This window comes from Rattus norvegicus, chromosome 13 (genome assembly GCF_036323735.1).
Source record: "Rattus norvegicus strain BN/NHsdMcwi chromosome 13, GRCr8, whole genome shotgun sequence".
NCBI classification, from domain to species: Eukaryota; Metazoa; Chordata; class Mammalia; order Rodentia; family Muridae; genus Rattus; species Rattus norvegicus.
In genome coordinates, this window is record NC_086031.1 from 84662234 (window position 1) to 84733454 (window position 71221).

General features: G+C 44.3%; 3 protein-coding genes and 1 long non-coding RNA gene across 16 annotated transcripts in view; 1 reads left to right on the top strand and 3 right to left on the bottom strand.

Annotated features, from left to right (window-relative positions):
• Window positions 1–17725: 17725 nt before the first annotated feature.
• Ccdc190 (coiled-coil domain containing 190) lies at window positions 17726–25428 on the top strand. 2 transcript variants are annotated; one of them, XM_039090974.2, is made up of 4 exons: window positions 17726–18085; window positions 19017–19258; window positions 24033–24156; window positions 24414–25428. In XM_039090974.2, exons 2-4 carry the CDS (start codon window positions 19072–19074, stop codon window positions 24970–24972), a joined length of 870 nt encoding a protein of 289 aa, XP_038946902.1. In that variant the 5' UTR covers window positions 17726–18085; window positions 19017–19071; the 3' UTR covers window positions 24973–25428. The 2 variants fall into 2 exon arrangements, with proteins under 2 accessions (XP_038946902.1, NP_001102543.1); NM_001109073.1 differs by having other exon boundaries at window positions 17850–18085; window positions 24036–24156; window positions 24414–25425.
• On the bottom strand, window positions 23759–24699 carry LOC134481531 (uncharacterized). Its single transcript, XR_010057102.1, has 2 exons — window positions 24563–24699; window positions 23759–24146 (listed from the first exon to the last, which is right to left on the bottom strand). It is a non-coding gene; the product is annotated as an uncharacterized LOC134481531 (long non-coding RNA).
• A 15213-nt stretch (window positions 25429–40641) lies between the features above and the next one.
• Window positions 40642–60577, bottom strand: Hsd17b7 (hydroxysteroid (17-beta) dehydrogenase 7). 5 transcript variants are annotated; one of them, XM_006250217.5, is made up of 10 exons: window positions 60418–60577; window positions 58660–58863; window positions 57148–57240; window positions 55858–55972; window positions 52513–52707; window positions 51284–51388; window positions 51022–51078; window positions 47252–47350; window positions 44359–44500; window positions 40642–43386 (listed from the first exon to the last, which is right to left on the bottom strand). In XM_006250217.5, the coding sequence occupies exons 1-9, from the start codon at window positions 60453–60455 to the stop codon at window positions 44399–44401; spliced, it is 1008 nt and encodes a 335-aa protein (XP_006250279.1). In that variant the 5' UTR covers window positions 60456–60577; the 3' UTR covers window positions 40642–43386; window positions 44359–44398. The 5 variants fall into 5 exon arrangements, with proteins under 5 accessions (XP_006250279.1, XP_006250278.1, XP_006250277.1 ...); XM_006250216.5 differs by having other exon boundaries at window positions 40642–43392; XM_006250215.5 differs by having other exon boundaries at window positions 40642–44275.
• A 3601-nt stretch (window positions 60578–64178) lies between these two features.
• The window catches only part of Ddr2 (discoidin domain receptor tyrosine kinase 2), a 124621-nt gene continuing 117578 nt past the window's right edge, over window positions 64179–71221 (bottom strand). For 7 of the 8 annotated variants that reach the window (XM_008769761.4, XM_006250229.5, XM_063272617.1 and 4 more), the window contains one exon: window positions 64179–70018. In XM_008769761.4, the coding sequence (XP_008767983.1) occupies window positions 69884–70018 (135 nt within the window). In that variant the 3' untranslated portion in view covers window positions 64179–69883. The remainder of the gene's footprint in view (window positions 70019–71221) is intronic. The other variant, NM_031764.3, reaches the window with a different exon arrangement.

Consider the following 71221-nt stretch of genomic DNA (forward strand, 5'->3'; position numbering starts at 1 on the left):
CCCTTTGCTTACTTATCAGGAGCTTCCTGTGGCCTCTGGTATCTGTAAGGCCTACAGATCAACCCTTTTTAGTTGCATAAGGGCAAGAATACGCAGACATGCTTGTCAGAACTAACTCCAGGGAACAGGGAAAGGGGACTCAGCCACCCATGTGATGGCTTCCCTTTCTATTCTGTCTCCGTAAAGGAGAGGCAGGACAAAGTTAAACAAAACATTGACACTGACAGCCCAGCCCCCACATTGACACACCCCGCCCTATCACCCCTCCCCTGTTATCAGAGACCTCTGCACTGGTCATAGCAGTTGGCCTGGCCATGCTACCATTTGATTCCAGGAAGTCTCTTGGCTTGAATCCCTCTCTGGCCCATCAGAGAAAATGCACAGACTGACCCCCTCTAATCTCAGGCTGGGTTATTCTTATCAATGCTCTTTGATTGTGGTGCAGACAGCATTCATGTGATCTAGTCTGGGGTCCTTCCCCCATATATACCAGGCACCAAGTGGTTTGCTCAGTAACCACTCTTGGACCCTGATGGGTATCTGTCTCGAGCAGACTCTGAACAAAGAAAATATATGACCATAAGCTCTCTCAAGAAAGATATATCTGGATTTTTAACAACACAGACATGTGAGTCTTAGAAAAACACAAGCCTGTTTTTGTTGTTGTTGTCTTTTGTTTTCTTTTGTGTTTTATTTTTCCTCAGCACAAATGCACCCTTGTCATCAAATAGACGACAGGAAACTACAAACTCCAGCCTAGGTTGCCACTGCTTGGTGGCTCTCTAGTCTCCAGAGGAAAGTGCCCTACAAGCATGAAAACTCAGTTCTTAAATTCTAGAACGAACTGCTCCTTTAAGGGGCATGCATATCTGTTATTGCCCTCACAGATACAATGCAGGTAAATACAACCCGTCACTTTTCAAAAGAGTTTCAATACTAAGAAAGCCAGAGGATTTTACATTATTCTGGTAACTGAAACGTTTTCCCATCATGGGGGCATTTTGATATGGAGGGTTGTTTCACAGTCCTCAGAGTATGGCCCCGAATTATAGACGTATCATACAGACACTGGCTAGAAATAATATATATGTGTGTGTGTGTGTGTATGTGTATGTGTATAAGTATATGTATATGTATATGTGTGTATATGTTCATGTATGTGTATATGTATATGTATATATGTGTGTATATGTATATGTATGTATGTGTATATGTATATGTATATATATGTGTGTATGTATATATGTATATGTATATGTGTGTGTATGTATATATGTGTGTGTATGTATATATGTGTGTATATGTATATGTATGTGTATGTGTGTATGTGTATATGTATATGTGTGTGTGTCTGCGTGTGTGTCTGTGTGTGTGTGTGTATGTGTGTGTGTGTGTGTGTGTGTGTGTGTGTGTGAGTGGGTGTTTTTCTGGGCCCACTTCAAACCATTCTCTTCTAATTAGTGTCAGACATCATCTGGGAACTACAAATTATGAAAAACCCAGGCAATTTTAAAAAATAATTTTTAATTTATTTATTTTTGTGAGGAATACTGGATAATACAATTTGAAGGTGTTGTTTCTCTCCCTCTACCACGTGAGTCCCAGAGAGAAAACTCAAGGCTTCACCTTCATGGCAGGTGCCTTTACCAGATACGGCATCCTACTGGCTGGCCCAATTTTTGTCTTGTTTTTATGATAAAGGGCCCCACATAGCCCAGGCTGGCCTCCAACTCACTACATATCCAGGGTGACCTTGAAGTCTTCATCCTCCTGCCAGTTCCCTCTGAACGCTGAGAGGGCAAGCATACACCAATGTGCCTGGCTCTCCTCTGATTTTAACCACTCAGTTCAGTAATTGATTCCCCCCAAGTCTCCAGTCACTCTCTGTATCCAGCATTTTCAGTCATTTCAGTGTTTACTCTCTCTCGCCTTTCAAACGCACTGACAAGATTCTGATAGGAAGGTTGCCTCTACAGCAAGGTCTGGGTGCTGAGGCCTGGGTTAAACAGCAGTTCCTGCTAGGTCTATGGGAAATGTAGGCTCAGAAGCAGCAGATAATTTGCCATGCAGCAGATAATTATTATTTGAAGATAAAACTATGGTCATTGAAAACTGGAAATGTAGTTTGGTGGTCAAGAACCCACATCAGTTCCCAGAACCCACATCAGGTGACTCCCAAAAGCCTGTAACTCCAGATCCAGGGGATCCAACACCCTCTGGCCACCAAAGGCACCTGCATACATGTGTACACATGAACTCATGGGGATATGTCTATCAAATAAAAATGTGAAAATATCCTTACTGAACCAAGTAAATAAATAGTAGTAAGTGCTACTAATTTCTAACCGTTTGTTTTAAAGTGAATAAAATGGAAAAATATTTGATATGATCTAATAAATTTCCCATTAGCATTCAATTCTCCTAACTCACTCTGTCTTGTGTTTCCGAGACACAAACTTTCTCAGCAATCTAACATAAACTTCTAGGTTCTTCTGTCTCAAAATAATCCTATCTTGCCTCTTCCCAACCATACACTGTGTCCTGTTTCAATCAGGGACGATCCTACCTATGGTTGAGATCCTCTGAGTTCAAGAAAAGGTATCCTATTGGTTTTTTCAATGCAGCAACACAATGGAAACTTCTGAGAGATGCCAGGCATGGGAATGAGGTAAGGGCAAAGGCCTGAGGGAGGTGCACGCATGTGTGCAACAGAGAAGCATGGGAGGAGTAAGTAGGGGAATAGCCCTGGGTTTAGTGTGGAGATGGGATGCCTAGTGGAAGTAGAGAAAAGCAGAAAGGATAAAAGTCTCAAAATCCCAGGAAACAATGCTCCAACTATCGGAGACAAGAACCAGGAGTCTCTGCACCCTCCAAGGAAGAGAACATTGTGATGCATAGATAGATGGATAGACACACAGAACAATGAACCTGGGGATTTAGACTGAGCCAACTCTGAGTGGAGAACAGATCCAGTCATCTGTTCATGTCTTCAATGAAATGTCTCTCATGTTCAGTCTGTTCTAAGCTAGACTTGGCTTCTGCAAGGATAAGGAAGAACATAGAAAATCAAGCTGCAGAGTCCAAGCTGACCTAGTAGAAGGGAAGGGAATGTTGTAAACTGCCATTGCTGATTTGTGGCATAAAAATAGGCTTGAACCTCTTCCTGGATCTAATAGCTTATAATTCTCTACTACTGACCCAGTGTGCGCTACAGCCTGCTTTCATGCTCTCAGAAGAGAACCTAGTATCCTAGCTGAGGGTAAAATGGGACACACCACACACACACACACACACACACACACACACACACACAGAAAGAGAGAGAGAGAGAGAGAGAGAGAGAGAGAGAGAGAGAGAGAGAGAGAGAGGAATGAGCTGGAAATCTGGATTTTGATCTTCATCTTACTTTAACTGCATATGAGTGAATCATTTTAAATTATGTTCCCTAAGAGATGAGGTAAACAGGAGAGAAGAAAAGCTCCTGTAAGTAAATCTGTAACCTTGAAGACAGAAGTTCCCCATAGTAGATATTTTATTACATATATGTATATACATATATATTTATATACATACACACACATATATGTACATGGAGAGAGACAGACAGAGAGAGAGACAGAGACAGAGAGGAAGACAGACAGACAAACAGACAGGCAGGTTTGATTTCCACATGTGAGAACACACAGGACGCTCCCTATCTCTAAATTCTGTATGCAGCCTAGTGGCTTCATAAATGTTCTCAAGATCATCATACAAATGGGAAGTAGCCCTGATCTTTTGAACTATTGGTAGGCACAAAAGGACAAGGCTGCAGCTACCCTCCTCAGCAGACTCCGAGGACAGTCTCACACGACTCATGGAGGAATTTTCCACAAGGAAGGCCTGTGCTCTGCCATCACAGGAAGAGAAGCAGCAGGCGCCTCATGTCTGGTTCAAGCTCTGGTCTCTGTGCATTTGGGATGGGGGAGAGAGGAGGGGGTGGTCGGGGAGGCTGAGCACCAGGAGAGAAGAATCCCAGATGCTGCTCGAAGAGTGTGCTGTAAACAGCCCCGTAAGTCCCTTCCATCATCACGTCCCCCAAAGGGACATCTCCAGAACTCCAGCCAGCTACGTGCTTCTCTGCATTCTCAGCCAGATGTAAGCTGGCCAAGGGGTGGCCATCTGGACTCAGAGAGCCCATTAGAGCTATAACAGGCAACCAGTCTGGTTATAAACACCAGCCTCTCTCAAGCCAGCTGTCTCGCGCTTTGCAATTACACCCTTGGGAGGCATCTGGTTTGGGACAGGAGACGTCTCTCCCATGGGCTTCAGAGGCAAGGAGCCTGGGGAATATGGCCCAGGCAGCAGGAGGCTTCTGGCAGAAGGCTATCTCTTTCATCTCCTCCCGCCCTGCTCTCTAATCTTTGCCCACCTACCTGTAAGCCTGCACGTACACAGTTTTGGAATTATTTTTTCAAGAACACTGTAGACTTTAATTAAAATAGGGATAAGTGAGAGATTGGAGGACATCTGGGACTGTCGAGTATAAAGCCATTTGGACGAAGAATAGTCACATCTGTAGGCAGCCCAGGCCTTAGATATAAAAAAAAAAAAAATAGGAGTCTGTCTGGGGTCACTTGGGTGTGAGCAAACACACCTGCACTCTCCCCTGCTGTAGGTGGACAAAATGAGGCAGGAAACCGGTTGAAAGCCACACATGAACGGAAATCCCACCTCACTGTTCCTGTGAAACCCAGAATGAGAGCTGTTACTCAACAACTATCCACACTCTTCTCTTGCTTCTGCCACAGCTCTGCCCACGACTCCTAATTAAAAGGAGCACACCGTTTCTCGGTTATTAATTAGATTCTGTCCCCCTTCCCTTATCCTTAAGCTGCTGAGGGAAGGAGATTGCAGACAGTTGGTTCTCGCTACCTCCATGACAAGGTAAGTATTACGAAACAGGTATGCGAAAATGAAGTCAATCAAATGGACGAGAAAGCCTCGGCAAGTGATGCCTGCCATTGAATGGGTGGTAACTGTGCACTGGGCACGTTGCTAACGGCTTTGCTTGAGCTGTAAAGTGGGGTTTTTACATCTAAACACACCTAAACACACACATTCGCTGCCTCATAAGTCTGCCTCTAAGATTCACCAAGGACAAGAACTAGATGTTGAAGCCCTAAGCAAAGGAAAATGAACTAAGTGGAGAAGTGGGGGCAAGAATGATTCATCCTGTGCAGAGTTTGAGAGACAGAAGAGACAGCCATCTGCAAGGAGGCCAGAAGCACAAAAGAAGGGACCGCTGGGTCACCTGGGCATTTGGGAAAGGAGGCTTACCCTCAAATAAAGACACAAAATGCCCCTCAGATGTCTGAACCCTGAGGTGTTCCTTAAAGTGAGAAACTGGGGTACAGGTGGTTGGATGAACCCAATTCCAAGCTGCAAAACTGACAAAGCTTCGGTTACAGCCAAGGGAAGAGGCATAGAGAGCCATCTAGAGGGAGGCAGGGACCATACCCAAGGAAGCTGTGCTGGAAGACAAAGGATCACATTCTCCCAACTATGGGGTGGGGGCTGTCCCTGAATTTGTTGTCTGCCTGTGGATCTGCTTTCCACTAACTGGGCTGCCTTGTCTGGCCTCAGTGAGAGAGGATGCTCCTTGTCTTGCAATGACAGACGCTGGGGGTAGGGGTGGGGGAATCCAGGGAGAGCTCCCCCTTCTCAGAGGAGAAGGGGATGGGGCATAGGAGCTGGAAGAGGAGGAAACTGGGAGAAGAGGACTGGCATCAGGACATAAAGCGAATAAATAAATTAATTTATAAAAAGAATATTAAAGGAGCAATATTTCCTGTACCAATAAATGCTTCCTGGAGACAACAACGTTCTTTCTACGAGAGAGAGAGAGAGAGAGAGAGAGACAGAGACAGAGACAGAGACAGAGACAGAGACAGAGAGACAGAGACAGAGAGACAGAGACAGAGAGACAGAGACAGAGAGAGACAGAGAGAGACAGAGAGAGACAGAGAGAGACAGAGAGAGGAAGAAAAGACAGACAGAAGGGAAGGATGGAAGGATGGATGGAAGGAAAGAAGGAAGGAAAGAAAAGAAAGAAAGTAAGAAAGTCTTCAGTGACATTAAGCACCTCAGGCTGAGGTAGGTAAATACTACAACAGCAGTCTGCAGGAGGTTTTTTTGTTGTTGTTTTTCATTGGGGGGGGCAATGTTTGTTTGGTTTGGTTTTTTTGTTTTGTTTTGTTTTGTTTTTGTTTTTCAGCATGTGGATATTTTTTAATGGCCTCATTTTTATTGTATGAGCTTCACTCAAAATGACTTCTGGAGTTTAGAAGGAAAAATTGACATGAACTTTTAGCAGGACCCTCTAGAAACAGAATTTATTTTAAATTGGCACTAAAAAAAATCTTTATTTTATTTGCTACTCTGACAAAAGAAAATCGATTCTCAACACATAATTAATTCTGTGTTTTGCCAAGTGAAGTTGCATAGGCTTATGTCCCTGCAGTTGGGACGTTGAAGAAGGAATATTACAAGTTCCAGGACAGCCTGTATTACAAAAGTCCCTGTCTCAAAAGCCAATCGACAGCACTGAAAAAGAAGGGAGTTTAAATGCTTCCAAAGTTCTAGCAGAGTACAATTAAGCTTCCACATAAGAGGTCTTAAAGCATGAAAACCCAACTCTGGGAAACAGTATACTATGCTTTCAGAAGAAATAAATCATCGTCGTAAAGGGAACTGGAAAGGATCAGTTGTTAGGCCAGAGATGGTCTCTTAAGTTTCTGAATGGATTCAGTTTCCGAAGGTCTGTTTCCTCTCCGCTAAGCAGGGGGTACGTGGTTTTGGAGCGCCATCCGGTGCCAGTATCGGAAACTACAACAAACTTTCACAAGGCAGGAATTAAAGGAATCCACCTGAAAATCCAGCCTTGGTTACTTCTGTAGCCCGTGCACCTAAAATTCCAATACAAGTTCAAACTTCAACAGCTCTGAATTGAATGATTTCAAACTCTGTCAAGAAGCACAACAGAATCTGAGAGCTGGGTCTCCGCAGCTTTCTAATGGCAAACTCAACCTAATACAAGGAGCCTCAATGGGCTGGCTTTAAAAAAGTAGAAGCACTCCGTTCCCTAAGGATACTCCTCTTTGCAATTCTGCCATCCTCTCTTGATCCCCACGCTTCAAAGAGCAGCTTACTGTATTAGAGAACTCTGATGCCTCAGGCGGAAGCTGAACCTCTGGCCCATAAGGACGGAGAAGAAGAAATCGGTGGCTTTAGGCTCAGGGATACTAAACCAGTAATTGTGCTAGGGTAGACTAGAATGGAGAGAGGCAACAGCAGGCATTTTACATCAATGTGCCATTTCTATTATTACTTTTTAATTCACCTTAAATGCCCACAGAGACTCATGTAATTCTTCCTTTAAATGTCTGCAATTCTGTATGTAAATCAATACCTTTTGACCTCATTGCTACGAAGTCCATTGTATTTCTTGGCTTTAATTACCAATGGCACCATCACTGACTAGGACGCCACTGCTAATTCCAGAATAAACACCATTTAGGGTGAAGGCATTTGTTCCTAAGTATCATTTTGTTAACACAAGGCCTGTTTTGACCATGTTCCTTGTTCACAGAAGCTTTGACAGAGATAAACAAACCCCTAATACCTTCTTCCTTCCACTGGCTGTGTCCCTGTTGGAGCGCCACTTTTTTGTTGGTTTTATTTCATCCTTCGAAACAGGGCTTGTCTGTGTAGCGTTGGCTGTCCTAGAACTAGCTCTGTAGAGCAGGCTGGGCTGGAACTCACAGAGATCCACCTGCCTCTGCCTCCCAAGTGCTGGGATTAAAGGCGTGTGGCCTACCTCAGTCATCACAACCACCACCACCACCAGCGGCTGGTCTTCACTTCTCACAGAAAGAGTCATTTGCATATCTCTATCTATCTATCTATCTATCTATCTATCTATCTATCTATCTCGATAGTGCAGTGCAATGCTCAAGGCCTATGTGTGGAATCAAACCCAGTTACGATGATAGTTGTGTCTGAAGGATGTTTCTTGATTTTGGCAGAAACAGTTCTTCAATGGATGTTCAAGAGAGAGAGAGAGAGAGAATGAATCCTTCCTTGGCTCTAAGACTTAAGCATGAACAGTTAGGGGCTGAAAAAAAATGGCTCAGTGGTTTAGAGAGGTTGCTTCCAGAAGGCCAAGTTCAGTCCCCAGCAGCTACAATCAGGCAGTTCATAACCACCTGGAACACTAGCTCCAGGAAATCCAACACCCTCTGGCCACTATAGGCACCTACACACATGGGCACATACCCATAAACAGACACACATACATACTCATAATTTAAAATAAAATATATAATCTTTTAAAAGAATGAATGGTTATGAAAAGAAGCAATCAATCTTGACAAAGCACTCGAGTTTTTCAAACAACGGTATCTTCCCTAATCCAGATTTCAGCTTTTTGGCTTAGTCCTTCTGTACCGCGTTCCACAGACTTCCACAGACATGGTAGCTTACAAACAATAAAATCTTATTTCTTATAGTGCTGGAGGCTGAGATCACAGTATGAGCGGATTTGGTGCCAGGTGGGTGGGGACTCCTTTTCTGGTCCACAAATCACTTTCTCCTTGTGTTCTCATTTGATAAAAGGGGTGAGGAAAGCTCTCCGGGTCTGCTATAGTAGAGCTCTAATCCCACTAGTAAACGCTCTGCCCTACTGACTGTAAAATATTAAATGAGAGCAGAGCACGATCCTGCGGGCATCATTACTTCCCGATGTGGTCATGTGACTAACTGCTTCCTGCTCCCATCGCCTTGACTTCCTTAGCATATGGTGCTGTAACCACAAACTGTGCACTGAAGTAAACCCTTTCTCCCTTAAGTCGCTTTGGCTGGAGTACTTTATTACAAGAGAAAAATGAAAAGACGATGTTTAGAAATAGGGTCTTTGTGACTGTGATCTAATCGAGACGACTGCACAAAGCAGTGGCTAGCCAAACATGCCGGGGGATTTTACAAGGTAACAAGAGACAGAAAAACAGACATGAGAGGGAGAAGGCCGTGAAAAGTTCCAAGTAGAACTTAGAATTGTGTTCCCACAAAGCCAGCCTCTAACCCAGACAATCTCAAACTTCTGAATGCTGCAACCCTTAATACGGTTTAGTTCTTCATGTTGCAGTGACCCCCACCCCAACAATAAAGTTATTTAGTTGTGTTTCATAACTGTAAATGTTGCTACTATGAAGGCTATCTGATACCCTCTTTGGGGGATCAGGACCCACAGTTTGAGACCGGTGCTCTAGAGCTACCAGAAACTGGGAAAGATGGGTGTAATTCTCTTGAAAGACTGCAGGTGGCGTAGCCGCTAGGGCGTCTGGGTTTCAGTCTGTGGCTTCCACCACTAAGAAACAAATCATTTTCACTGTTTCAAACCAGCCAGTTAGGGTAACTTGATATGGCAGCCACAGAAAATTCATACCCTTTCTGCTCAGCACGTAGAGCAGGGGGGAAAGGTGGCTGCTCAGTTCTAGGTGAGGTGGGTAGTACAGGACTGTTATCACTATGGAGACGATGCATTATCTAAAGTTACTCATTAAACCCACGAAGAGATTAGGAGTTTGTTAGTTTAATAAATGTGTGTACTTTGTCTGCAATAAGGGTGGCCACTGCTGTTATCTGATCACTATTGACTACAGGTTGAAAGTTGTTACCAGAAACGGAGGCCTGCCTGGTGGCTTTCCTGGCATAGCTATCCCTGGGAAAGAACCAAGGTATCCTGACTCCTTGCTGCACCCTGAGGGAAAACAGCTGGTCTCCTAAACTCAGCAAGGTCCCTGAGCACTAAGGCCACCAGCAGAGAAGCTGGGCTGTGTATCCAGGATGAGCAAATTAGGGGCTTGTGAAATTTGGGAAATGAACCAACCTACAGCCAGTGTGAACTGATTCACAATGAGCCTATGAAAATCTGAGCTACTATGGTTTGAAATCCTTATTGCTAATTGGCATTATTTTAAAAGCACGCTTATCTTTCTGGTTTCATTTACATAAGCACTAGTGAGGGTTTTTGTTTGTTTGTTTGTTTTGCTTTGCTTTGCCTAGCAGTTAATAGAAAATTAAAAGGCTGTTGCATAAGTTTCCAGTGAAGTTTATTTAAATTGCTTTTCTTCTAATACTTCATTCAGCAAATGTTTATTGAACACTTATGAGAGAGACACTGCTCGGTGAAGAAAAATAAATAAATTCCTTCCTTAAAAGAGTTGGCGACAACAGTAGAATGAGTGTGAAGGTCTGGATTTTTGTTTTTTAATTGTTTTTTAATTGTCGGAAGACTTAGTGTGGATATCAATGTCAAATGTGTTCTGTACTTCAGGCATTATAAACGCAGTGCAGAGAAAAGAATATGAGTAATCCCAAACGCCAAAATAGACAGGATAATCAGAAGAGGGAAATAAGCTAGCCTGTGCCATGACCAAGAGTATTGGGGTCCACGTGGTCTTAGGAAAATGCAAATATTTCAGGGGGAAAATAAGACAGAGATCATCTCCTCAAAATGTATTACTCTCTCGCTCTTTTTTTTTTTCAGGCTGGTACCCAAAAGCCAAATGAGGCTACTTTGTAAATTTCGTCTTTACAAGAATATTTATGTGAATGCATATTTGCCTCATTTCAAATGTAATCTTAAAAAGCAGCACAATCTGACCATTTGCTTACCCATCTTATATGTTAGCATATGTTATATGTTAATTTTAGACTTTGCATTCATGTTTTTAAGAGTGCTTGTGTCTATTACATATTAAAGTGGTGAGCAGACAACAATCTAATTGTTATATGCATATGCCAGTCTGTCTGGCAGAAATTTTTCTTCAAATAAAAAAAAATAATCACATTGTTCAGACTCCCTTGCAGCTAGATGTGACCAAGCATCTATAAACTATACACAAATATCTTGGTAGCTCCTGATAACCTGTCTTTAAAGGTGTGTGTGTGGGGGTGTGTGTGTGTGGGGGTGTGTGTGTGTGTATTTAACCTTCAAGTGTCCCACATCCTCACTAATTTTCAGGTTCCCAACTGACTTTGTCATTACTGCTGTAGTAAACCTCCATTATGATTCTGGAAGTACATTTTTTTCTTGCAGTTATTTCAAGTTTCAGTTTCTGTACTTGGAGGTAGCAATACCAGAATATTCTGTATTACCTCAACAGCCACCATTTATCTGGGGGAAAAAAAAAACCTCACACACACTCTTACTACTTCCATTTGAATTTGTATTTATAACCATTTGTTCCTTGTACTGTTGCCTCACATTTTTAACTCAAACTGGCAGTTTGATTGTTCAGCAAAACAATTACTCATTTGCATGAGTAACTATAGAGATATTTGAACTTAAATTTCCGTTCCATCTTCTACACTGTTTTCCCTGTCTCTCCACCTTAGATTCATTGCTTTGTGGGTGTGTTTTGATTCTCTTTTGCCAATTCTTTTTCTTGAATTTAAACTTTGAGTTGTCACCCAAGAAATTATAGCATGAATCGCAATTTATAAAAGTAAAATGTTTATGAATGGTCCTTAGGTTTCTCTTGGAAAATAAAAGCAAAATCTGGCAAACATTTCTGATCTACTTTTTTAAACCACCGTTTTAAAACATCCACGTATTGGATGTTTTACTTTCCCGAGTCCCAACTTCATTAATCCAGTCTTCACTTACACGTCAGCATAGGTGCAGCTCCCACACCCACCATCCCTCTGCACCCCAGCCTTACACCAGAAACGTTTTTCTGTCTCAGACACATCTGTAGGGCATAAGTTTTTCTCAACCTACTTTAATAAGCATTCAATCTCCCCTCTAGCACCCACCAGAGGTAATGTGAAAGTAAGGTTATTAGGATGCAGGGGAATTGGATCTGTTTAGAAATAGTTCTTTGGAGCGAATCCAATCTTCATTGTTCTCAGTCTAGTCCACTAGCAAACACCAAACATGAATCAGCAGCTGCAGTCCAGTCCACCTGGTGGACACCACACACAAATCAGCAAGGGCAGTTCAGTCCAGAAGAAACCTCAAGGCTTGCCAACCAGCCTGAGGCTGTGGAAACAGTGAGGAGTCACGGGAACCTCGAGAGAACTTCGCTGGCAAGTTTCTCTCTATGACATCACCACAAGTAAAGCTCAACAACGTAATATGTCTCTCGCTATCGTCTCGCCAGCAAGAATGCACGCGGACACCAGGATCCTTCTGCAGCAAAGTGTTTATTATCTTGAAGAGGAGACGCCGTGGCCCCAGAGAGCCTTAGCTTTATATCCCCCAAAGCAATGTGTTCCTTCCTGATTGGCCGCATAGCCGTGATCTCATTGGCACGCCCCGGGGTGGGCAAAGACTTGGCACAAACACACCCTTGCGCATGCGCACTGCGTCCTTCGGGGGTGGACAACAGCTGTGCCCTGTACTAACAGACAACAGCTGGTACGGGTGGCTACCAACATCTCCCCCTCTCAAATAATATAAAGAACAAGTTCGATCAACCATTGGGCTCTTGTAGGACCCTCAGGGTTCGAGACCTTGAATGGATGTGACAAGGGCAAGGTACCTTCCTGGGTGCAATGGGACTAACCCTGCAGGGTGCAAAGGCTACCTTTAGGTGTAGGACACCCAATCCTGGTACGATGTCTCAAAGGACTCAGAGTGCATGGGCTGTCTGAACACAATCCCATTGTCAATCCTTAAGCATGTTTAACCAAACCGAGGGAGATGAGCCCACATCAAGTGCTGCAAGGGCCTGCGCAATGACCACTTTGTCACGTTGCTGTTGGGCACGTAGCTTACACACCAACCAGAGCATAAACACTATCCCTCCACACAAAAGCATGCCAACCCCAATTATTCCCGCCCACTCCTTGAAGTGGGTCATGGCATATGTGATCCAGGAAGATAGTCCCTCTGCGAAAGAAGCATCAACTCTTGTGGAATTCACGGTTACAATGGCCACACGCAGCTGCTCCATCAAATTGTCAAATTCACTAGTCCAATTTCTTTGGCTGTCGAGACGGCGTAGGCCCCTCCTGTCTGGTCGGCCACCAGCCAGAAATCCAGGTGGCATTCAGCTTTTACAGGGCCCAGATGAATCCCGTGGCAAATTAAACCACGCTGCAGTCTGATTCTTATCTAACGGCAAAAGGGGCAAACAACTTTGGAAAGCAAAACTGAACCTCCAACAAACAATCTAGTCTCCAAAATCCAGTCTCCAAGACATCGAGTCTATACAAGGTTCGACTGTCAATTCTTACATATGAATGCATGATGGTGCGGTCTCCAATACCTCAACAAAGAGACATTGCCCTTAAAATCTTTTAGAAGCCTGGTTTCTAAGATAAGAGTTCCATAAAAATATTGTCCCAATTTAGACCTATTTCCCTAGACTGGCTCATGCCACATGTTGTCTAGAATAACTCCATCCAAATCAACAGTTTTATGTCAACTTTGTTACCAATGTTACATTTTTTTAACCATAGTGGCAGCCGCAAAATCGAAAACCAAAAGAAAAAGAATGAGCGCTGCCAAAACAATAACAAAAGCTTCCACCGCATCTTCTAATGGGGGAGAGAGATGAGAGAGATCAAGACCAAACATGCCTCTCAGAGCTTACCTTCGTCCTGCAGTTCTGAATCCTCTCCGCGAGCGGAGGGTCTCCTCGGCGCTGGCGATGGTGATGGTGAGGCGTTTGTTCCCGGGTTTCGGCACCAAATGTCCCGTGCTATTGTCTCACCAGCAAGAATGCATGTGGACACCAGGATCCTTCTGCAGCAAAGCGTTTATTATCTTGAAGAGGAGACGCCGCGGCCCCAGAGAGCCTTAGCTTTATATCCCCCAAAGCAACGTGTTCCTTCCTGATTGGCCGCATAGCCGTGATCTCATTGGCACACCCCGGGGTGGGCAAAGACTTGGCGCGAACACACCCTTGCGCATGCACGCTGCATCCTTCGGGGGTGGACAACAGCTGTGCCCTGTACTAACAGACAACAGCTGGTATGGGTGGCTACCAACAGTAATATAAGGTGAACCAATACAGTGTGTGTTCAGCAAAGACTACTGAGGTGGAGCAAGGCGAACCAATGCTTTTGCTCCGACAGCCTGCGGAGTCATATTTATATTCCTTCTAAACATCATGCATCCTCTCACCTGTGTGCCCCAGAAGAGAAAGCATCATTGGACATAACTGACTTTCCAAATAAACCAGAAGTTTCCACTTCACACATCCCTGTAGAAGTTAATTTAGCAAAGACATGATATTTTTCTTCCTTTTCAGTCTTGTCTGAAACTATCTTTGTTACCCAGGTGTAGAATTTTGGGTTGAATTTTGGTTTGGTTTGGTTTGGTTGTGTTCAGAACATTGCAACTATTCTGCTCCTCACCCTACATTGTCACTATTGACAAGTCAGCTAAAAGGCTGTCACTCCTTTAAACACTAATATTTGCCTCTATCCTGCAATCTAAGCCTTTTTTAAATATAGGTAATTTGAAGCATACTCAAAATTAGAAAGAATTAACTATTATATGCATTTGTTCTCATAGTCCAGCTTCAATAATGATCACTATTTTACAACTTTTGTGTCATTTATTCCTGCGTACAAAGTCACGTATATACTTGTTTGGGTATTTTTTTTAATGGAGTGTTTTAGAGTACATTAAAGGTTGTGTTGATTAATGTGTATATCCAGCTGTGAAGGACCATGTTGGCATGACCACAAAGCTGTGAGATGGGACTCTCTATCCTAACAGTTCAGACACTGAAACCTTTTGTCACCGATGTCTTAATCTTAAAAGGTGAAGCTTTCCAAAATCGACTGCATCATGGCACAGGTGACATCATGAATGAGGCAGGTGCCCTTAGGAGAAATGGCCCACTGAACTGTCTTGTTCTTCCCACTAGAGAGGACACCATATGGCTATCTATAAACTAGGACTCCCAATCTGCCAGCATCTTCAATCTTAAGTTTACTGGCATCATCATCATCATCATCATCATCAACAACAACAACAACAACAACAACAACACACACACACACACACACACACACACACACAAGTCCACATACTGTTTGGTTGTCAGTATAAGCAGCTTCTGTATAATCCTTAAGGCTTTTAATAGTTAGCTATTGATTTGTCAACAGAATCAGTTCTCTAAGATGATCTGTGTGTTTTTAACAGGCCTTCTCACATTGTTTATTAATTTCATTGTAAGTCTCTGAATGGTAGTCAGAACCCAGGCTTAGCATAAATTCAGTGTAAGAGTGCTTCATGAGTTGGTTGTGGTGCCACACGCTGGTAGAATTGCTGAAGGAATCAGAGGCAGGAGGATCACGAGTTCAAGGCCAGCCTGGGCTACACATTTGGGGTGGGGGTGCTTTATGTAAGTACATTTCTCAGCCCTTGTCTTTGTGACACAATTAGCCGGTGGGTTGAAGTGGTGTCAGCTGAAGCTTCACTATGAATCTTCCCCTGAAGCTTTCATGATAGGGATGGGCTAGAACTGTTGCCTAGCCCCATTACCTCCTGTAGGTTTGGCATTTACGGGCTTGCCTCTGCACGCATGAGCTACAGGTCCCATAATCTTCCCCTCACCAATCCTTTAACTTAAAAACACAGTTCATGAGGGAACACAAGGCAGATGCTCAGGCCCTGAACTGTTGCCCAAGCAGTCCAAAAGTAGCCAGCCCGTGGTGGCTTTTCATAACAATGCCTGAGTCTCTGCAATACTGGGGATTGAAGCAAGGATTTGCCATACACTAGGGAGGCGCTGGATCACTAAGCTACAACCCTTTAACTATATATTTTGGGTGTTTTCATTTTATTTGTTTATTGTTTATTAGCATTTGTGCATGCACCGATGCCACAGTGTGTGTGTGTGTGTGTGTGTGTGTGTGTGTGTGTGTGTGTGTGTAGGGCAGAGGACAACTTGCAAGATTTGGTTTTCTCCTTCCATCATGTGAGTCCCAGGGACTGAGCCCATGTTGCTGTCTATAAGAAGCCTCAGCCTGCTTGAAAGATCCACTCTCATCTGCAGGTCAGACCTTCCCTCCCTATAGTCTAGGTATGTGGGCAAGAGGGTGGAGAGTGATGGCCTGTCATCCTTCTTCTCCCATTGGTGGGGCAGAGTGAGAATGGGCTCATGCATGTGTGCATGTGTGTATGGGGGCATATATGTTCACCTACATGCATGTAGTAGTCAGAGATGGCATGAGGTGGCTTCTTCAGCAACTTTTTGTCTTACGGTTTGGGGCAGACTCTCTCATACAACCTAGACTACATTTATTCAGCGAGGCAAGATGGCCACTGAGCTTTGGGTCTGTCTGGTTCTTCCTCTTCCTGCAGTGGAGTTAGAGCCATACACCACCATGCCTAGCCTTTTCAAATGGTACTGGAGGTTCAAACGCATGTCCTCATGCTTGTGTGGTAAACACATGACTGAGCTCCCTCCCCAGCCCCAAGATGCTCTTTTTGATGCCCCCGTTCCCTGTCTTTCTGATCCTAGCCAGGCTATGGAACTAGGAGAAGAATCGGAATACAAGTGCAAGGCCTGTTTCTGGCGTTCCTGCTGCATTTGATTGCTTGGGCTTCACAACTCTTCCTCTGCCCCTCTTCTGTTCTGTGTGCTCCTGGCCACCTCTGCTTTAAGATGTGTGGTTCTCTGGAGGAAGTTCATCTTCACCCAAATCCTGCTCAGGCCCTGCTCCTGCTTCTGTGTCGTCTCTGTTGAAGCATTTCCCCTCCAACAGACAGACGTGCCACGGGTACGTCACGGTTTCCACTCCCTCGAATGGAGTCGGTGCCTCCAAGGCACTCTCAAGAGGACCAGAGGATCATGGTACCTGCTACACTAAGGGCCCTTCATGTGGCTAGTTCTGCAAGCTTCTCCCCATCAGCACTTTGTCAGGATGTATGAGAAGTGCCACGATGTCTTCAGCCATAGGAGAAGCAAAGCTATGTACTTCATGGGGTCTCCAGATGGGGAACGGAATGCCAGTTTCCTTTATGTGGCACCCCACTTTCTGTAGTAATTGTCTTGGAGCCTACACCCTATTTGTTTACATCCGGGAGATGAACTTGCACATGGGAGAAGAAGCTCTGGGAAGGCAGAATTTCCTACTTAGAGAACAATGACTCCCCTCCCTCTCTCCTCTCCCCAGTAATCTCTTTAGAATAGTTTGTTTGCCTGGTGGTGACTGTGGGTAGCAGGGGCTGCTTAGCTGCCTTTCAGAAACTCTGAGGGGATTACTGGGCCCCAGTGTCTTTAGACTGTGGGGTATTACTGCCTCTTATTTTCAGAAGGATCCCCAAGGAAACAGTAAGAGTCCCGTCCATTGTATTCTTCTATAACCAATGGTTCAACTCTACTCTTCGCCACAGCTATCCAAACATGAAGACAAAAGTTGATTCAAAAAATATATCGCTTCATTTCGTGCTATGGCCAATCCTTTGAAAATCTAAATAAACGTCAAAATGCACCAAGCAAGGCTGGTAGACTGGAAACACTCGGCATGGAGTACAATAACATCGAATAAGCAAATTAAATGCCCTTCTGTGCAAAATGTGCTCCGTCATGAATGGGAAGGTCAGGGTGCTTTCTTTTCGTTTCCAAGAAGCAAAGTGGGTGGGAGAAGGGGTTAAGGGGGAGGTACAAGAGAAGCAGGGGGAGGTGGAAGAGACTGGTTACAAATAGTGAGGGACTCTTTGCTTTCATTCTTGGCTCCCATGGACACGGTCTCGGAGCACAGCAGGCCTCTCTGGGGAGGGCTGGAAGTTGGCAAGCTTCCTTTATTCTCAAAACACGTTAGAGATGTGGCCTCTTCCAGAGGGATTGGTACCCATGGAGTACCAAGGAGGCGGCATTCCTAACCAGGGGACCCAGGAGGAAAGGGCAGAGCTTTCAAGTGTAATCAGCCTTCTCCTAGCACCCCCCTCCAAAAGCCCTCCTCCCCCGCTTTACACAGGCTCACAAGTTTAATGAAGGAAACAAGTTCAGCAAAGCAGACTTTGCCTGCTGTAGCCCAAGAAACAGGTTCTCCTGGTGAGAGGCTGGGTTTGCAGGTAAGTGCTACCCACCTTGTTCTTCCGTGAAGCTTTAGTCTGTTCTTTAGAATCTAAATCAAGTTGACTTGAATTAGGCTCTTAAATTAGAGCTGACTTGTGTCTGGCCCTCCCACCCCCACACCCTTTATGGACATTTCAATTCTTTTTTGTTTTTACTTATTCGCTTTATATTCTACTGTATCCCTGACCCCCATCCGTCCCTCTCACCCCTCCCACAATCCTTCCTCCCTTCACCCCTTCTCTCTGACTCCCCCCCCCCAATCCTCCTACCCTGACACTTCAAGTCTCTGTGAGGCTAGATGCGTCCTCTCCCACTGAGGTCAGACAAGGCAGCCCAGCTAGAAGAACATATTCCATGTACAGGCAACAGCTCTTGGGATAGTCCCTGCTCCAGTTGTTCGTGATCCACATAAAGACCAAGCTGTACATCTGTTACCTGTGTGTAGAGGCCTAAGTCCAGCCCCTTTATGTTCTTTGGTTGGCACGTCAGTCTCTGAGAGCCCTAATAGTTGACTCTGTTCATAGTCTTCCTGTGGAGTTCCTATCACCTTAGGGGCTGTAATCCTTCCTCCTATTCTTCCATAAGAGTCCCCGAGCTCCATCCACTGTTTGGCTGTGGGTGTCTGCCTTCTTTATTGGTAATCTTTTCCTGAATTACTACCATGAGTGCTGACCGCTACCCTGCACACATTCTATGTAGTCGCCCTGAAGGTGAGTATTGTCAGGGAGTCACCTTAGGTCTCAAACTTAACATCTCAAAGATGTGTCCCTTCCTGGGAGTGTTATTGGGTGGGATTAAGAAGGTAGAAGTGTGGGTTTGGATATGGGGACTTCATCTGACTAGGCAGTTTAAGAGTTAATAAAATTAGATTTCAAACTAATCGGTGACCAATGACCAGAGGCCACCATCTTGGCCTTGCTCTTTCAGGTTGTCTGTGGTACCCGGAAGACCCTTCCTTTACTGTCTCCAACCTGCGAGGAAGATGGAGAGAAACATGGTGAGGGGACCTCTGTATAAGCAGTTCGACTTAGAGAGAAAGGGTGCCAGGCAAGCTGAAGCCAGACTCAGCCTTAGACTGCAAAGGCTCGAGGTCATCTGCCTCTATCACGTGAAGTCGCTCGCCAGGGAGCAGAGGCAGCTTCAGAGAGAACTGCAGCGCCTGCAGCAAGGTGAGGCTCCGTCTTGAGGAGTGATGAGCCCCCACTTCCGTTCCTAAGGAACAATTTACAGGGGGAGGTGGGGGAGGGCAGCAACTCTCACCCCACAATGGGACGTGAAGGGTTGTCTCATGCCAGGGTCCTTCAGAGTCCTGGTTGGCCAGCATGACAACCGTCTCCATATCTCTGTGGATTTAAGCAGGCTCAACCCTCCTGGTCCTCCATGCTGTCCCCAAACTCCACTGCTTCCCCTGCCGCCCGGTCCCCAGTTTCCTTGAGCTGACTTTCCTTAGTTTCCAGGGTAGTCATCTTTCCAGTTTGTTTTCTTTCTAGTTTCCGGCCTTCCTTGAAGAAAGCTTCCAGCTTTCAATTGTTTGATTCTTCACACCGTGATCTCTTCCCTCTATCCAAGCCATCTCTCTCTTTAGGATCTGTTGGCCACTTATCTGACTACTAAAGTATAAGGCACTGCCCTCGCCCATTTTGCGAAAGGAAAGTTAAAAAGAAAACCAGAACGCCTTTCTCTGGGATGTTGACCTCAGGTTCCTCTGATGAGGAATAGTCCTGACGATGACCGTCTGGTGAAGTTATCTGAGCTTTCAATGAGGATCTGGCACAAACGTAAGCCCAAAGCATTTGGTTAGGACTTGACAACTTTAATTTACTCAGATCAGAAATGCAAAGCTATTTCAGAATGAAACCACTCCCGCTGCCTTGTCGGGGACGTTTCTGTCGTGTGGTTTGTAGAAACCAGCACTCCTCTTTTTTTTTCTGTTCAATAATTGGGTTTCAACATTACTTCAGAATTACACTTTTTCAGGACATTCCTGACATAAGCCAGGTTCGAGAACTTGGGATCCTCTTCTGGATAGGGTGTGGCCTGTTCAGGAGGAAAGCCAGCTGACGTGTCCAAGTGCAGGACCCTCCATGTCTACACAGTTTCAATCACAGGCACACAAACCAAACGCAGTGTCCAAACGCTGGCCTGGAAACTAATTCTCAACTATTCCTAATTACGTAATGGTCTCTAGCTTCCTTGAACTTGAACCAGGCTCCTGTCTGAACGAAACTCTGTTTTCCGTTTCCCTGTCTACAACAAGGGTTGGCACCAACTTGGAGTAAGAACAAGGCTTAGAAACCAGCTGGTTGGTTCTCACTTTAATTCTCAGAAAGAAATTCTCTCAGCTGGGAGCAGGCATCCATGTGCCCGAGAGCTGCAGCTGCCTCTGCTGCATAGAGAGGATGTCCCAGGTGCGTGGAAAGGGCCTGGAGCAAGGGACATGAGAGGTCAAGGTCTCCCAGTTCTGTATCCCTCGAGGGTCATGTCAAGAACAGAGAAGGAAAAACTGTGTGTCCTCTGGGGGGTCTCAAAACACAGTATTCAGCAAGAGCTGTCAATGATTTATTCCGTGGGACTGCTATCCCAAAGAGCAACTGTCTGCCCACTAGTGGGTTGCTTCTCGGGCACATTGCCTGCCCTCATCTTGGAGCGTAGGATGAGTCTGTAGGAATAATGTAGGCTTAGGATTGAAAGTCAACGTTCTTTTCACTGATGTTCAGATGAGTTCTTTAAGCTCACTTGCTTTGCTCAACGATTGGTTGGTTGTCTGGTTTGGTTTGGTTTTGAAATTGAGTCTCACTATAGAACCCGGATTGGCTTCAAGATCAGGTACTCCCTGCTTCAGTCTTTGTTGCGTTAAAACGAGAAAAGGGGGCAGAACCGATTCCCTCTTGTACTCTTGCAGTCTGGTTCCCACTAGTTCCCGCTCCAGCGGGCCACTGGGACTAACGCTAATCTATCTCAGAGGCTCCACGCTGCCCCCAAAGCTCTCTCTGAGCCAGATGGGTCCATGCCACGCCAGTTTCACACGGAGACTGCCTATCTCGCAGCTCTCTTACTGCGGACTCTGTTTACATTTCCAACATCTGCCCCCTGATAGTTATGGCGTAAACTCCCAACAGCCCATTAAAATCAAGACTCAATAAACTGTAACCCAACAATCAGATTTATATGTTAAATTCTCAATCCACAATACATCCACACAATAAACTTACAACCAATGAATAAAGATATAAACCGCCCACCTAGATAAGGTAAATTTGTCTACAGAAATTCATCCTAACTACCTTGGCAATTCAAGACCACCAGGATCTGGGTCATCTTTCTCCGTCTCCATCTTGATTCTCCTTCCTTCTCCGTCTCTCCCGCCTTAAAGAAATTCTGTCCCTGCCTTAAATTTTTACTGTCCAATCATGGCCGTGACCTAACTGGTGCCACCCCTCACCTGCATATTGACATCCACCTACAAGTCTCCTCAACTGTGCGATTACAAATATGGGCCCTCACCCCTGGCTATGGGTCACTCTGAGCCTGAGATGGAAAATTTAGAAAATATGGTCTCTCCACGGTGAGATGCTTATTTACATAGTCGGGTAGCCGAGTGTTTATAAGATTGATATAAAAAGAAATAACCTGTGCTTTTGTAAATCTCAAAAAAAAAAAATTCTCAAGGCTAAAATGGAGTTACTTCTACAGGAAGGAGGGAGAATGGGAAGCCTCCGGTCCCTACAGAAAGGCTCTGATGAGCATCTCCCCCACCCCCAAAGAAGGGTTGTGTGACCAGAACCCTAGGAGCAGAGGTGATGCAGGAAAGGGGAAGTCGCCGAGTGAGTGCTGCGCGCGGAGCAGGGTACCAACCAACCATCCTCGGAAAGAAAGGAAGAGTATGTGCAAAGGGATAGAAAGAGTACGGCTTGCCACAAACAGTCCCCTACGGCTGAAATGCTCGTGCTTTCAGAGCCCATGCTAACCAGGCAAGTGGCTCCAGCCAGAGCTCCTCAAGGGCGGAGCCCGCCTTACAGGAACCAGGTGCAGGACGTTTGGCGTTCTCGGTTTAGAGACACGGTTCTGACTACAGTGCTTATGAAAAAATAAAGCTTGGGACACAGCCAGAGCAGACCTGATAGAATTCCAAAGGCAGGGCTTTATGTAACAGGCTTACACTAGAACATTGACAGGAGAGAACAGGGAGACGGGTCTTTCAAGAGATTGGGAAAGTAGAATGGTCAGGGTTCCGTGACGTGAGACGTCCAAGCATAAAGGAAACCAGAGCATATTGCCCAGTTCAAGGTGGTCCATCCAACGTACGGAGATAATCGGGAAGGTACAATGCCATGCCATTGGTGAAGACCGCTGAGAAGGCTGAGGCCACAGAGGAAAGATGTTCTTTTCTGAACCTATTGGCTCTGCTGACTCAGCTGTAAATGAGTGGGCGGAGAACTAGCAAATCCCTTTACTTTATTGAAAGTGGGTCAAAACATAAAAAAATACCTCAATGTAGCCCCAAGGAGACAATAAAGCAAAGGACTCAAAGAGGTAACCCCAAGAGTTTTGTGTGACATTCATGCCCCTTGAATGGTTGGGAGCCCTTATCCCTGCTGCCCAATACATTCTAACCACAGTTGGGTGCTTCTCGGGAGGGCTGTGGTCTGGTTTTTGTTTGGTGACGGTGGTTTGATGTGTGTTTGGTTGATATTCTTGACTGGGATTTCTGGTTTGGGTTTAGTAGGGAGGCAGTTGGCGTAGTGCTTAGGTTTGAATCCGGGCCTTCTGCATGTTTAGCAAGCAAGCAGTCTGCCACTAAACAACGCCCCCAGCCTTATCCACTGTGACCTTAAGTGATTTCCATTGAAACACAAACCAATGCGAGATTTTTCCATTCCGAATGATTCAGTCTTAAATGCCTTGAAAACTAAGAGGGTCAGTGTGTTCTCTTCAGCTGTGACTTTAGAACCCAGAACATCACCTGGAGAAACGGAGAGTTCACTGAATCCTGGCCTCTGGCAGCTGCAAGCCCTTGCCCTGGGTAGAAGGCAGGCAGGCACACAACTGTGGTAAACAGACAAAAAGCTCACACCCGGTTATTTTCTTTTTTAAACACTTGTGTCTGCCAAGTGAAACATTAGAACAAAGCCCACCAGGCCTGAGGCAGTTGCAACATCTGATCTTGGTGTCTAAATCCTCTTGACATGTTCTAGGCAAACAGTCTGGCCTGTGGAACCTTGCTGTTTCCGTCCCCTGTGTCCGAGTATTGCAACACGGGAAGGGAACCCGGCATCCTCATGGACCAGCTCTGAAAGCCCAGACCCAGCTTCCATTTTTCCTCTCCTATTACACTCGTTTTCTAGGGCTGCACAGCAAAGTGCACCCACCTCAACCCAGGCACCTTCATCGTGTCCACCTCAGAAGCACAGACGTCAGCATGGGTGTGTGAGCAGGGTTGGTTCCCTGGGGTGTGAGGCAGGAGAAGGCTTTCTCTTTGGTGTGTAGATGACAGGTCCCTTCATATGCGTGTCTGCTCAAATTGCTGTTGTCGTAAGGACCCCATTGCAATGGTCAGAACCGACCATGACGACTTCGTTTTAAATTGATCATCTCTACAAAGAGCAAGCAATGTCATAATCTCAAGTACTAAGGACCAGGACCCCCCCAAAATGAAATTTTATGTAATTCCACATTAACCTATTTTAAGCTTTATTTTATTTATGTACACCTATGTCTATATGGACATCTGATTGAGTGTATGAGCGCGTGTGCGTGTGAATACTGACAGAGGCCAAAAGAGAGCATCAGATCCCTTGGAGCTGGAGTTAGAGATGTCTGTGAGCGGTGGATGTGGATGCTGGGATCCGGACTCTTGCTCCTCATGATAGAGCATGGAACGCTGGAACGCTCTCAACAGAGGAGCCATCCCCCCCAGTCTATTGTTTGTTGGTCATTTCTTAGCAGATATCGTCAAGAAAAGTTTCTCTTCTTATGTGGGGCGTGAAATTCAGAAGAGATCGGAAGAGGTCACCACATTCTCGCCACAAACAGGACGGAGGCACACAGTCCTGGAGCCTAAAATTAGGTAAGAATATGATGACGCGCTTGGGTATCACACTGAATCCCTCTTCCCAGCCCATCTCTCTTAACATCCCCTTCCGTCTGAGAAGGTCCTTTCTGCTCCTTCCTAGATAAATAGACTTCCATCCTCCCCCTCTGCCCCTTCCCGTCCACTTTACTGACGGGAACCACAGTCTAATAACCAGAAAGATCTAAGGAGGAGCCTCTTAATTTTTCAAAGACATTTATTCTTCCTTTTCATCTCCACCCCCCAACTCCCAGAGTACTGAAAACCAATATTACCCAAGAAGTTAAAAATAAGATTCGGGTGCCCTCTTTACATGACCCTGCCCTCAAAGATGCCCCGAGAAGCCAAGAGCGCCTTCCATCTCAAAACGAGAGAACCAGACGCTGCAAGGAAGGGAACTCACAAGCCCGGAAGGGAGAGGCTGCAAATCCACTCAAGGACACGGAGCTCAGCAAGGACGTCTCTGTCCCATGTCATGACCAAGAGGTTTCCACCGACAAGGCAGAAGACAGCTGCATGTCCAGCTCAGACGGCGAGAGAGGATCAGCATTGGCTGATGAGATCAGATCCGAAAATGCCAATCGAAAGCCACAGGGCGATGCTGGGGTACAAAATCCCCCCAGCTCCGTGGACTATGCAGGAAGCGTCAAAGAAGAGCGCACAAAACCAACCTTCCTAGAGCTGTTCGAAAAGGCCAAAAAGGCCCACTACCTCCGCCACAGGGTGCCGCCCGAGTCTGAGAGATTACTTAGCATCGGGGAGATATTTGGCCACAGAGACTACTCACTACCCAGAGCAGGGGGAAAACTGTAAGAATGGTGCCAAGTTCCTTCCTCTCTGGCTGTGTAATGTCGCCTGGCCAGAAGATAATCTCTAATCACTATGGAAATGTGACCCTTCAAATAGCTGTCATAGCGATGCACAGAAATAAACAGAAATGCATGACAAACTTCTTTGACAACCTCAGGGGCCCCTGCCTTTTTATATGGTCTTTCTCTTAATAAGCAAGGAAAAGAAAGGAGAGGGAAAATATTGTGAAAATATTTTAAGTCGTGAACTTGGGCTTACTTGGAAGGAGATCTCGTTTGCCGGAAGGTCGGTCCTGTGTAGGGGGGGGGGGGGGGGGGGACGCTTACAGTGCCATCTGCTGGCCAAATGGCATAGCTATTTGCCTGATTTCCTTTCTTTGAGGTTTTGTATGGGAACCCAACTGAAATCCTGTACAGTGAGTGACAAGGAGGTTTCCAAATAAAACCTGTTCTTTCCACAGTTCTCGTCTCTTTTGGAAGCATCTCCTCTCTCCTTCCCTTTGTTTCTCTTTCCTTCCCTCTCTCCTTCCTCCCCTCCTCTCCCCTTCTCTTCCCTCCTTTTCTTCTTTTCAGTTGGGTTTCTCTTTCCTAATAAAAGAAATTAATCTGTGTCCTTTTCTCTTTTCCCTAATCAAAATATCTTACGACCCCCAGCACACTTTCAGGTCTATTCGAGGTTCAGTCGATAACTAACCATCTCACAATAAAATAAGAATAAGTTCCATTTAAAAAACCATTGCTTTGGGTTCGGTCCCCAGCTCAAAAAAAAAATTGCTTTAAGCTAGTTGTGATGCCATGTGTTTACAACCCCAGTATCCCAGTATTTGGGAAGCTGATGCAGAAGGATTAACAGAGACCAATGAGAGGTACATAGCAAAACCCTGTCAGGAAAAACTCTCTTAGAAAGTAGGTCAGCATAACCTGGGTCCCACTGTAAATGAATTAAGTTAACTTCGTTCCCCATCCAGATGGCCTGAATTTCACACTTAAAACAAATGGCTTCATCCGTCATCAGAAAAAAAAGCAGCTCATGGCTAATACATTTAAATCCTATTGCTTACCTAATACACACCAAATAAATAATTTCACTTTTATCATTTAATTATTATTTATATTGACTTCATTAGAAAAGCTAGCTTTTACTTTTAAGTCCAAGATCAAATAGCAACTGTTAAATTCACGCTTTCAACCCTATAGCAAACTCGGACAGCAAAAGAATAAATTCAGGACTTATATATCTGCTTTGCACCTACGTATTTACTTTGGATTAGTTTTTTTTTTTTTTTTTTTTGAGACGGCGGTTAAACTGTGCTGTCTTGGGTTGGCCATGAACTCCCAGGTTCAGTGATCCTCCTGCCTCACCCTCCTGAGAACCTGGGATTGGAGACTCTTACCCCCAGAACCTATTTACAATTAGGCAAACATATTTGTTGCAGTCTAGCTTGAGGACATCTTGAAAAAATAAAAACTATTTGTATCAAAAATGATGAAGGACCCAGTCGTCTAATACTAAAGCTCCTAGGGGTTAAATTAATTTGAGTTTAATGACAAAGTAGAAATTAATTGCATTTAGTTTAATAACACTATTTAATTCCCATTTGCAATGCCTGGTGTTTAAATTCATAACTCATAATAGCTCCCATTTTCCAGCATCTCCTGCTGTCCCGAGTTTTCCACAGGGCATCTCAATTGCTCCTCAGAACTCTGCAAATAGTTTCCTTTTGGTCCTCATTTTACAGATAAACAATGTCAAGCAGAAAATGTCCTCTGATGGGTCTACACTCTGTCATACTTGCTTTATCTACCTTGCTACCTTCTAGTTGAAGACAAAAGATTGCCTTGGTCTTGCAAAAATCAGTTTTAGCCCAGTCTTTGGTCTTCAATGACAAGGCAATAGTTTATAGTTTATAGTAGAAATAACATAAAATTTTCCTTTTTAATGTGTTCTTTAAAAAAAAAGATTTATTTATTTTATGTATATGACTGTACTGTCCTTGACACACCAGAAGATGGCATCAGATCCAATTACAGATGGTTGTGAGCCACCATGTGGTTGCTGGGAATTGAACTCATGACCTTTGGAAGAGCAGCCAGTGCTCTTAACCTGTGAGCCACCTCTCCAGTCCTAATGTGTTCTTTAATGGGGAAGGCAGGTCAGGGGCAAAACTCAATGGTTCACAAACAATTTACACTGATCATGAGGCAGGGACTCCCAGATCAGAGAACTACCTTTGCAAAATGCCCAACTACTGGGGAGAGATCTGTTCCATCTCCACTCCCTGATGAAAAAGGAGCTTTCTCCTTCACTGTATAACCCAAATGCCTTCTATGTGGAGGGCATCTACTCTTCACCTGGAGACAGGGTAGTGACTGAGCCCCTCTCAACTTGCCCTAAGCTGTGACACAAAAACTCCATCAGTTCTGCAAGGGAATCTTAAAACTGATCAAGAACAACAAAAGGTGACATCTAAAGGGAAGCTGGCTCAGTAAGAAGCTTGCTGTCCAAGCACGGAAGACAGGGAAGCAGGTCCCTGCCATCTACATAAAAGTCCAATGTGACCAAATATACCTGTAGTCCTAGCACTGTGGGGAACGGGGTGGGAGGGCAGAGACAGATATCTCAGGGGCTCACTGGTCATCTGGTCTACCAGAAATAGCAAGGCTCGGTGAGATTCGAATCGGGGAAGGCACTGACTTCCACACCCTTCCGCATGAGTAAGCAAATCTGCACACAGGTGACAGCTTCATTAAATTAAAACATTTACAGCAAAGGAGTAAGGAATACCAGGACAATCGTAAGTGAAACTGGTGACAGTTACTGTGGGAGAAAATGGGAACCATTGTGCTTCCCCGTCACCAGGCTGAGACTGTTCACTTCCTGAGGTAGAGAGGCACGTGCCAAGCCACAGCCACTATCAAGATTACAAGGTTGAGGGCAACCTGTGAGGCCCTGTCCCAAGAAAGTCCCTTGCTCAAATTTTTAAAAAATTACATGTCTTTAGTACAGTCTTCACCTCACCTGTGGCTTGGAATATGGATCGCTTGAGATTGCTAGGAAAAAAAGGTTTCACCTGATTGGGCATAATGTGAAACACACCCCAAATGTCTCCACTTTCCCACAACTACCGTGAACAGGTTCCCGTTACATCCCCTAATAATAGCCACCCATCAATTACAGTATAAATTAACTTCAATATCATTAGCCATGCTATTTTGAATGGCTTGAGTTTAATTGTATAAAAATTGTTCCATGGAATTGAGCCATAGGGAAATCTCATCGGACTCTAAGTGACACACATGCATTTGATCCACACTGACATGATCACTGAAGAAACTCTTAATTCAAAATTTAACCCATGAAAAACAGAAAAATGTATGTAAGCTATGTAGAGCGATAGTTCATCGCCCAACTGGCAGTGAGAACCTTTTTGTGTATTTTTGTCGAGGACTCTGCCTGTGTTCGAGTGGGAGGAGACAAAGAATGTTAAGTAGGTTGACCAAACAGACTCACCTCATGGTGGGGGGTGAGTGTGTGTGTGTGTGTGTGTGTGTGTGTGTGTGTGTGTGTGTGTATGTGAAGGAACAGACAGAAAACAAGTGTATTCTTTTCTCCAACTCCAGAAAATAGGATGCTAATAATGAGAAGGTCCAGCGGAGTCTGTTGATGGGTCTGTCACTTTTAAATTTAGTTCAACATGAGGCTGGTGATGGATCAGAGGACTGGTGGGTGGGGAGAGGGGCTTCTCCATCTCCTCTCCCTGATGAAAAGAGAGCTTTCACCTTTTTTTACTTCAGAAAGGCCAGCGTATGTGTTCAGAATCTCAGAGGTAGTAGGCCTCAGAAGCAGAATGCAAGCAGGGACCCAAGCCTGCATCAGCATCACCCCACCACATTCAGCTACCCCAGCAGGCTCTGAAAGCCTGTAGCCAGCCAGCCTCAAATACAGAGGTTGTGTTGGGTACCAGACAACAGCCCCAGAAGCTATGGTTGTTGAGCAGATCCACCAAAGAAAGGGAGAAGGCTTGGACTTAAAGAAGCAGAAAAGGGTTAGAAAATATATGTGAGGGCTACAGAGAAGGCCCAACAGGTATAAGAGTGCTGGCCACCAGAGGACCTGGTCTCTATTCCTAACAGTCACAGGGCAGCAAACTACTATCTGTCATTCCAGTTCCAGGGGATCCAACTCTCTCCTCCTCTGGCCTTTATGCACTGCACACACGTGGGGCAACAGACGTGCATGCAGGCAAAATATCCACACACATAAAGCAAAAGTTAAAAAAAAATAGTTTTACAAGCTATATATAAGAGCTCACACCTGCATGATTTCCTTATGCTCAATTATCTTAGGGAATATGAACAGGATCATGCACACACACACACACACACACACACACACACATGCACACATTCAGTACTTTCTTTAGGAATAAAAGTAAAGAGAAGTGCCCCCATGGTTTCACAATGGCTCACTATAAAAGTGCACAGCGGCAATGTTGCGCTAGTGGGAGGCGAATGTGTTGGGATATGTTGGTGAATGGCGATCCTAACACAGTGGGTTTGATTACTCTTGCTATACGACTGAAGCTAGTCTCAAACTCCCAGTCCTGCTCTCCAGCCTCCCGAGTCCTTGAGTTAAAGGTGTGTCCCATTAATATGGCAACTAGATTTTTTTCAAGTTCCAGAAAACTTGGTACAGATTTTGCCCGTGTTTTCATCCACATTCATCTTAAGAATAACAAACTCAGTGTAAGTTGGGTCCTAACTGTAAAGGAAAATGAGACCGATAAGATTTGAACTAGAAAGAAAGGTACACAGAAAGAGAACTGGGCAGAGCCCAGGCTGGCAGCTTCTCTGGGGATCTCTAAGGACACGGGATAGGCTGCCTCACTGCTGACCCCATTCCTAGCAAACCGAGCCAGTGTGCACACAACCTGGCTGCCCCCCAATAGCTTGTGTCTGGAGCAGCAGCATTACCTAATGGGGTCCTATTCAACAGTGAACAAAAACCCTGCTGGATAGAACAGCAGGTGCCCCAACCATAAAGTCAAATCTGTTCTATGATTGTATTCACTGCAGTAAGGTGATTATCTCTTCATCATAAGGACTGATTCTCAGTAGACACCCTTTCACTATACAAGACAGATACCTACTTCCCTTTTACCTGGAAACAACTCTTCTGAGGCTGAAAAGTGTTCACCCACAGGAAAATGTGCCCTATGTCAGCAATCAGATGCCTAGGTGCACAAGCTCACAGCTCATCCTTGCTCTGCCGTTTAATCCTGAATAGCACACAGATAAGAATAACAAGGACAGAAGAATATCAAGGACAGAAGGAATATCTTATTATCCTCCTGGAAGTTTACCGAGGGTCCCAGAGTGGGTAGGGGATACAGAGATTAGTCAGTTCAACCCCAGTTCAAATACGTGAAACGGCCTCTTAAAAGTAGACCATGAAAGTGCTTATTTGGGTGTAATTTTAGTCAGTGAATTTTGTTTTAGAATGGAAATTTGTTCACAGTATACGTTTCAATGCTGCCCCCTAGTGGTAAAGATGGCCCATTCAGGAAGAATTACCATGAGAGTCAAGAAGGTAGCTATTATACTAACATAATTTCTCAAAGGGTTTTTCCAAGAAATCTTACAAAGTGCTATTAGGGAAAGACCTAGAGTTGAAATAAGTCTGGAGAAATCTGGGTTAGATAATTGGAATCGATTTCTCTAGATGGGACTTCTCTTAAGTCTTTAATATGTTAATTTCAGGATGAGCATCCAACGGGGAAATTAAAAGAAGCTAAATTGCCCCAAATGATATGACCAAGGAAACTTTGTCCACACATAATCTTCAGCAACTTTGGTGACCCACTAAACACATTTTAGAAACATTATCTTGGAATAAAAGCTTTTTATGTCATAAGGATCAAATAATCAACAAAAATCTCATACATTTCAGAAGGTAATGACAAGAAAGGGCATTTTTTGAGGGGATGTTTTCCTTTGTTATCCTATGAGTATTCCCAGGAGCACCTCCTACATATATGCAAATATGCTCATGCAAATGCAGCAATAACCCTGTTTAGAAATCTTAGCATAAGAGAGACAGAAATGATGTGGTCAGGAAATAAACAGATAGTTTGCCCATCCAACTGGTGTCAAGGGTCACCACTTCACTTCATTTGACAGCTGAGAAATCTGAAGGGAGAGATCTGAAATACAGGATCCTGGGTAGATTCTGAATAAACAGCAAATAAAACTGGGAATCCAATCTATTTCTGATCATCTCCAAGTCCCATGTTGGACACTGACACCACCTTGCTTCCTTCCACAGGAAAACTAAAGAAAGAGGCAGTCTCTGGTCTGAGGATCCTGATATCTACTGACATAAATGGTTCACAGAAGAAATTCCACTCAGGCACTGAGTCAGGAGTCAGTGTTTTTAACCCATTCCCCAACATCTTTTCTACCGAAAGTGATTAACCAAAGCCCACCACGGTCATTCTGTAATTCACTCCAAATGGGGTGTGTGGCTTGGTCCTTTCCAGTTGGACAGGAGACATCTACCAATTGCTTCTGAGAAAAGTACCCCAATTCCAAAGAGAAAGAAGCAGAGAGAGTAGGACAGGACTTCCTGTCGTGGTGAGGTCATCTTGTTCCAGGCTGAGGAGGAGACACAGAAAGCATCCAGCAGGAGACAAAGCTGAGACACTGGCAGAAGTCAGCTAACAAAAGGATTCCTATTAAGGCTGTCCTGTGATCTCTCGCACAAACTGGAAGGCTTCTGAGAATGGGAAAGATGCTACTAAAAATAAGTTAATCCAGAAGACAGAAAATGGATGAACCAGGCTACATATGATGTAATGAGGCCTAGGAAGCCAAGGCCAGGGGCTGGAATCAGGGCAAAGCTGCAGGTGCGGTTGAAATGAGACATTGACTCTTAACTGAGCCTGAATGCAGAGAGGTACAGTGAAGGGAGGCAGATTACAACAATGGTTAAGAGCAAAATAATAAAAACTCTCTATATAATAATGATATAAATAATAGTTGGGATTATTAAGTTATTGTTAAATATAATTAGGATAAAATAACACTCTTAATTTCCAGATGACTGCTTAGGTCTGAAAGGATGAAATCAATAGATGGCACCTGGGTCCATTTCTGGGACTGGGAGCTCATGAATGTCACCTTACTCTGGGTTCTTCAAGGCAGCAAAGTCTCTGGACAGAATGAAAGGTGCAGTGCCTGAGCCTGCTCAGTGGGCACAGATATAAGAAGCCATCTTGAGAGGCTGGAGAGATGGCTCAGCGGTTAAGAGCACCGACTGCTCTTCCAGAGGTCCTGAGTTCAATTCCCAGCGACCACATGGTGGTTCACAACCATCTGTAATGGGATCCGGTGCCCTCTTCTGATGTGTCTGAAGACAGTGACAGTGTAGTCACATACATAAAATAAATAAATAAATCTAAAAAAAAAGTCATCTTGATGTAGGAAGGAACCTGGAAATGAGGAGTGGCTCTGTCCAGATGAGATCAACAATAAAAGAATCCAATTGGTGCCCAGGAGCCCAGGAGATGCTGTGATCACAGAGAGATTGGGGTTAACATATGTGGGGCCCAGGATGTGTGGAGGAGATAAAAATCCTGCTCCTGTTATCAAGAGCATGCCCCTCCCCGGGATTTAATACCTCATTTATACTTTGTGTTTCTTCAAATTGTTCTTCCAGGAAATAATCTCTATTACCCCCATTTTCCTTCTTATCAGCTTTAATATATCTAGAGGGGCTATGTTTTATTTATCACACTGTGGTAATTGTCTCACTGGTAAAAAATAAATAAATAAATCCATTGATCCTCCTAGAGAAGTTATCCAGTGATATGCAAGGCCTTGTGTACAAGCCTCAATCTCACACACACACACACACACACACACACACACACACACACACACGCCTATCCTATCCTCCAGGTATTATGACTTGTACCAAGAATGTCAGCACTGGGGAGGTCTGTGATTAGACCCATGAGAGGAGCACTGTAGTCTGCTACTCTAAGCTTGCCTTTACGATGACCAGGGCAGGATGGCCGAAGATGGGGGAACATGAAGCACTGGCTTCAGATAAACGCTTGAGGCCTGAAAGAAAACTGAGACTCAGTGTTCGGCATGAAACGCTTTTCCTGGATCCCCTCTGTCCAGAAAGATCTGCCCTACATGGAAATTCTCAACCTGCACAAAACTTACAGTGGTGACTTTCAGCTTCTCGCTCCCACGTAAAGGTGCTTTTAGCAGCTGAAGTGTGAGTCAGTTTTCTAGGGTGCTCACCTCGTATGCAAAAAGCCCTGGGTCCCAGCCAAGCATTACCTGATCCGGACATGGTGGCACACATCTATAATCCCAACACTCACGAGGTAGAGCCAGGAAGGTCAGAAGTTCAAAGCTATCCACAGCTGTGTAGTAAATTTGAGACCACCATGGTATACCTGAGCCCCTGTCTCAAGAATATATAAAATCATGGCACTACTAGATCTGAAGTGACTTGCTAGCCACGAAGAGTTGCTTCTGTGTTTTATAATGGTTTAATTTTCAATTATTTGTTATTATCATATGTGGGGCGTGTGCGCACACGTGGCATGTGTGTGTCCGTGTGTCCGTGTCCGTGTGTGTGTGTGTGTGTGTGTGTGTGTGTGTGTGTGTGTGTGTGTAGGGATTCTCATATGCCATGCCACGTGTGTAGAGGCCACAGGACTGCTTGGTGGACTCTGTTTTCTCCTTCCACCTTTATGTGGATTCTGGAGCTCGCCCTCAGGTTCTCAAGTTTGGTTGGAAGAGACTTTACTGGCTGAGCCGTTTCTCCGGCTCACATAAGGAATGAGGTTAAAATTCAGTTTAATTTTGATGACTTACTTTAGTTATTGATCACTTAAGAGCACTTATTTTACACCTTCATTTTAACTTATTACTTTAAAATTAATAATTAGGTATAACCATAATAGAAACTACATATAATATTGCATGTAATTATATGTAATAATACATGTGATTACATGTTATTTTGCACTAATTTATTTTAATGTTACCCTTAGTTTTGTCTTAATCTTAGTTGTAGCCATTTAAGTGAAGAATAGGAAAGGTGCTGCAAACGAGAGTCTATGTGTAGCCAATGTCCCAGATTAAAGGCCTTTGTGGCCCTGCTCAACAGTGCATCATGCAAAGTGCCTTCCCTTTAAGTTTTTACATAGCTAAGCAAGAATTTATGACCTCCGGAGAGGATCAGGTGACTCACCTTGGACTCAATATCACAGCTCTTGGAGACTCATTATTTATTAATTTTTAATTTATTTTAGTAAGCACTAAGAGCAAAATCGTAACTGCCATATACCAGATCCTGTGCTCAGCGTTCCATAAATGCCAATCCAGGACTCATGTCTCAGAAGCAGAACGAGCCTTGTCTTGGGGAATGCTCAGAAGAGCTGAGAGAGCTGTGTTTCCATTTTATTTTTAGAACTAACCTAGTTGAGGAAATTATGAACTAAGTAAGGTCATGTAAGTCAGTGTTGGATACAAAGTAACTGAACGGGCAGCCAAATCTTGCTGGGCCACGCACTATAGTCACACCATGAGTTTAATTCAGAAGAGAGGCAAGATCCTGAGACGTTCCGTGAGGGGCACTTCGCGTTGCATAGCTCTAATATCCAGCCTCTGTGAACCCCAACAACTACTGATAAGGTAAACCCCTCTACGGGAGTTTTCTAGTTCCACTCTCTATCTGGGCCTTTATCAACAGACTCTTCAGAAAGGAGTGTCTTCGCAGGACCTCATTCCTGACATGACAATTAATTTCCACTGTCAGCTACATTAGCTGAGGAAACATGTAGGCAGCCATGGGGCACTCTTGGGTGTGTCAGAGAGGGTTCACTGAAGAAAAAGCTCCACTTTGAATATAAGTAGTCCCATCCCATGGGCTGGGGTCCCAGACCAAATAAACAAAGAAAGCCTGCAAATCTGTCAGCATCCATCTCTACCTCCTGATCTGCCCAGGGTCTCTACCCAGTGCCCGGAGCAGTGCTAGACTGCATTCCCCACAAAGCATTGGCCAAAAGACATTCTTTCTCATCCAAGATGCTTCTTACAGAAATGTGGTCAGAGAGACATAAAAAGTAACAAACACATATAAAAAGGGTCTCCATTCTCCCTTGAGGATTAAGACTCAAATCAAACACAAGATTCCCTCCAAGGACAAGTAACATATTATGACCCTGCCCAATTCCAGCTAAATTTGTACAGAACAAACCAGGATAAACTATATTCAAAGAAGAGTGAAAGGGACCAGCTGAAATTACTCCCCCCACCAGAGTGCCAGTTACATCTGCAGACAGCATGGGGGTCAGCTGTGTTAAATGACTGCAGGAGCCGAAGGGCATGAAAGAGGGCCCGGGATCAGATACAGGGCTCAGTAACAGATGCTTAAGCTAGACAGTGCCCTGAAGTCAAATCATGGGTCTGATCTGGTAGCCTGTGTTCTGCTCAAGACAGCTTTCCAGACTGCTCTGTCCCTGTTCTGTGTGCTTGCTCTCTCTGTCTCTCTGTCTCTGTCTCTGTCTCTTTCTCTCTCTGTCTCTGTCTCTGTCTCTCTGTCTCTGTCTCTCTGTCTCTGTCTCTCTCTCTGTCTCTCTCTCTGTCTCTCTCTCTGTCTCTCTCTCTGTCTCTCTCTCTCTCTCTCTCTCTCTCTCTCTCTCTCTCTCTCTCTCTCTCTCTCTCTCTCTCTCCCTCTCTCTCTCTCTCCCCTCTGCTCAAGACAGTTCTCCAAGCTGTTCTCTCCTGCTATTCTAAAAACTTCTCTGGATAGCTCAACTCTTGCAGACCCTAAGCCCAGTCTTTTATTTTACTTATCAATCCACTCATTGACTCCAGGTTCCCTTTTGATTATCCTGTGAATCAGCATCTCTTGACCTCAGCCCTCCCCCTTCCCCCAATTCTTAAGAGGTAGCAAGCACACTTTTTTTATTGCAAAAGAAAATACAGAGATCTGTCTGCCTTTGTTAAGCACAGACAATAAGCTAGCTGGGTAGGACCCTGACCTGGAAATTACCATTTCCACCATGCCAGGGCCTGGACTCACTGTGTCCCAGTCTGACCTTGAACTCAGGAATCCACCTGCCTTTGATCTTTCTGACAAGCGGGCTTGTTAATGCAGCTGCCTCTGCTATTCCAGATCTGCCAAGCCCCTCATATAATTCATATTGCATTCTTATTTTTGGCATAGTTGAGAAATTATATGTTTTTGAACCCATGTTTTTATAGTTCTTTTCCACAGCCTTATGGGTTGTCTTGAAGGTTCCAGCATTTACCATTTTGCTAAGATATTAGCCACCTCTTTGAACCCTGGACTCATGCTACTCTGATTATCATGGAATCATTAACATTAACGGAGAACGTTCCTTGAAGTCGGAACATGGAAATATGTACATTATTATACAAACGAGCCTTATGCCCCAACAACTGTCAACACTCGTGGAGGCCCACGCCCTGCTGGCTCTGCTCCAGGGGCAGGAAAACATGTCACACTGTCCCTTCTAAGAGCCATGCCAGCCCCCAGCCAGAACAGTACATACATGAAGGACCATTCTTAGAAAATCGCCAGGAGAATAAAATATATGAGAATGACGCAGAAGCCAAGAGATTAGCCAGAACTGAGATCTACCAACAGAAAACTTCCACACACAAACGAGAGGTTAAAAAGGGAAATCTGACAGACATATTGTCTTAGTTAGGATCAGTATTGCTGTGATGAAGCACCAGAACCTTGAGGAGGAAGGGGTTTATCCAGCTTTTGCTTCCATATCACCGTTCCTCATCTCAGGAAACTAGGACAGGGACTCAGGCAGGACAGGGATCTGGAGACAGCCACTGAAGCAGAGGCCATGGAGGGATGCTGCTTACTGGCTTGCTTGCCATGGTTTGCTCAGCCTGTTTTCTTATAGATCTGAGTTTGTAGATGAAGGACCACCAGCTTAGGAGTGCCCCCACCACAGTGGACTGCCCCCCCATCAGTCATCAATTAAGAAAATGCCCTGCAGACTTGTCCGCAGCCCGATCTTGTAGAGATACTTTTCCAGTTAAGGTTCCCTCCTCTCAAATGACTTTTGTTTGTGTCGAGTTAATATAAAACTATCCAGCACACACATATACAAGGATTGGGCCTCATCACATGGTAGGCTGAAGACCAGCTCCTAGGCCTATCAAGGTTGACTCTAAGATAACCTGGGGACAATGGGAGAATCTCCTGATGTATGTTTAGCCAGGCTCACTTTTTTATCAAACCACACTAGGGAGGTCAATACAAACACAGCAACTTTAGCCCGATTGGGAAGAATTCCACCCAGGCATCAAGAGGTCTGCTGCCCTAGGTCTACTTCCCCTGCTCACAATAGCCAAGCCAGTTATGCACCAAGCTGGGGTGAAGGGAGGGAGGCTTATTGGGGTACAAGCAGGTACAATGCAGGTTTTCAGTTGAAGATGAGTGTGAGCTCAGTTTATTAGGAGGAAGAGGGTATTTATGCCAGAGTCTCTGGGGCAAGGTTTGTGTAGCTGTGTACTATTGGCCATGGTAGGGGTGTTGCATAATGCTTCATCTACAAACTCAGGAGCTGGAGCATGGTAGTGATGTGCAAACAAGGTTTGAAGCCTTGTAACCATCAGGGTAATAGATTCTTGCTACAGTTGGTTGCAGGAGGGGAGGGGACTTTCTAGTGCCAGGTTTTAAGTGGGAAAGGCTCTTGCCATCATATTTGAGGTCTCTGAGGTTGAAGCTTCCTGCCTTGACCCTTCCTCCATAACTCTGGGCCAATATGGTCCCTCAGAAGTCTGGGCATAGGGCAGGCCAGGCCATGAGTTCTGTGCTTGGGACAGCCTGTTTCTCCCACATGTCATTAGACAGAGCTAGGTATGGACATGGGGCACCATCACAGAAGAAAGAAATTAAAACTTTTCGAATGGCCTCGGGGCAATGAAGGGAGTTCCATTGGCAAAGGCAAGATTGTAGACTATAAAGGGACAAAATGGAATGCCTCATTTGATACTTTCTGACAGAAAATGGGTTTAGAAGAATCTTCCTCCAAATGGAACAAAGCACCTTACTCACAACATTTGATTGCTTCTGTATGTTTTCTGTATGTTAAACAGCCCCCTGGGGTGGGCCAAAAATGCCAGCTATGCTGAAAATCCAAGGTTTTCTTTCTTCCCTCCCCCTTTACGACCTATTCTTTTATCTCCTATTGGACCCACTCTCTTCTTTCTGGTTACTGCAAAGTCATCCCCGCATGGGTTTTTGTAATTTAAGGAGTGGAGCCTGAAGTTTGCATTTAATGATGCTATAAGGATCCATGGTTCAGAGTTTTTATAGACTTGGGGTGCAAAGTAAGTGCTACACCAAGTCTGTAGCCTGCTCATCAAATAAGCTCTTTATAGAACAGATCCCAAGAGAACTGGAGTTGGATCAACTCACCCAGATTCCCAAGGGGGCAACACTGGTGCAGTGGCAGTGAGGGGACAGCTTAGATGCTGTAGAGAGCGTCCCCAGGCAGCTGAAGGTACGGCCTAAAGTCACAGGCCAAGACAGTAGAGAGTAAGATTACGGGACACCAGGAGAACCCCACTTAGCTGAGATCTACTTGACCAGCAGACTGAGACATGGGAGGTAAAATGGCCAAGCACGTGGTCATCACTCCAGAGTCCTTACTAGGATTTTAGTCTGCAGATACACCAGGTAGAATTCTGAGTTGTTCCAAGGCAAGCATGGTGGAAAGGAGTTCAGCTGGGTGGATCCTCCCCTCTTGCCTTAGTCACCCCAATAAGTGTCATCAGCATAGTGCACTCGAAAATCGACTACTCGGCCTAGAACACCAGCAGAAGTTTCCCAAGTAAGAATCCATGGGCAACTGACCGTAAGCCCTTAACCACAGCTCAGCCATCCATCCCTCAGTGGTACCTCAGAACAGTAAGTAGTCTGGGTTCGGTCCTGCAATCACCCAAAGATGACTACTTGACCCAGAAGCCACAGAGCCAGGGTGACCTCTGCTGGCTGAGAGGTATCACAGAAACCTGCCTGCCACCTGCTATCCTGGACTGTTCTACAAGCCCTACCACTGCTAAATCATGTACACAGGTCTGGTATCACATGAGGATCCGCTTTCCGAGTTGTCAGTCTGTCTCTCTGTCTGTCCGTCTCTTTTGGTGGGCTAGATCTTATTTCATCTGCATTTGGTCCTCCTCTTCCTTCTGCATATAAAAATCTGGAGGTCACGAGTTAATCAATTTCCAATATCATCTCCTTTGCTTTTTCCGCCTTTACGCTGAGCAGGGAGCTGTGCAAACAGTCCTCCCTGGTCCCCTGTTGTTGTTTTTCTGACCCTGGGTTATTCATTTTAGGAATATATTTCCTGGTCATAATTAACTCAATCCCATTATGTCTCTGGGGAACCAAGTAAGCTCAATGGAAGATTAGGTGTGACTAATCAAGACTCTTTATTAAATACACGAGACCTTCCAGAAAGACAGGTTCTACAGATGAAGTGATGGGAAAATGTATGATAAGGGTCTGGGGGATACACCAGTGCAGTCTCCACCACACAGACAATGTGAGGGTCATATTGTCCACTCAGCACATTGTCCTATTCGGCAGGTCCACTCCCAGTCTTCTGGGAAGTTATGCACCCCCTCCTTGTGAAGGAACAGCCCTGTGTGCTCACCATTCCAGGGTCCCCTAGTGCAATGGTCCTCAACCTGTAGGGACTGCATGACTCTTTCATAAGGGCCCCCTTATGACATCTGCATATTAGACATTTACATTATGATTCGTAACAGTAGCAAAATTATACATAACAACAAAAATAATTTTATGGTCGGGGTCATCACAATAAGGAACTGTAGTAAAGAGTGGAAGGGGTTTGGAAGGTTGAGACCCACTGCCCTGGGCTTGTCTGTGAGCACACGAAGTCCTCCCTGCCTTCTGCAGCATCTAGTTTTACTCATTTAACCCAGACAGACCTACCTCATCCCTTTTTACCTTTTAATACTTCTACCTTTAGTGTGTTTTATGGAAACGACATCATTCTGTGTCCAATACCCTAAAGACCGGATACACATGCTTACATTCTTTATATTCTCCTGATGTTAATGGAAAAAGATGCTACAGTGAACATTGTTACACTGGTCTAAAATCCCTTACCTGCAGTTTCAAAGTCCAAACCGCTTAGAAATCTGAACATCTTTTCAAAAGGTTTAGCATACTCCTTGGCAGCTAAGCCCACCCAAGCTGCTAAGCGGCTATTCATAGTTCTTATCCTGCTTTAATGTGAATCCATGTATCTTTTTCGCTGACACACAACTGACTCTGATTATAGGCTGTTACCCCAACTCCCTCTAGGGCTGTTATAAAACATACTGTGTTGTGTGCACTGACGTATCTTTCCAAAGAACAAGCAATTTTAATTTTCGAAGACTATTCAGCACCAAGAGTTTCCAACAGGTGACAGTAACCCTGACACTTTGTATGTATTCGAGGTCTATCTTTAGGTTAAATTTAGAACCGCTGAATTGCTGAAGGCCCATGTGCTTTTAACTTGTGAGTGATAGGTGTCAATTTGTCCAAGCGTTAACTTACAAAATACAGACAACAATGACATGAGAAGGAAGTATATTTATTAGGATGACATAACGTTCTAAGATTGGAAAATAATGACAGAGTCTCGGTAAACTCCAGCTTGGTATTCTGAACGTTATTCCAAAGAAAGATACAGTGTAGCTTTTTGAAATGTGGCATAAGAAAAATCAGCCGGGTCTAAGACAACTGAGCCTAGACCAAGTAGCATGATACTTTTATTCAAATAAATGCTTGCTCAATCAACTGTTCATATATTCATCAAGGAAGTGGCAATCATTGATCAAAGATTAGAAACACAAGGAGGAACAATAGTAAAAGGTCTTGGTGCTGATCCTTTGGAATATTAAAGGACAATAAACAAGTGAGGTAAGCACGAATGTCAGATAAGTAAATGATATTTCAGGCAAGAGCTTCATTCTCTATTATATAGATTCGCCCATTATCAAAGGTGGAAAATCAAATAAGAAATGGTGAAAGACGTGAACACACAGTTTGACACAAAAATAGGTAATTTTTTTTAAGCACCCTCTATCGATACAAGGAAAATAAGTTGTTCAAGGCTGGTATGTGTCTGTAAGAATGAGAATTATGTTCATGGCTTCAGATGTGGCTAGGATCCTGCAGGAGGGATGGAGGGGTACACTCCAGGTTAGCTTGGAACAGGGCAAGAAAAGGAACGGGGTGGGGGTGGGGCAGTAGCCCGCGTCTAATGTTTATCAGGAAGCATTCAGGGCAAGGAGGCAAGATCTGGTGATACGCACAGATTTTAGCTTCATCGCAACTTTACCCCCAACCCCATTAATGGGTTTTATTATGGGTTTAAGACTCAACTTTTACTTTTGTGTGTATGGGTGTTTTTCCTGAACATATGTCTATGCACCACTTGTGTGCCCAGTGACCATGAGACAAGAACACTGGGTCCCCTGGAACAAGAGGTACAGATGACTGTAAGAGAGCTGGGTCCTCTGGAGGAACAGACAGCGCTCTTAAAGGCTGAGCCATCTCTTCAGCCCTCAAATAAGTATTTTGTTTTGTTTTTACAAGGTAGATAAGGATCATAAAACCCGAGGGACATGATGAATTTTTAGATTCAGTAACTATCAAAGACCTTATTGAGGACTGAAGAAAACAAAATTCGAAAAACGAACCAGCCAAACAAAAGCTTTAGTTGACAGGTAAGATACAGTGTTCCTCCCTAGAGAATCAACTACAGGGAGAAGGAAGACAGCTCCAAGGCCCTGAATTCGACATGCCTGAGCATGCAAAATAAATACATCAAAATAAATTAAGAATAAAAGGAATCAACATTTCAAAACTAAAACCAGAAATGGCCACAGAATAATTAAAAGCTGACTGAACACAGGAAAGTGTCGGAAGAGTAAAAACGGAGTAGAAACGGAGATGGCGTAAAGGTGCAAAGGTAAACAGAGCAGTGTGGCCCTTCCAGACAAGGCTTGCCTGCAGAGCAACTGTGAACTCTGCACAAATGCAGAGAACAATCCAGAGCGTTCCAAGGAGGAAATACGAGCTGGCATGGTGTGGAGAAAAACCCACAGACTAATCATTCAAGCACCTGTGGTACCCAGAGAGGCCAGAAGAGGGCATCACATCCCCTAGAACTGGAGTTAGAGATCTTGTGAGCCACCAGAACAAGGCGCTAGGATTACAACCTGGATCCTCTGAAAGAGTAGCCAGTGATCTCAACCACTAAGCCATCTTCCCAGCCAAATATCAATCTTTTCTATCTCTAAAGATATGAACATTAAACATCGCTTAATAACTCATAAAAGGAAACCCCAACAGAAATTAATAAAATAATCTGTGGTTGAAAGAAAGAGAGAGCAGGACAGCATGTCAGCAAATGTGGGGTGCAGTTAAGTCAGGCTAAGAATGGTATGTATGTAATTAAATGCTTATAGTTAAATGCTTCCAGTGGCAATCAAGAAAAATTTCCAAATAAGGAGCCTAAGTTTTCACTCAAGGAACTAGAAAAGGCTTACTTTAAACCAAAGAAAACAAAAGGAAGATACTTAAAATAAGCAGAGCTAAAACTCTGTATGGATAATGTGTAAGTAATGAGGAAGGACAAGAAAAAAAAATGAGGCAGAAACATGGTTCTCTGCAAACATCACCAACATGGGAAACTCCTGCCCTACTGACAGTGGGAAGACAGCAGGATCAGGACTAAAAGGGAGGGAATCACTAATGTAGCCAGCAAAAGAATAAAGATACTCTATGAATAACTTGATGTTTATAAGTTGACAACCCCAGCAAAGGATGTTTTCCCCAAACTCACAAATGAGCAAAACCCAAGCTTTCTCTAAATCCACTCTGACTACCCAGCCACAGGGCCCCTAGAGCTCCCCACACCATCCTGCAGAGCTCTGTGCTGTCTCCTAGAAACACGCGGGGGACAGAGCAGACCCTCCGTCAGACGGGCAGTGGGCGATGCCTAGACCTTGGCACACTGGCTTCCTGATCTCTAAGAAACCTCACCATTCTCAACCAAAATGAGGAATTCTCACGGTTCACTCAGCAAGGATCCAGTCCTCAAGCATGCTGCCCGCGAGGAGGACAGGTCCTCAAGCACGCTGCCCGTGAGGAACGGAGCAAAGAGGGGACTGCTTTGCTTTGCAGATGAGACACATGAGTTCCCCTGGAGCCTTTTCCAAATGGGAGCTCACTCAGGATGAAGAATCTCAGGATGAACCATCTCTTGTGTCCCAGAGAGAGAAGAGGAGTCCGAGGGCGTGGGCTCATCCTCACCTGTATCTTTACAAAAAAACCTCTTGGTCAACAAAATTAAAGAAACTCTAACCAGAAGGTTTTCATACCCACAAGCCGTAGGGAGATTATATTTACGTATCACTTTTTTCTCACTTCCATTCAGACTTTTACTGACTTGATTGTATCCCGAGTGACAGGATGCCTTTATGATATAAATGCCTGGCCATCTCTAGCATTTTGGTTCATAACAAAGGATGCTCAGGTGTGGTTCTTTAAGATTTATGGAGAAAAGGTTTGAAAAACTCCATCATCTTACACATAAAAACGAACGCTTTTCTTCTGTGTCCACTGTGCACTGGATGGCTTCCTAGCAGTTTCTCAAGTTTTTTTTTTTTTAATTTTATTGAAACACAAAGAAATAGATGTTTGCTACAAGTTTAATTCCAGTGAACTATGATCGTGACGATAAGCTGTTCATAATGAATACATCTGTGGATGTTATTAAAGATCAGAAACCATGCTTGTGGCCCAAACACAAACATACTTTGTTCCTGAAAATGACTGCGTGGGCGGTCACGTGGGGCCACGTGCTCAGACAACGTATGAGATTATCCGAAGCAGCATATGAAGAATGTAAAGAGAGTTAAAAAAAAAAAAAAGGGATCATGGAGAAAAGCAAAGGAAGTAGAAGTCCTAGTCAGTAGCATTGCCTCTCCTCGCTGGGACTAAAAGAAGATTCAGGCTGTACTGTGTCCCCATCACGCAAGTCTAAACTACTGGGCTCCGGGTGGCAGAATGCTATCCGAGGATGCTCTGCGGGAAGCCTCTAGCAATTCTGACAGGACACTACTCTGGAGGGTATTCAGCTGGCCCCTCTGCTTTGCGACGCCTTTCTCACAAGTGCACCCACGCAGTCTTGGAGACCATTCTAAAAAGTAGGAGGAGAGATCATCATGGCTTATGGTTTACTACAAACATGTATCACCCAGTATGATAGAAAGCTGCGCGCACCAGGGCGTACGCGGACTGGATGCTCTGGGGAACGTCGCTGTCAGCTGTGGTGATCTGATTTCTGAATGGTGATCCTGACTTGCTTTTCTAGCTCCAGTAAGGTCTTGTAGAACTTTTCTGCAGTGTCTTCATCTACGTCCATCTGGAAAACAAGCACAGATAGAGATGGCTGCAAAAGAAAAATAAAACACACTACAGGTGAGCAAAGGGAGGTGTCCCCGCAGGGACAATAGGAAGGGGCAGGAAGGGGCCATCCAGGGGCTGCTGGGAAACACCTGAGGACATAAATGCTCAAGCAAAAGGTACCTGCCAAACCTCCCGCTGCTTGCTTTAGGCAGAGAGACCCAATGTAAGCATTATTTCCTATTCTGACTCCTTTCATCCAATCAACTGCTAAGGGAACCGGGGAGGGTAGGGGGAGTGGGGGGTGTGAAGGGGTGGGGGTTTCACATCTGAATTCCTGTAGACGCTCACCCCCTTCCTAAGGGCTTCTATGTGCAAGAAACTGGAGATTCATTCTTACATCACTTTTATTTTGTATTCTTGTTTTTCCTGCAGAAACTCTTACTTTAACTGAACACAAGAACCACCTTTCAGCTCCTGAAAACAGGATCTCTTTGTGTTCTAACCAACAAGGGGCCTAAACCTCAAAAAAGCCAGGCTCCTCTTAAACGCTAGGGATCAAGGAAACCTTTCGACATTTTGGAAATGACATTTATCCTCATTTGCTCTTTTTCGTTATTCGGATTGAATCTGCAAATGTGACAGATCTCTCTGGTTCAAACTCACCTTTATTTAAATGTATCCCATGACAAACCTGCATTCTGATGACATTCATCCTCCCTGCCTCTCTCATCCCCCGTCCTACTCCTCCCCGCCTGTCCCGCTTTCAGATCATTTTGGTTTATTTTGGGACACACTGGGTTTATCCAACGTGGTCCAAATGTGCATGGGTGTGGCATTCGACTGCAGCATGGCGGGCTCAGCAATGGATACACAACTGAAGGCAGTGACCCCACCCCCACCCCCTACCTCCCCACCCCCCCCACCCCCCAGCCCCAAGATCTTTGAGCAGCCACTAGCTCCCCTGACCCTTTAACAGAGAGGAAGGATGATTTCCCCAAGTGAATTCAAAGCTAAGGTCTTCTCTTCAATGTATCTCACAGAACATTAATGAAATACTTGGGTTTGTGGAATTAAACATTTTCTCCCCTTGATAAGTAAATTGTTCCCTGTAAGGTTATCAGGTTAAATAAACTCTAAAAGCCCCAAAGTGAGCTTAGTAAGTTGCATCAGAGTTTTCTAAAAGTATATCATTTTGTATATTAAGGATTATAAATTAATACAAACTTGAGTTATTAAAAAGAGAGAGGGAGAGAGAGAGATGCATGGTAGTGGGCATCTTCAATCCCAGTACTCAGGAGGCAGAGGCAGGCGGATCTCTGTGATCTGCCTCTGTGGGTGAACCTGGTTTATAACTGGTCTGTGCTGCCTAATTTCATGCCATCTTGACACAGCTGTCATTTGTGAAGAGGTGACATGAGCTGAGGAAAATGCTCCCCCCACGTTGGCTTGTAGGCAAGCCTGTGGCTCATCTTCTTGGTTGATGAATGATGTGGGAGTGCTCAGCTCACGGTGGGCAGCGCCATCCCTGGGATGATGGTCCTGGTGCTAGCCATAAGGAAACAAGCCAATACCTGGCAGCACTGCTCTGTAGCCTCCGCTTCAGCTCCCGACCCCAGGCTCCGGCCTTGACCTCCTGCCCTGACTCCCCTCACGACAGACTATGGTGTGGAAGTATAAGATGAGTAAATCTTTTCCACCCAAAGTTGCTTCTATCATGCTGTTTTACCACAGTAGCAGAAACCCTCTCGCTAAGACACTCAGGCCAGCCACAAGGTTTTAGTGAGACCTTGCCTTAAAACAAAACAATTCATGCAGGAAAGAACGATCTGTAAACACCCAGATCAACCATGTTGTTTCTGTTTAACTGAAATTTTCAAAGCGATCCTGGGTTAATACACCGCGGTGAGCTAGCCCAGCAAGGGGTAGACAGCCAAGAAGCACCACACGACTCTACCTGCCTGAGGAGCTGTTTCTCGAAAATGTTTTCCAGTCGCTAGTAACCAATACGATGTATTTCAAAATCTCAGAAAGGCTGATTTTTACCTCACTTTGCATCCTCAGTAGGCTGGGTGGAGAAAAACAGGAGGCTACAACAGACCTTGCTTGTGACAAAGCTACAGCATGTTCCTGTAGTCCCGAGAACATGTTCTCATCCCCCCACCTCACCCCGCCCCACTCCCGTGCAATTCTACTTGATTTCTTTTTAGATGAGACTCTGAAAGACTTAATACCAATTTGATTTTCTCTATTCTATTCCCTGACTCTTCAAAATAGCTGTCTGACAGAGCTGACAATTATCTCACACAGAGTGTACATTCAAAGAGGAGTTGACTTCACACAGAAGTATTCTGTGTTCCATACAACTCTATTTATTCATTAGGAGACGGCACACAAGGGAAACAGGTACGTTCCCCCCCCTCCCCCTGCAAAGCTTATCCTGGCAGGGGCATGTGAGGGTGTGTTTCACAGAACAGGTACTGGAGACCCCACCACAGGTCATAGGCCCTGTTCTAAAGAGACAGAGAAGGTGGGGAAGAAGCTGAGTTCTGAAGGATAACGGGCATGAACAAGAACACGGGTGAGAGAGGCTTAGCAGAAAGAAGATATGCCCAGAGCAATGAGACAGGAGAAAGCAGTGAGATGGACCATGGTAACACGAGAGCGAAGACTCAGGCACAGAAGCCACTCGACTGGGTTGTCAACACCACAGGCCCAGAGCATCGTCGGCCGGGCCGCATCTCACACGTGACAGCATCAAAGGATTTACCTTTTGGCCCTTGACATAATTAGTCCCTAATCCTGTGGTGCCGCTCAAGTATTTGGTCAGAGGGTTGAGAGACTCCGGTTTTTGGTGGAAAAGCCACACCTGGAAGAGAAGAGCATGTCAGTGACATCGGTGACATTGCTCCTGCCCCAAGCAGGTGAGATTTGCCATCAGTACTCAATGAAATCGTCAAAGTCTTCTCAAAAAGCACTAGTCAATCTCAGTGCCTTAGGAACCACTATCATATTTAAGTCAGCCTGCTCCAAAGTCGACTTTGAGAGCTAATCTAAGCAAAATAACAAAACAGAACAAAAAAAAAAAAAAAAAAGTCCTTACTTTGGCCATCTTCTCCCTCAATTCCCATATGAATCCATGTCTCATCCACGGGCTTAGTCAATGTCATGCTTAGCACACGCCACAGCAGAGCACAGGTCACTAGGCCAATATTTTACCAGTGAGAAGATGCTTATGACCAAAAGATTTACACGTTACACAAAGGAAGTCGTCCTCTCGTTCCAATTTTGCAGCTACACAGCGGCCATCTCTGAGAGTAACCCACTGTTCTATCGTGTGGCCATGCAAAGAACTCTCTCTTCATTCAGTTAACACATATCCTTCTCTCTTAAACCGAAGTATGCATGACACATGGAAGTTTTCACTTTAACATCATACCTTCGATTTTTCAAACCTATGTATACTGATCTGCTTCATTTGCTTTTGAAAGCACAGAATCCCATCCCGGGCAGCTGTAACTGGTACTTTCAGCTTTTAGTGAAAAAAACACATGCAGTAGACTGCAGCCTTTGTGATTACAAACTAAACCATGGGGGTGGTGAGTGCAACATTTCACAAGAGCCTCACAGAAGCTGCGTAGCTCGGGCGAGGTCTCATGTCCTTATCACTAGCCATCAGAGCCTTGCACCAAACGTCCGAGTCTTTGCTAATCGGAGCTGGGCTCTGAATTATAGATTTAGTTTGCTCCTCTCTTAGTATCAGAGGCCAGGCATCTTTATTCATGGTTGAACCTCTTCAGAGTCTTTGACTCTGGCTTTTGCCTGTGATTCCAACAAATGCTGTTTTCCCTTGCTGGAGTCTTGATTTACTAAGGAAATATTTACCTATTGTGTAAGGCAGATGTTTGTATTCTACTCTGTGCTTTTTTTGTAGTAGAGTTTGGGCTCAGGTCAACTTTATTTTAATTTTCACTTGCTTAGAGATTCCACATTCTGACAAGCAATCCTTCACATTCTGAAACTTCATTTAATTCCCCTATATTTTCTTCTAATACTTTTATATTTTAATTTTGACATACAGACCTCTTCAATTAACTAGAACATTATATATGTCCTTCTGGCAACAACCTCGCTTGAAAAGCCCATCTCTTCCCTCTACTGATGGTCATTCTCATAAACTAAATCTCTGCGTTTGGGCCTTCAAAACGTTCTATTCTGTCCCACTGAGTTGTCACATTGTTTTTGTTATGATTTAAATTCATTGTTGAAAAATCTGACCTGTTACAGAGTCCACCACCATGCCCTGCCTCTGCTCACTGCTCTCCTTCTACACACACACACACACACACACACACACACACACACACACACACACACACACACATATACATATGATAAAAGCCTAGATGCATGGAGCCATGCTCAAGGGTTCCAAGCCAGGAACTGTAGAACTCGGATGGGAATGCTTACTGTAATTCTGACACACTCACAGTGGGCCTATGCTTCAGCTCAAGTTCATGCTCCCCTCATAAGGAGACAAAATGTACAGAGGAATTGAAAGAGATCCTCTGCTCATGTGACGAGCACCACCCTTCATCCTCCCTATCAGCCTCTCCAGACATCAGTGAGTCAGAGGTCTGGGGTGACGGCCATTTACGCATGTACGTTTAGAAAACTGGAGTATCACGACGGGTCTTGTTTTAACTTTTATTTTTGTTCTATGGGTTCTGCCTGCTGAATGTGTGCACCTTAAAAAGGCATTAGACTCCTTTGGAAGCAGAGCTACAGACGGTTGTGAGCTGCCACGTGGGTGCTGGGGACTGAGCTGGGGTTCTCAACGAGGGCAGCAAGTACTATGAAGCCCTGAGTTGTTTCTCTAGCCCTTCACGATGAAGTTCAAACCTGAACACCAGGATCATGGGGCTCACCCTATCCAAATCACCCGGCCCCTCGGAGTCGAGATCTCGTTCCACTCTCATGGAAGTCAGCTCTAACTACCCAGCCCCGGTGGGTCCTAGCTTCCCTGTGCAAAGAACAGTCCCTACCTAATGACAAGATGTCTTGTTTCCTTACCTATTTTATGGATTCGTTACTTTCCCAAACATACTTCTAAGCTGCTTCACAACAGGGGGGTTTCCTCTTTTAAATACACCCCACACCATTGGTGCTCAATATACACCTGACACCTAGACAAGACTTCCACACCACAGATGTGCAGAATGAGGAACCCCTAAGGCACCACATGAATGCCTCATATCTTGGCCACTATACCAATATGGTCTAACAACATGTTTCCACAATCAGTTTGTGTCCTCCCAAAAGAACGATTAGATTCTTTAATATTATTCCCTTCATGTTTCCCTCAAAACTCAATTTGGTCAAGATTTAAGAAATAGCCAGGCCTGGACACTAGAGTACTGGCCGTCAAGTTTCTGGGATAAAAGCCCTGTCTCGGTGGATTGAGTACACCCTTCAAAACTAAGACAACGGATTCCAATCCAATGGCAGCTCTCTTCTCAGGTGAGATTCTGACCCTTCAGAGCTTTGGGGCTAAGTTGAGAAATGTGCAAAGGCATTACTAACAGACAGAAGAGAACAGAAGTTTGGCTCCTGAGTAAGGCCTGTCACAAATGAGGAAACACACACAGCCCAACTGTCAGGCATCCTTTAAGGAAATCCTATTGGTGAGGATGTGGAGAAAATGGAGCACCCCTCCACTGCTGGCAGGAGTGCAAACTTGTGCTTGGTTTCCTAATACAGCAGCTTGATCCTCTAACACCAAGAGAGGAAGAAGAATCTTTACATTTTTTCTTTAGATTTATTTTATGTACCTAAGGGCTTTGCTTGCATGGATGTCAGTGTACCACAAGCATTCCGCGTGCCTGTGGAGGGCAGGAGAGGGTGTTGGATCTCCTGAAACCAGAGTTATGCATACTTGTGGGCTGCCACGTGGGGGCTGAGAATCAAACTGGGTCACGTACGAGAACAAGTGAGCTACCTCTCCCGCTCCAGGAAGAAAAACCTTTACATAAGACACCAGGTCTTGTTGCCCCTACTTTGACTGACTTTTGTAGTGGCCTATCCCTTCTCCTGCAGCTCCTGGTGCATCTTGCTTCTACAGAAGTGTGTTCTCTATATAGTCGTATCGACTGGCATGCTAGCAGGTGTCAAATGCCAAGCTTCTAACATTGTAACATGGTACTTACTTTAGTCTCAAATGGAATTTGCTTGTCCATGAACCTTGTTCCATTATAGCACCGATTCTCAACTTTCTTAGTGCTGAGACCCTCTAATACACTCTCCTGTTGTGGTGACCCATGACCATAAAATTAACTCATTGTTACTTAAGTGTGGTTTTGCCGCGGTTGTGAATTGTGATGTAAATATTTGTATTCTCCAGTGGTCTAGGTGACCCCCAAAAGGGTTGTTCGACCCACAGGCTGTTACCTTACACGCGCCCCCAACACACCATTCACTGCCATCAGTGAGCTTACCCTCCCATCACAACGCTACTATACAGACAATGAACTGGTAACGTACCAATGCCTCTGCACCATTGTACGGTGTCACAGTGAACGCATGTGCAAAAAAGCGAAGCTGATGGGAAAAAAAAAAAACAGTATTATTATGTGGCCGTTTAGAGCAGTAATGACAACAACAACAAATTTCAATTTAAGAGGGAAAATTCAAATTTATGATCGCAGCACATCAAAAACCTCAAGTCAAGTGGCAGTCTGTCTCGACTTGAATTCTTCAATTTCCTAACTCCGCATTAAAAATAAAATAAGTGTTTGCCACTTACGAGCCATATCACCGGGAGAAGCAACGTCCAAACAAAGGGGGGCAGAATCCCATACGTCAGATTGGTCATTACGACCCCTGGACACGTCACACTGGAATACAGACCCTGGGGGCACAGAGCACAGTCACAGTGACATTCCGATTTGACGCAAAGTGACTTAGTTCAAGGATGAACTTAGGGAATGGCAGCGTTTGGACTCTCAGTTGTCCTTGATGCTTAGTAGGACCACTTAAGTCTAAAATCACTTACAGGGGTGAGGGTGCAAAAGTCAACAAGAACTGAGGCTCTAACTCAAGTGGCACTGCACCGAGTACAAAGGCCAGGGCTTGATCACCAGCATCAAAAATACTAAAATAATAATAATAATATTGTTAAAAAAGTAAACCAAAAATTTGGAAAGATGGAATCCCCCAATTTAATTCTAAAACTGTCTTTCCTGGGACACTGAGAAAGAGGAATCGTGAGCTAAAAACAAGTCCCATGTTTTACTTGACAACTAAAATGCAAAAGAAATCCCAGAGCTTTCTATGAAACACGGAACAAATTCAGCTTGACCCTGCCCTCGGAAAGGAATGTCAAGGGGACTTTGAAGCAGCCATGACAAATTCTAAAGACCTCAAGATGTTAGGAGGACAACTCAAGAGTTGGACCAACACTCTGAATCTAAGCTGTAATGACAACCAGAACATGCCAATGGGGAAGCCAAGGATTCTGGTGAAGATTTTGGACCTGGCCAACCGTTCACTCAAAGCGGCAGTGACTCCAGGTGACTGTGACTGGTAAGGGGTATCTTCTCGTTTATATAAAACCCTCGCACTCTGTAAGCTCAGAGACAGAGCTACAGAGCCTCATCATCCACTTCCACAAGGTTTACAACGACTGACAGCCTTTTAGTCATCAACATGACAGAGGCTTGGAGGCGGGAGGCTCAGAACAAAGTCCAAGGGACACGTGACCATTGAGTACACGACTCGACTTTCTCACCTGAAAACCCAGACGGTGTGAGCCACCTAGCTGCAGGCAGACAGAAGCACAGACAGCACTAGAAGTACTTAGTGGCTGTACTGGAGTAAACACGTGTCATTCTATTAGCAGAGGACCAGAGTTCTTGAAGAGTACAGAACAGGAAATAAATGCCATTTTTCTAAAAGGGTGGGTGCTGCTTATCTCTGCCCTAAGGAAAGGGCAACCCTGACTGTTAACATCTGCACCTCCGAGACGGGCCTTGCCTTCTGATTGAAATTCCTGTTCAAAGCTACATTCAGGAGGTCAGTAGCGTATTTGGAAGAGCTGTAAGGTTCCTGGCCTTTGGCGTGCTGGATGTCCTCAAGACTGAAGTTAGACTTCTTTGCATTTCGAGAAGACGTCCAGATGAGCTGAGAGGGGTTGTCACTGTGGCAGAGAAGTGGTTCCAGTTCCCGAATCTGAATGAGGATGACACAGAACAAAAGGTGTCACGATCTGCTAGGGGTATGTGCTAAGAAGTTAAAACTTCTGTCTATGTATACCAGAATCTAACAAGTAAATGCATGGGGCTATGGTAGCAAGGAGCAGGTGCTTTACTGTTGCGAGAGCAAGAAGCTAGAAGGGCTACAGGCAGCAGTGGGTAAAAGTTACAGACATTAGTGTTGTCTCATCTTAGAGCGATTACTTGTATGTATAAATATGTATGCGGTCATGAGTTAGTATACACGCATTTATCTCCATGGTTTATTCGCTGAGAGGACCTGGAGCTATTAACATCTAAGAAGAAACAAGAACCCAGATTGTCGATTCTAGTAACAGTTTGTCTTGGTTTCCATTCTAAAATAAAAAAAATAAAATCAGGAAAAAACGGGCTGGATGGTCACGTGAGTGCACGTAATTACCATCTTATGGCATATAGAATAAGTAGGATATGTGACAGAGACAAAAGGAGAAATATCATTTTTAAATAAGAGACTCTGATACATAAATATATAAGCATGATTCCACATGACTACCAAATGAATTGAATTTTAAAAATGGAAGAGAGAAATTTTCCCGTTGGAAAAATTCCAACCAATTTCTGTAGGTAATCCATCCTTTAAAAGGTGACGTTCAACCCCTTGGTGTGGGTTAGACAGAGCAAGAGTCTTCTGAACACCACACTACGGAGACAGAAGCATGACTTCACAGTGGAGAAGCCTGGCAAGCCGCCTCAACCAGGTGACCAAGGTCAGCATGGAAAGGTCACGGGCTGCAGTCCTTATCATCGAGCCAGGCTCTCACTCTGCATCTCAGTAAGCATAGCACAGGCTAGCTCTGGACTCTGTCTCCCTGCCTCCATACCCCAAGTGCTGGGATTATAAGCGCCTGTCAGACATGCCTGGCCTTGGAATATGCAATCTTGATGTGAGGTGATGACACAGGGACTTTGTATCTACTGTCTTTCTGAAAAAAATTCCCAATCTCGCCATGAGACAACATCAGAGAAATTAACTGAGAGACCAACTATGAAACACCAGGGCAGCAAACCTGAACGGTCAGGGTCACCAAAACCAAAGGAGGTCTGTGAAACTTCCACAACAAAGGACCCAAGGAGCCTTGACAACTAAATGCAATGTGATGCCCTGGATAGAACCCCAGAGCTAAAAACGAGATGTAATAAAACTGGCAACCTTAGTATACGCCTTACTTAATGACTTATCAGTGCCGTATCGCATATCTTCACAACTGCACAGTACTGATATAAAATGGAAATTAGAGAAGATACTGAATATAGAATGCAGAACTCTCTGTACCATCCTTTCAAAAGCTCTGTAAATATACCACAACCGAAAACCATTAGTTCATTAAAAGGAGCTCGACCAATGAAGCTTCCAGGTGTGGCCCATGCTGCAGTGTTTACTAAGACAAACAAGAAAACCCCATACACATGAGTCTGAGTCAGTTACCCACTCCTAACGGGTACCACTTCAAGGAACGTGTAACGCACCGAAAGGATCCCTACTCTTTATAACAACTCATAGCGCCTGGTCATTATTTTTATATGGTAGCCAAACTAGAAGGGGATCCATTTCTTCATTTACACATGAACCATGAACTCAAGTTTGTATTTTATGAAATCTGGTCAGATTCCTAAACATAACTGACGTAGAAGGCATTGTGCTCATAGTTTTGGCATCCTTTTATCGGGTAAGTGGGTTCTGAAACACCCCCCCCCCCCCCGATGATACGGTCTACCTAGACGAAGACATGCTATGACAACCGAGGTATCTGCCCCACAGCCACAGTTCTCATTTACGTTCCGAACAACTTAACTTTGTAAACAGCAGATTCATCAAAACGCAAGATTACAATATTATTAATGAATTAATTCTCTATCATTACCAGTTTATTTTATTTTAATATCGTTTGTTTGTTTGTTTGTTTGTTTTGAGAAAGGGGCTCCTCACGCGGTAGCCCTGGATGGGTTTGGCCTTGCAGCAATCCTCCTATCTCAGGCTAAGTGTTGGGAGAAAGGTGTGAGCCACCACTTCTCAATGACTGTCTTACTTAATAATTCAAAAAGACAGCAAAGAAACAGGAGAAGATTCTAAGGAGATCAAGGACACCTTAGATGACGGCCTTTATAAAGTTATTTAAGAAAAGATCAGATAAGAATCCTATTCTAACCTTGTATTTTAGTACATCATTGTCATTAAGGATGTGACACTCCACAGCCCTAAAACCCAAACAGTACTAAAATTCAGAGAATAAAATATGCATCTTCCACTCATTCCTAACATCCTGGTACCTAAGTTCATCGATGGTAACCAGTTCTCCGTTTCATCTTTTCTTGTTAATACAAATGAGGGTACACTATTCATATTATACTTTTCTATGTTTTCTTAAGAAAATACCCAAGGCTACCACACAGGCCCCAAATATTTATCTCACTCACTTCCTTTAATGATTAGTCCATACTAGTGTTCCACATACCAATTTCTAATAAACACATGGTAGGCCTTAAATGGGGTCTAATTAAGAGACTTGGGATCAAAGAAAAGAGGTCAGAAATAAGAGACACAGGTTCTACCCAGACAAACAGCATCAAATTTCTCCCAGCACCAATGAGCTATCATGGCTGGCCACTTACTCTTGATATTCAGGCCAGCCCATGAGAGTGATCCAGAGGCGATACCACAGGACACACTAGACAAGCCACACAGCCTCATGATGACTCCTTCATATATGCCTAGGATTGTACATCCAAGTATGGAGGCTTAAGAAGAAGCCATGATAAGGAAAAGTCAACTATGCGTCAGTGTTTAATGGCAGCACACTTTATCCCAGGCTAGATGATACCAAGCCTAGTTTGTAGAACTACTTAGAACAGAACTAACATACTTTTTCTGCTGCTATGTACATTGTTTTAATATGAGACTGTATATCTGCCAATCTACCTCCTCCATTCTCTAAGGAAGCAGCATTTTCTAAGGCCAGTGATCAGATGTAAATACTCAAAGATTAAATGCTAACCACAAACTAATGAGCTTCACAGAACAGAAATATGTCCACGCACACCCTCATGATCACAGCAGTCAGTATGGAACTAGTATTAGTATTTATACCAGGATAAAGTGGCCAAAGAGATTGGTTTCAAACACCTCCTGGAACCCATCAGCAGTAATCTTGTCATTCTGGGTCAAAAGTCCTTCCGCTGTGGAGAACATATGAATCACATTTCTGAAACAACAGAAGACAGTAGTGACTTTTTAAAGCTCCTGAAACTGAAAACACCAAAGACGTTACACACACCTTCTTTGATTCTATAATGACAAAACACCAATTCCTTGGACATTTGTATTAAATGAGATATCAAATACTCCTCTCCCCCAAATTCCCAGGTGTACTTAACCTACTTTCCCGCACCCACAACCCAGTCAGATTAGAGGGAAACTGTTCTTAGGCAATCACAGCTGTGCTAATGAAAAAGTCTTCGCCCAGATTGAGTGCGTTTAACTACAGAAAAAAGTTAACCAGATTGTCTCTTTCACTAGAAATCCTAAGAGCATTGAACACATTAGCAGAGTGTGTTGCTGTGAGATCGGTTTAATAGTGGGATGGATGCGTGTTTTGTTTTCCTGGAAGAAAAGTAAAGAGAAAGTGAGCAGGTCGCCTGCATCAAAAACCTCTATGAATTAATGCACTGGGTGCAAACACGGCTATTTCTGCGTCTGGCTTGTGGTTAGATAGCTTTGAAAGCCATTTTATGTGTGTGCTGAGAATCTCTCAGGCAGACATTCATTTCCTGTATTCCCTCAACTCACTAGCCAGAGTTCCTGACACAGAGCCGGCCATCTTGCAACACAGCCTCCTAGATGCTGGATGCTCTCTAGGAATGCCGCCTTATCAAGAAGAGTTCTGAGACCAGCACATTCAGCCACATCAACATGAACCATCTGACCACATGGAATGTTCCAGAAACTTAGACCATTATGAAAACCATGACCACATGCAGTGCTCCCCACAAAAACGAATACTTGACTTGCCCGCTGTGGTACCAACTCCTCCTTTCCGTTCATCTCCATCCTTCTCAGCATTCCCCAACTCAACATACACACCAAAGGCAAATGGTAGCAACAAAGTGAATACCTTCCTTGTATTCAGTTAGTGGTTCTCATCCTTCCTAATGCTATAACCCTTTACTATAGCTCCTCATGTTGTGGTGATTCCCCAACCATAAAATTATTTCATTGCTACTTTGTAAATGTAATTTTCTACTGTTATGAATCGTAATGTAAATATCTGATACTCGGGATACCTGATAGGTGACCCCTTCTGAAAGGGTCATGCGCCCCTCCCCACAAGGAGTCTCCACCCACAGGTTTAGAACCACTGATCTAGACTGTGAAAATTACCTTGAAAAGATACCACAGAAAAACGCTTTGAGGTTTAGCTGGGGGTTAGGCATGATTCCGGCGTTCAGGTATAAGTAGTCTAATCTTTGAAACCTGCAAGTAAGATACAAAAAATGGCATTGTTAGGAAAGATGGGACAAAACTGCACTCCACCTCTAGTACACCGAAGGGCCAAGGACAGAGAAACCCTTTCCAAACCAAGGAAGATGACCACAATGTAACATCGGGGTTTCAATGGCTCTTTCTTGGCAGTGTCTCTAGCCACAGTGGGGACCTGAGTATCCTTTGCTCGGGGTGGTTTCCATGGGCTTTGATGTTAAATCTCTAGCCGGAAATCCAACTGCAGCCCACCAATCAAGCACTGGAGTACCCTCAATCAAACCCATCTTCCTCCTGATCTCTTTTTCACTAGTTCGCACCCTCCCAAGTTGGCAAGTTAAAGTCACATAATATCCAGCAGGTCCTGCCCTGTGATCTGGATGGCCAGGAAGCTACCAAAACAGAAGACCCAAGTGGAAACCACTCAGAGCTCATGGCCGGGAGCTATGTACCATAAACTGATGAAAGGTTAACTCATGCCCTAAAACTGTAAATATTCTAGGGGAATTAGGTAGTCTCGGTGGGCTTGCTCTAGAATACGTGTCATGGAGGAGCCAAGAAATGAGTTCAGAAGCCTGAATGTATGTGCACCCCTTTGGAATGGGATCAAGGCCGGCAGTTCCTGCTCCCATGACACTCAGGCGACACTCATTCTCAGTGTCTCCCAGAATCCTAGGCACCATATCGTGTCTTCTATGTGACCCAGGAGCCACAGCTAATAACACCAGACTTTGAGATATATATTTGGTTGACGACAGAGACTGTGCATCAGTATTTCTTGATCATACAATGACCACATGGCTCGAATTACTAAAATGGCCACTTTAAGTAATGACAGTGTTGTGCTTTAGCTGTCATTTGTCATGCAAGTGAAGCCAGTGGGACCTCAGATTAATTAACACATTATCTACTTTACGAACTTTAGCGATAGCAGCTTATTTTGCTAGGCACGAAGAAGCAATGCTTGGTAAAGCGTGGAAATTAAGTTCTGGCTTCAATCAAACAGCATAATTAGTACATTCAAAATCGAAAGGATTGCCATAGTGTGTGTCTATCTCCAGATAAAATAGCATCACAATTTCGTATGTGTTCTAACGGGACGGAATACAGCAGAACACAGACCTCGTGTCAGACAGAATGGTGCTTTTGCCAACTGGAAAGGATATTTCCAAGTTCTCAGGGCTCTAACGCCATTCTGTGCGGACTCCCTCAGCACGACTCGTTTTATATACACTATACCCATTACCTTTTCATATTTCCCTGTCCTGTCCAGTTTGATTAAAAGCCATGCTATGGTACCACATAAGAAAGCACACTCGTTTTACACAATAGCCATTAACTTTCCATACTTTCCTGCCTTTTCTGATTTGACTGATTTTACGATAGGCAGCAATCCATCAAAAAAAGACTCACCTTCGCTTGACTTCCTCTGCTCCCCGGACCACCGACTGCAAGTTGCTGACATCCATCTGCACAATGCTGACCTCGGCGGAGGGGTGAGAGGCCAGCAGGGCATCACGGACAGCTCCTGCTTTGCTCAGGTTCCTACACGCCAAACACAGGTGAAGGTCATCGTCTTCTGCCAACAGCCGACCGCAAAGGGCCAGCCCAATGCCACTGAAAGGACAATTCAGGCACAAGCGTGAGTTCCTTGAAATGGTGTTAAATGAAGGCAGTTGTCTCTGGCTCAGAAAATTGACTGTGTTGATATGAGCTGCAATGAGAAGCCCAGGCAGAGAGAAAATACCCAAACGTTATATGAAGGAGGAATCCCTCCTGATAAGTCACACTGATAAGCAACATCCAGTTGTTCCCCTCTAATACAGTTCAATGACACAGTAAGTGAGGTTTGGGGTACCTGTTGGAGTGTGATTTAACATATCCCGAGAGGGTTTTAGCAACTGTTTATTGTGCCCCCATATTCTTGTGCTGCCAAGGGTTCTCACTGTTGCTACTAGGAGGGCTGTAAATCCTAGTAAGTGAACCAGTGAGGTTTTGATTTGGGGTTTGGGTTGTTTTTGGTGTTTCTTTTGTTATTCAAGAGACTACACAGTAGCACAGCAGAATAACCAACAGTAAGAAAAAAGCCCTCAATGAAAGTAGACAGAGAGCAGAAATAGCAATCAGATGGTGCCAAAGACAGAGAAGCAGAGCCCAGAGGCTTTAGATACACTGGGTCCGAGTGATATCAAAGTGCCCAGCAGATGGGGCCCACTGCTGGCAGCAATGCCATCCCGGGTTACAAATTCTCACGCAGACTGCCAGCAAAGGGAGCCCCAATGTGAGTCTAGAACCCACATAATCTGGTGGCCTGCTAGCAAAGTATCAAACATAGTATGGGCCTAGTCATCCTTACTTCAACTATCAGACCTTTAATATAAGTTGCACACAGCACGGTATATCGAAATCACACAAAATCGGGCCCGACTTTATAGGCACTTTCCTTGTAAGAACCACCAAAAACCAGTTGACCTAAAGGAGAATTCACACTAACAAAAAGCCCAGGGCAGACCCCTTCCTACACTGGTTTAGTTAACGTAGATGTAATTGGATCACTGAAACAGGCTTCGGTGGCATTTAGCAAATCCTGTATTAACTCCTCAAAAATACCAGTGCAACCAGCTGGGGGAATCCTCCATTCTTTGTGAACAAATGACAAGCCTACTAGGCAATAAAGCGGATCAAGGGTTAAGTGGGCAAGCCTGGAGTGACTGAACTGACACCTGGATTAGCACAAGTCATAGCCACAAGACTGATCGTTCTGTATGTTCCTGGGGATAGTATGCGAAATGTACTGCAGTAATGAAATTTCCCAATTGTCCTAAAGTTCATGGGCGCTAACATTTAAACACCCGGAGTGTACGACGCGCCACTGCGCCTAGGGTTAAAAGTGAACTGTGGGCACCTACAATTAATTACTCTCCCGAGACTGACGGTCCCTTGAGAGCATAGGGTCGGCATCACTGCGGGGCTGATCAGTCACTTTCCATTGTCATGTTTAATTCAAAGCGCCTGTCACCGAGCACCCAGTGAGGCAGGCATGACCACACCTCTTGAAAAAGTCAGAGAAGGGAGGGATGGTGTCACTGTGGACCCTACCGAGGTGAGTCACCGACCTACGCTTCTCCAAACCCCGGAACCTAACCTCCAGGGTTCCACGGGAGACCTCACCTGCTCGCCCCGGTAATCAAAACCACCTTCCGCATCATTCACGCCTTGCAGCGGAGTTCCACCCCGTCCACGGTTCTCAGCAGCTCTCAGCCAGAACCACGATCCCTGACCACGCGCACCCCGACCAATCAAGGCTCAACCAGGCCCCACCTCTCCTGCGTCATCCGTTCCCCGCGCTGGGCCCGCCAATCGCAACTCGGCGTCTTCTCTCCACGCCCACACCGGGTGAGGTGAGATAGGCCGAGGGGCGGAGCCACGCGACCCAGGAGCCCTAGCCAATCCAGGAAGTCCCCGCCCCCAGTCTGCTCAAGCCAGCGGGCAGTGGGTGTCACTGTAGGGCGGAGTCTTTGTTCTGAGTGAGGCGAGCCTGGCTCAGCCGGGTTTCCCAGGGAGAGGCTGGGCTGCAGGAATCCAAGTCAAAGGTGGCTCCTTGGGGCGTGTAGATCCACCTTCCTATCCTTTTCTAAAGCTTCGTCTTTGAGAAAGAGAACGTGGATTTCATTGACTTTTATTTATGTCGAATCACTGGTAAATTAGCAATTTCAGTCTCTGAGTGTGGAATGAAAACCAGAGTCTCAAAACTCTAAAGGAATGGGAACTGTCATCTCCTTCAGTGCCTATCAGGCTGCTGTAATGTTTTTTGTTTGGTTGGTTGCTTTTTGTTTTGTTTTTTTGGTTTTTGTTGTTGTTGTTGTTGTTGTTGTTGTTGTTTTTCGTTTTGGTTTGGTTTGGTGGGGGGGGGAACGCCAAACTATCCCAGATGAGGGCTTCGGAGGGGGTGAGGCTAGGTATTGAGAGAGGGAAGGGCAAGTGCATACATAACTCCCAATTTTCATTAAATTCACTTCACATAAAAGTATCCCGCACAGCTGTTAATCGTTATTCCAGCTTTCGCTACTTACAGTTAACCTTGAGTGAACGAACTAATACATAGGGTGACTGAACAAACTTTATGCCTCTTTCAAAGCTGTACTTAACGATGAATAGCTGTGATCCTAAATGACTGATAACACCTTTTCTGGACTTTAATCGATATGTTTCGATTAATGACACCAACGAACTGCTAAAACTTAAGAAAACTGATCATTTCAGCTGTTCGTCAAAGATGGTAACAACACATTTCCTAAAGCCTTGGAGTGAAAAATAAAGATCCTCCACCTTGAGATTCCATGCCCAGATGATCCTTTTAAGCCCTGGAGGTCAGAAGTGGCTGCAAAAGAGCAGCGGAAAAAATGCTCGCTTTTTAAAAGAAACGGGAGAGTGGGGAGTCTAGGGTGGGACAGGTGTATGCACTGCACCCTAGGGCGGCTACCAAAGTGGCCCACCGCCCAACTGTAAACTCAGTGGACGTATTACAAGGTCTATTTTGAGATGTTTTTGAAAGCTGTGTCGTGCAACTGTTTGCATGGATGCCGTGCTTGAAGACCCTCAGGAGGCTGCGTGTGTCGGGGAGGGGTTCAGCCTCTCCACTGTCTCGGATGAGAACCGGTGCAGGGCTGACCGGCTCTGAGTTAGACGAGGCCCGGAAGACTTCAGAGAAAGTCTCTCCTCCTCCACCACTTCTGTCCTAGCCCGGTGAGGAAATCCGGGTGTCTTCCTCGTTTGGTTGTACTCTAAGTTGCTGCTTCCAAAGCTCTGTGACCATCAAGGGATGGACTGGACTGTTAATCTAGAGTGCTTTCTTTTTAAAGTAATTTGTCATAGGAGAGTCACAACCTAGAACAATCGAAATATATTTTAATTCACAATTGAGTGTTGGGTTTTGGTTTTTTTGTTTTTACTTCACTCCAAACTACTCATCTTAGGTTTGTGTTGTTTGAGGGCTTCTGCTGTTGGGTACCAGAACAGTTTGGTACACAGTGAGTCTACCCATCACTGGCAAGCCTTGGTATGAGTTGAGCAGGTGTCAGCAACTCTCTCTCTCTCTCTCTCTCTCTCTCTCTCTATATATATATATATATATATATATATATATATATATATATATATATGTATGTATGTATATGTATGTATGTATAATAAATCCATATAATAAATCTGTCTCTACACTAAATTTGGACACTGATCTCTTCCTTTTATGATACAGTAGGTAAGGATGTGTCCTTTGCTCTGATAATAAAACTCTACTCTTGGTTCTTAGAAATATTCCCAGAATTGACGGCCTCTAATTTGCAAACAGGACTGATGAATAACTGTCAGTTGGGGCTGTGGAGTTTTTCTTGTTCATATTTTTCAACCCTCTTCCCTCAAAAAAAAAAAAACCCACATTCAGTCTGGCTCAAAACTAACTCAGAATTTTACCCAACTTATTGATGGTAAAGGGTCACGTGTTGCCCTGTGTAGGATCCAAGGACTGTGGAAGAGAAGGATTTACAGATGTGAATCCTTCAAATAGGAAATGAATATAAAACTATAAATGGGAAACAGTTTTCTTGTTCTCTACAACTTAACCAATCCCATGCAAACTGCTAATGAAAAACTGAATGGACATAATTTCCATCCTCAGTAATGACCTACATACAAATAACTCATCTGTGCGTTTGTGTCTGAGTGTGCACAGATGCAAGGCATCACTCATGTCTGCCTTGGCACTACGTGTTGACAGCGGAATTATCTCTCTGAACATCTCCAATCCCCCTGTTCCCTTTCCTTCCATCCTGCTTCCACCACTCAGGTGTATAAGTTCCTGGTCTTGGGTCCTGAGACAGGAGGCGCACTCATGAACATGTTTCTTTGTTGAGAATTCATACCTAGTCTCTTTCCACGATGACACTGCTGGAAGAAGAGTGCTCATGTTACTCGGAAATTCTGCAGGTTAAAGTAAAATGCAGTTGGGATCCTTCCTCCCTAATCTCTGTTGCGAAGTTTGCATCTGGATCCCAGGTGTATACAGTCTTGTTAATGTATGCTTGTGTGACCAGCTGCCTGAGACAGACCATATTTGGATTTAGCAAGGGTTTCTGTTCCTTTAAAGAAGAAGAAGAGGAAGAAGAAGAAGAAGAAGAAGAAGAAGAAGAAGAAGAAGAAGAAGAAGAAGAAGAAGAAGAAGAAGAAGAAGAAGAAGAAGAAGAAGAAACAGCCCTGTAGGAGGACCAGCAGTCTCAATTAATCTAGACCCCAGAGATCTTTCAGACACTGGATCACCAACCAGGCAGCACACACCAGCTGAGATGAGGCCCCCAACACATATACAGCAGAGGACTCCCAGGTCTGGGTTCAATCAGAGAAGATGCACCTAACCCTCAAAAGAGACTGGAGGCCTCAGGAAGTTTAGAGGTCTGGTGGGGTGGGTGGAGTAGTGACATCCTTGTGGAGATGGGGGAGGTGGGAAGGAGGTATGGGATGTGGAACAGTCAGAGGGTGGACCTGGAGGGGAATAAAATCTGGAATGTTAAAAATAAATATAAATAAATGGATAAATAAACAAACCAACGAAACAAACCAACACCACAGTAATGACAATGAAGGCTCTCAAAATAACCCTGGAAACTCAGCCTCCCAGAAGTGGCCCAATAAGGTGAAGATATGAAACAAGGTTTCTACTCCGTCGGGGACACACAGCCATGTGAGTTAGCTGTCAACTGATATCTAACAGAAGCCTTTTCACGTGGCCCTCTGTCAGACAGCCCTGACCAGCATGTCCGTGCTGCATGCACCCACTACAGCTCTTTTCCTGTGTCTCTCACCACTCCACAAATCGTGTGAAGGAGAAAGATAGCAGCGACCAGAACTGTTGTCCCGGAGACAGAAAGAAGACTGCATCAGTAGCATGACTCTTTAATCACTGGTATTTACAATTTATCATCTGACAGACTTACAGGGAATAAATAAAGAAAAATACAATTGGCACCGCGCTCCATTCCGTTTTCTAATACAGAGGATTTTTATGTGTCCGTTTCAGAATGACTGTGACCGTTTTAAGCAGAAATTAAATCCATCTGCTATTTAGCCCTTGACAAAACACATTACCCACCACAGGCTATTGAAAAACACCCAGAGGTTGTCTCCTCATAGAAGAGTCCACCGTATTACTACAGGAAGTAGCTCCTCAGGAACAGGACATGGGGCAAGAAGAAGGGAATCCAGAAACAGCAAAGAACCATTTTGCACTGAAAGGAATGTTTTCTTGATGGACAGCTGTGGTTGCAGATCAGCCTCGGAACTTAGGTCTGCCCTCCTGTAAGACCTGTAAGGTTACTGGCAAGGTGTCTGTAGGAGAAACTAAATAGCTTTCTTCAGAGGGCTGAGTTTGGAGCCAGAGTCGTCTTCTCTCTCTCTCTCTCTCTCTCTCTCTCTCTCTCTCTCTCTCTCTCTCTCTCTCTCTCTCCCTTACAAAGACTACAAGGGTATACACTGCCTGAGGGCACTTTTTTCTTTCTCTTTTTAATTGAGAATAAGCCCTCTATGTTATAAAGCACTTCTCCCCCAAATTAACACAAGTGATACATACTTTCTCCATACTTTATTCATTAAAAACATAAAATTCACAAAATATTCACTTGTGAGCTAGGAACTTCATAAGCCACAGACTTAAGGGCTATTTTCCTGTAGTCCTTAAGAAAGTCAGGGTAAAAGTGTCTAACAGAAAACCCAAGGTCTAGGAGATTACAGTTTCAAATGTTCCCCAGGAAACTGTTGTGCTTGCATTTAGTTTAACAGCTAAGCAAGGACAAACAGTTAAGCAAACGAAGTTTCTCTGGTACTCGGAAGACAGCATTTAACCTCACATTAGGGGTTTATATTTGTGTCGTATGTGTCTTATTCCAGCCCCATTAAGTGCTTCCATTCCATCCCATTTAATTCTTGACCAAAGTACTGCTTTCTCCTAGACCCCTCTCACCAACAGGTGTCCTGTTCTTCTGTTTGGAATCCCTTTCCACTTAAAAGCCCTTTATAATGTTACTCTTCTTAAGTTGTTCTTGGAGTGTTTGGGATACCAAACAGAGAGCTAAACACTGCACGTGACTCCTTTGTGATGCTGTGGCCATTCTGGGTCCAGCAAGGAAGAACTTTATTTGAAAGTGGATTCAGCAAAAAGGTGGAGTATTGTTCACTGATAAAAGAGCTTGTCCGTTTGATGTTCTCTCTCATTTGTATCAGTTTGATGTTCTCTCTCAGGTGTAGAGTAATACCTAGACAGACTCTTTATCCTGTATGCCACCAAAGCCAGGTTACAAACCAAGAAAGGGTCATAATAGCCAGTGAGCAAATGGGTACAAGGTAGGAAAACTGGCACAAGCCAAGTCAGGCCTAGAGTTCAGTTTTGAAAATGGGTCAAAACAGACCATGGTTTCAGTGGAGGAAAATAGACTAAAATATTTTCAGTGGTTGGGGGGCGGACTAGATTCAGGCTAAGGCTATTCTGCACTGATTCTTTTGTAACTTATTTCAAGTCTCAGATAATTGCAAATTAAAAAATTTCTGAAAAACTTGGGACAACTAAATGGTCCTTCCCTAGTCTTTTCCTGCCAGCCTACTCAAGTCCTGAGTAACTATCCGGTTTCCTTTCTTCTTAACTCAGGATCCCAGTTAATTCACCAAGCACCAATGACATTCATCCGTTGCCAGAATAGGAAACTTCAAAAAGGATTTCCCAGAGTACACCAGAATGTGCATCTTGCAAAAACATTAGGTGCTTACCTCACATAGTGCCCAAGGGCATAGGCTTCAAAACAAAACAAAACAAAAAGACTATACTGCAAGCGCAGGCCCAAGAATTCAACTTAGCATCAAAGTTGCAAAAACCAGTGGGTTGCAATTCTTTTCTTTTTGTCCTGGATGAAACCTGACACTGTTCAGTTTTCTAGTACATGTCTTTAGAACATCTTCCCACATTTCCTTCATCCTGACACGCCCCCCATCTCCTCTTTACTTAAAACATATGGCCTAGGACCACATCACGCTTTTCTCGTGGGATGCCGGGGTGGCAGATTGATGAACTTGTTTCCAATATGACACACAGCTCGATCAAAGATCCGACAAAAGTTAGTGTTGTCTAACTTACACCTACCGTTCCCATGTTCGCTGTGGCCATTTTAGACCAAGCTATGCTGAGCATTTCTGAAAGTGGATTCAGTACTTCATGCCCAAACAGCACATGGAACACCAAGTCCCGTGCACAGACAGCACTGTCACCGGCCCTAGATGTGGTCTAGAACTCACAGGAGAGCAAACTGCTTTCTGTACCCACTTCTCCAAGACGAGGAGGTCACTCCCTGATGGCTCGGGTGGCTACATGTTTCTATATCCGTGAAGACCATGTGCTCCCTCAACTCTGCAAAAATCCCTTGCATTGCCTATCATGTACCCACTATCGGTTTAATAGATTCAGGCCCCCTCACCCAGCATTTCTCCTTTACTTCCTTACCCTCCATTCTTTCCAAGTCACTTATTCTAGCCTCGCTCAGATCTCTTTTCAGGTATCAGCATTGACTTCATAGCCTCCAGCCAGCCCTGTCTCAACCACGTCTGACTTGCCTCACCCTGTGTCTTCCCCATAACCTCTCCTTGCCTCTCTATATGGCACCTTCCTTTTCATTTTCCCCCCATCCTCTCCATCCAGCCGCACATACACACATCCGTGTAACCACTTTTAAAAAACACTACCCACAGACTTGTGTACAGCCCTCTTTTGTTATACAATTTTGAGCATTCACAGACAATCTTTCCACAGCCCCAACAAGGCATGCTGTCCTCAGGACCCTCGTTTCCATTCCAGGTCACATACGTGACATAGTTACATATTTGCCTGGTCAACAGATCAAGATTTGAACATAGATACTAGGCTATAGATCTATAATGTAGAGAGAGATATCGATCCATGCCTAGCAAATGTGAGCTCTGGGTATGATTCCCTAACACTGAAAAATAAATGGACCTGGCTATTGTATGTATGCATTCATCAACAAAGCTATGAACTGAAATATGACCGTCTAAAAAGGACATCTTGACACAAATGATCCACATGTATTGTGATCACAAATAACTTGGGGAAATAACAATAACCCACAGTTTCTCATCCGTTTCTGCTTTCTTTAGATTTAGATTTGAACTACTTGTAAGTCTTTTGAGTAAGCCCGTATCATCTACCATGGTCGTCACTCAGACCTGTACTGCTAAAGTCTACTACTGTAAATAGAAACTAAAACTGTGTCTATAATACAAAGGTTTCAGTGCCAGAAGGTGGAGCCTTCTTCATACCAAAAAAAAAAAAAAAGTGCCTGTACATGATGATACATATTTGATAGCCATCTGGAATAGATTAGTTCCATAAAGCAAAGACCTGGAAATTTCATTTTTAAAGGGATACAGTGAACTGGGGGCAGGATCTTGAAGAGAATATAGACAAGAGTTGTGAAAGAAGCATGTCTGACCATAGAACTATCAAATGAGATAACATGAAGGCGTACCTGTTCACTCTAAAGCAGATATAAGGCAGGCGGTGGTGTTACTTAAATGATGTCTCTGAGGATTACTATCACCAGCCACAATTCTCTGTGCAGAAACTGAACCTACATCAAGCACAAGTCTGTTCTCCAGCAAGCACAAACCATAGCAGAACTCCAAGAGATTACTAGATCACCTAAGTCCATTTTTCTTGTGAGACAGTTAAGGAAACAAATTCAGAGAGACAGCAAGACTTGGGAAGATGGCATACTTGGCTTGTGGCAGAAAGAGGGCCAGAGTTCCCAACCCAATGCTCTCTCTTACCTCTCTGATCAAAGTTAGCCTCGGGAAAGACAAAAGCTGAGAATGGTAGAAAAGGAGAGATAAATTTGCTATGAGTGAATGGGATCCACGAATTAAGACTTAGGGTTATACCTATGCTGTGTCCTGTAGCCATGCTGAACCAAGAAGCACTCGGGTTTCTAAGAGACCGTGGAGCAAGCTGAAAGGATAAACATAAGCAAGCCACCATTATTATACCTTGACTTGGGAAGCTTATTTGATAATCTTTTTTTTGGTTTCCCTCTTTAGGATTTAAGGGGTTTGTAATCTAGATTTCTGCTGAATCTTAGAGTCTGTGGAGGATGAAAACTTAGGATCTGCTCTAAGATGACTCCTGCTTGATTGTGCATCAGTTCTCATGAATCCTGAAGCCAGAGCTTCATGCTTTGCCACTGGCCAACCTCTCTTTGGCAAAACCACTGTCAGTAACACCGAATGGTCATCCTTTTATTATCCCATATGTAGCCAGTAGTCAAGAACCTCTTCCTTGCATACTTCTTCAGCTAGTATCAGAAACTTCTCAGAGATGAGAGACTCCCCATCTCTGGGGAAGCCCATTCACCTGTGTATGTTCTATTTCTATAATTTCCCAAGTAAAGAGTGGAAATCAGTCTTCCTACAACTTCTTTCATGGGTCTTGGCTAAACTTTTGAGAACACTCCAAACATGTCTCTTGTATGTTGGACATGACTTTGGATACTTATGTTTGAGAAGTTGAAAACCTAGCCTAAAGAGTCCCACAAAGGCATCGCGTATTGAAAGAAATAGAATTGGACAAGAGGAACCAAAGAAGCAACCATTAAAATCAAAATGCTAGGCTTTACTGATTAAAGTCAAGTTGTCACTAAAACACACAGATGAAGACCTTCACATGTTACCAACAAATAGTACACTTGTTAGTCATCCTCCAAGGACCTCCTTTCCTATAACCACAGTCTACTGGGAATCTTGTGCAATCTTTCCCTTCTGTGTCCTTCTGTCCTTCCAGCTTTACAACAGACATTTCTTTCTACCCATATGCCCTGTTTCATAGGTAGGCCACGACCTCTGGCCATGATTGAAGAAAACTTTCATTCCAAGAAACAAGGTAGAGATTTTTAAGTACATGGCACTCACTTTGAGGAAATAGATAGATAGATAGATAGATAGATAGATAGATAGATAGATAGACAGACAGATGGATAGACAAATAGACAGACAGAGACAGAGAAATCTGAGAGTCATGTCCAAATCAGAAAATCACCCATTAGTTGTGGAATGCCAAGTCCTGCAATTCTTCATGACTACTAAGTATTTTCCTTAAGCCTAATCTCATGGTTCCCAAGACATTCATATTCTTCAAGTTTTTTTCTTTCTAAAGGTATTTTTACAGAAAGTGACATGGAAAAATATTGTAGGATCTGCACACTTATAAACATAAGCATAACTTTTATAAATTATCTTGAGTTTCTAGTCTTCATTATCTAACCCTTCGGTATATCAAGTAACACTTCTTTTACTAATATCTGCTCTATATTTTTTCTTTTTTAGTTATTTCATGTAAAAAAAAGTATATATGAGTCAATGGTAGGGAACAGGGAAGTGCAGTGGAGGAGGTGAGGAACAGAGAGGGCAGAGTGACTAATTCTCTGTCTCTCGGGTCCATTGACTGTCCAGCTGGAGTGGCTTAGATGTGGGTGAGCGGTAGGTCTTGTGGGGAGGATCTGGGCCACAGGAACACTGCCAGGTACCGATGGCATCACTCAGCTCCTTGTTGAAGAAGCAGAAGGTGTATTTCTTGGAAGGATGGTCGGTGCTTGGTTTCTCTTCTCCAGCAACTGAGCATCAGCTTATACACAGAGTCGGGGCAAACGGCTGGTTGAGGGAGATAGATCTTTGGGAACACAAATTTGAAAAGAGAGAAAATTATGTATTAGGAGGCAGGAGGAGAATGGGCTATAGCATAACTCGATGTGTACCCTCGGCACTTTATTGAACTTAGTGACAGACATGGGTGCTATTCTCACAGCACAAGAGCTCTATCTCATCAGCCCATTTCTTATCACCTTCTTCTTCTCTAGCCCTCTCAAGCAGTATTTCGTGATGGGCCATCCTGTGGGCCCTGCCTTCCTGCCAAAGGTTACACCAATGCAAAAGGGACTCTGCTCTGCCATCAATGAGGGCAACTCTTGGCTGAGCCAATATGACAGAAATAAAGTACATTTGTAGCTTCAGCTCCATAAAGAATTTGAGGTTTTATTGCAATTTTGATCGGAACAATATTTCAGCCAGATGTAGAAGTTGGGAAGCAGGCTGTATCCTAGCAATGCCCACCATTGCTCTCTGTGTTTCCCCTCCTCTGTTCTGTTCTCATTTAGATGAGATTAGATTGCACTAACAGGCATATTTGAGATGCCCTAATTCCAGCCTATGATGCTACTCTGAAGTTGCCAGTTACCATCTCCACAAGCAAGATTCTACTCTGCTGGCTCCCAATCCACCTTCTGCATTTTATAATTTATTACTATCAGCTCCTTAACTGTACTTTTTAATACCACGCTATATTGACAGATTACTAAACCATACTTAACTTTTCCATGATCCCTGAACCATCAAAGTATCATTGCCTTTGCTGAACCCAATCTCTGTACCTAGTTAGTTCCCATTGCCCTGTCTTATCTCATACAACACCAGCCTGTATTCTGTATCATAGGAGCTGGGCTTTACCCGGAGTCTTATAATCACGTATGCCCATCAACTCTTCACTGACAATAAAAAAGACCAATAGGCAAAAATATTTGACTTCTGCTAAAATAGCAAATTAGATGACTATTAAATCAGATACAACAAAGTTGAAGTCAGAATTACAAAGCAATGGCTACAAAATACCAGGCGTTAGGAAGTAACCATTACTGATAATTGGCATTCTCAGATATTACTGATAAACATAAAATTGCTGGGCTCTTTCTGAGAACTTTAGAAAAAAAAGTATTATAATCACTTTAAGTTCCAGGTGTGGTAGTGGCAGGCCCAGAGTCCTAGCACTTGGGAGGCTCAGACAGGAGGATCTGAATTCAAAATCACCTTGGAAATGTGC

Coding starts and splice junctions, on each gene's coding strand:
- Ccdc190 (XM_039090974.2), top strand. CDS start 19,072: ATGGAGAGAAACATGGTGAGGGGACCTCTGTATAAGCAGTTCGACTTA. Junction 19,259..24,032: donor ACTGCAGCGCCTGCAGCAAG/GTGAGGCTCCGT, acceptor GTCATTTCTTAG/CAGATATCGTCAAGAAAAGT. Junction 24,157..24,413: donor GTCCTGGAGCCTAAAATTAG/GTAAGAATATGA, acceptor CCCAACTCCCAG/AGTACTGAAAACCAATATTA.
- Hsd17b7 (XM_006250217.5), bottom strand. CDS start 60,455: ATGATGCGGAAGGTGGTTTTGATTACCGGGGCGAGCAG. Junction 57,241..58,659: donor GCAGAGGAAGTCAAGCGAAG/GTGAGTCTTTTT, acceptor TCTTACTTGCAG/GTTTCAAAGATTAGACTACT. Junction 51,389..52,512: donor ACAGGAATTTCAATCAGAAG/GCAAGGCCCGTC, acceptor CTGTGCCCCCAG/GGTCTGTATTCCAGTGTGAC.